Below are 72,089 nucleotides of genomic sequence, written 5' to 3' on the forward strand. Positions count from 1 at the left end.
TGACTATGTAAATCTGATCACTGACAAAGTGTTGAGCTGATGCATCATTAGGGCATGTGCCTCTTACTCAGAAGAAGCCTTGGAGAATTGGAAGAATCAACTGCATGAAGTCAACACCACAAGGATGGTGCAATGTATAGGAACGGACATGCATTAGCAGGAACATAAATTTTCATGAAAAAGCTTTGGCTGGGAACGTTTAACAGTTAGCCTGCTTTTCGTCAGTGTTGTATTGATAAACAACTTGTAAATCTGGGAGTTGTTGGCCCACTAAACTAGATGATCTTTTATTTTTCAAAACCTGTATGGCGAGTGCTTTAGCAGCTGGCCAGTTAATTTGTGCGCTCCTTCCATTGCACTGAATCTATATTTTTAGGCTCCTGCCATTGTACAATTGTGACTCTTCATCTTACTGTCTATATTTATAAAATCCATGTCTGGCTTGCATGTATAAAATTCATGTTTGGTCCAACCCATAGAATGATTGAAAAATTACATGATATAGGCCTCAAACCAACTCATCCTAACCTCACGGGTCAAATCCAGGAGAGGAGGAGTAGTTAAAACAAAAACTAAACTGATAGCTACAGTGTAGGGTGGTCAAACTGACTCATCCCTAACTTAAGAACGTTGATTCATTACAAGCCATGGAGGCCATTTACCTAATGTATTTACCCTAGGTTACAGTAAAAACATAATAATGACATAAACCACATCGATTACATCAGTAAAACAATGATTTCCCATACGTAAAAACCAATTTTGGAGAGAAATGGTGAAAAACTCGGCTAACTGTCAAACGCATAGTGCCATCTTCAAGCTGACTTTTACCTGCCTTCATGTTGTCCAAATTTAGCACAAGATAACTCATTGGAAAGCTTATCCTGTCTAGTTTCCAAAAATTCCCTTGTTTTTCAAAATAAGCTTGAATTTCCCCCTCAAAATTCCATTTTATCAAGACTACTCAAACCCAGAGCGCCTGGTCCAGAAAAGAGGTAGAAACATGATTTTTAGGTGGTTTTTTCCCTTTTTCACCTACCAGTTTTGCTTTCTAGGTTTGGAAATATGGTTTTCATGGATGTATTGGTCACTCTAAATTGACTAGTGGTTTCCATCCCTCAAAAACATTCCTTAAAAAGTGCACAACGCCTAGGGCATTATGCATTTGACCAAACTGCTGATATGAAATTGCCTGAAAAAAGATAGGAAAGACAAATTTACAAAAAATGAGCCAAAAGTCTTCAAAATTGGGCAAGAAGCTGATGTTTGATGTTTCTAGGCATGGAGTGAAGCCTATGCAAGTATATCAAGCTTCTTCTTCTCTCCTTGTTGAATTAGGGCTTCAATTCTTACATTGGTAGCCTTGAGCTTTGCCCTTGCTATTTGATTTCTTCGGAAATAATACTTTGTCGTCTTTCTCTGAATGTTATTGTCCCTTTTGGCCTTTTCTAGGAGGTTTTAAAGATGGGTTTTCACCCTCTCAAGCCAATGGTCCCGGTTCTCATTGACCATTTTGGCAAATTGTTCACTTAGGGTGAGCTCATTAGCTAGTTCAGCCTCTCTCTATTTTTCTAGCTCCAATGCTCTTTTTAGGCCTCTTGTCCTTGGCCTTCTTCTTGGTACCTGTTCCTCCAGCTGATCACAATATTCTCCATATGCTTCATCAAGTAAAGCCTTAGCTTTTTCAGCCCCCTCTTTTCCTTGATGAGCTGAATCTCCATGAGCTCATGTTTGGTCTCGAACTGCTTGTTTTCCTGCTCATAGTATGAAATGATCTATTTTTCCATCTGCAAGTTATCCTGGAGTTCCCTTATGAGTGCATCATTTTATTTGATGATAATTCTTGTGTTTTCACTGTCGTCATGCTCACTTAGGTCAACTAAGTGAAAATCCAGCTCTGCCTCGTGGAGGTCCTCCTCCTGCTGCTGAATCTCTATCTCTATCATATTTTCCTTGCCCTTATGTACCTGATTTGTTGATGAAGAAGGCAAGGTTCCTCCCACAATCTGTGGGGAAAACACTTGCCTATTCCCCCTCTAATAAGTATGTGTCAAAGTTCCCAAATCAACCCCTTTAAGCTTGATGACCTCACCCTGTTCAATATGCTCTTGCTCTTTGATTTCATCTCTGTTAGGTGAATGAATATGCTCATGGAATGGAAAAGATGGAGGTGATGGTGAGGCTGACTCATCAGATGAGGATGGATGATCTATGGGATGAGATGGAGGAGTGGAGGTGGAAGGATGAGATGATGAAGGGATTCTTTCAACATTTTGAGTAGATCAATGAGTGAATATGGGATTAGCTATGAAGGTACTCCAAGCAATGTTGAGTTCCTTGAGATGATAAAGGACTATAGTTTTAATGAGGGAATGATGAAAGAGGCTCTTCGTTTGATCTTTATACTCCCTCTTTTGGGCAATGTGGACCATCTTCTCAACACTCTGAAAAATATAGTAGGGTACATTAAGCATTTTTACCCTAGTGAAATGCATTAAAAGCCAAACGTGATAAGAATAGAGCTTAGAAAATCTACCTTCACATGAAAAATATTTCATAATAATCTTCATCATTGGGGCATATCTATCAAGGAGGTGTGAAAAAGGAAAATAGCTCCTTCTTTCATTTTGTTACCTTGGTTTCATGTAAGGCTCATAATAATGCCTTTCCAAATCACCTTGTTTAAGCCATTTCTCCCCAACATCTGGGATTCTTGTGGGAGCTGATATAATGGCAGTAGATAAAGTAAAGGTGATACTTGCTAGAGTGACTTGGTTGTCTTGAAGTTTAGGTATGAAGAGCCTAGTCAACTTTGGATTGTGTTGGATTGCCTGAACTTGCTCACAGAAATCATAACAACCTATCCATTTGAAGGAGGCCACAGTCATAGGGGATGCCAAGAGTTCTGTTGGGTCCCTATAATACTAGTGATTACCCCATTAATATTGTATTTGTATCCCTTATTAATATTGTTGTGTCCCTATTGTCCCCATATTGTTATTACTGTGCCCCATAGAATCCCTCTTTTGTTATTTTTGTGGCTTTATATTATTATTGTTAAGTCGGTTGGGTTATATTGTGACTCCTTAGACTCGTATATATAGAAAGGAGTTTTTATCATTTGAATCATTAAAGAATTGTTCATTTATGTAATCTAAAGGAGGTTACCCCCTCGAAGAGGCTGAATTCTAAGGCATTGATCTATATTTTCTATCTTTTTCTTGAGATGGTTTCATAACGTTTGGCATCAGAGCTTTGGATTCTAGGGTTTCACTGCTCCAACTAGGTCATTGTGGCATTTTCACTATAACTTTTTTTCTGCGATGTTTCAGAAGCTAAACAAAAAACCCATTTGAGAAGAGATCGTTCTAAACCTCGGGTCTAAATTTCAGAGCTTTGCGTGCTATATTTGCGGAGATATGATCTGAGGAAGTTGGTATTTTTGCAGACTCCTGAATTACATTCCAAACAGGTGACCTGGGGAAAATCATCATAAATTTCTCTCTGAGCATTAGATTGAAATTTCGTAAGAAGGTACAAAAAGAGGACAGACTATAGTTTCTTGTATATATTTTTTAGAGCCAAAGGTCTAAACAGTGACTCATGGCACGTTGTATAAGTTCGCTCTATTGAACTTGTCTATAATCAGGTCACTGTGGGAGATTTCGCATAACTCTTCCTTAGAGAATCCGATTTGGATCAAACTGGTGGCATTGGAAAGAGAACGTAGAGGGCTAATACAGGTTGCAATTTTAGAACTGGATGATCAGAGACAATATCGAGCACCTACAAAGTGAAAAAGGGTGTATAGATTTTTCTAAATTTTTGCTTAAGCTTGGTTTGAAAATTTATTTTGAAGGAATTCAAAGGGAATAATAGAATATTATTATCGGTAACTGATGCCCCAAAAAAAGAAAATGCAAACACCTAGTAAGCAACCTAAAATCTCTAACATGACTCACGAAGAAGAGGAAGAAATGCTACATGATATATCAAAATTACAAGCCCTAACTATTTGGCTCTTCCTAATCCATCAAAACCCTTCAAAATCAAATCAAACCTTGTGCTACTATACCTAGCCTAATATCAATTTCTAGATCCAGTCAATTTGGCTGAGATCCTTACGGAGAGAGCCCTCTCTTGGCCTAGTAGGGCTAGCTACATGGCTAAGCGTTGTTTGTGGTTACCCTGGCATTGCCTTACTTCAGCCTGAGGTTCAATCCAACTGATAATAGATATCATCATTACATAAAGTATTAATCAACCAATAATCAATCTTAAATAATGATTCTTTAACATCTACTCATGTGCATACATGAAATGTAAATATAATATCACAACATGCTTCTTCTAACAACACTGCTCATGCATTAATTATAAGAAAATAATTATCAAAGCATGTCAAAATAAATACCACATTACTATGATCCTTCTCACAGAAGCACATTTTATTTTCGAAAGGAAAATGCTGTAACTGTCCATTTTCATTTAAAGGATGCTAACATTGTCGCTTTCATTTCTGTGCATTTAATTAGATAAAACTTATTCAAAGAAAGTTGACCCCTCAACTTTTTCTTTGTGCATGTAACTAAAAAATATTTCTCAATGCAATATATTATTATTATTATTATTATTATACATGCAAATGCATGCCCCTCTAAGGGAAAACTACCATAATAGACACCATTATCGTGAATGAAAATGCATGTCCCTTTTTCAAAAAGCATCTTTTCCAATTTAGAGCTATTTACAATGTCTATTGTACTTGCAATTATGTGCTCTGTTCTTAAAAGAAAAATAATGTCTTAGTTATTATTTCTTGTTTACGGATATATGTATTTTCCAAAGGAAAGCTAATGCATATATTACATGCAATAACTTGTTTTTTTTCCAAGGCCTAACATAATAATTATTCTTTTTATGTACACAAATCCATGTTTCTCTTTAAAGGGTCTAACACAAAAATAATTTCATTCTATACATATTTCTTCTCAAGGATCCTACATCCTAAGTGTACTTTTCATGGATGCAAATATCATATTTCCTTTTAAGAGATCAAACACAATATTTCTATTTTTTATGCAAGGAAATAACATATTTCTTTTCAAGAAATATAATTCATTAACTATTGTTTTTTATGCATGCAAATACATGTCTATGTTCTCAAAAGGAGAGTTTAAACATAATAGACATTAAACACAAGTTTCAATTTCAAGAATTCTAACACACAACCAATATTTTCTCTACATGCAAATACATATATTTACAACACATTGGTTGTTCTTTGTGCATTCACTAAATAATATTTTTTCAAAGGCCTAATGCATATCACCATTCTTTCATGCATAATCACACATTCGTCCTTTCCAAGAATTTAATACAATAATGCATGCACAATCTTTTCTCTGATCCAAGAGTCTAATACGATAACGTATGCAAGGCATTTCACTTTGAAATATAATACAATGATGCATGCAATTAATATTTCATTTTCACGAATTAGCATATAAATTCACTTTAAAAATTTAAATGTAATGGATATTATTATTGTGCACATATTTCTTTAAGTGTCTATAGGAATCATGCTAATATCTCCAAGGAAATTAAATCTAATTTTCTCTCATTATTTCCTGGAAATGTTTTTTTTAATGAAATAACTTATTTTCTTTCTCTTTTCATAAGAAAAGTTTACATAAATTATTTTCAAGAACAATATCATGATTTCTTTAATATTTTTTTGAATCGGTTTAACGTGTGCTTTCTTTAGAAAACAACATCCCTAAATAAACTAAGCAAAAAATTTCAGGAACTTAGCAAGATATACACATACATGCATGCAATATTTTAATACGCACGAACTTTACATGATTTTCCAGAGACTAACAAAAGTACCAAACAACTTACTCTTTTCAAATAGTACCACAAAAATTAACTACTCTTTTAACCAAAAAAATATAGTTACTTATCTCTTTGGTGTGGTCTCGCCTCGCCTTGAATGGTGCTATGGTCATTCCTTAACTCCCAACAACCTTTGCATCCTTTGCACTCCACCATTAGGCTGTCAAGATTGTAGGGAATCTCACATTTACAGTACATTGCCACTTTGTCTAAGGTGAACACACCGGTAGTAGATTTTCACTAAAATTGGTAGAAGTAATCATCGACACCAACACTCTCGAGCTTGGTGTAGTTCTTGAAGCTGTGAACAATACTTTTCCCTCAATTGTGTCAGCATTCTACACATCAAAGTGGTCAGAGAGGAAGAGATCCTTGGCACCACAGAACTTCCTCCGCCAACTGATCGATTTTTGGGCCCTGTAATACCAAAAAACCTTCAATTTGATTAGTTAATATCATTTATTCTAATTTTCATTTTGATTAGTTAATATCATTTATTCTAATTTTCATTTTGATTAGTTAATATCATTTATTCTAATTTTCTTATAATTTATAGTTCAAAGAATAAATTTTCTTATAATTTATAGTTCAAAAGTTGATAATCATGGAAAATTAAACTTAAGATTTTAAAGTTTAAATGTGTTTCATTTGCTATTTCTATAATTAAATAGTATTTTTACAAAATGTCTAATTAAAAGTAATAGACTTCGCGACCACATAATACAACAATATTTTGAAAATGACTTCTAAAATTTACATCTTTATGACTAAATGTTATGCATGTCCAATAACTAATTATACAAAACAATATTGAGATATAACCATGTTTTGAAAGTTGCATTTTTTAGTTACCCATTATTCCTATAGAATAATATTGTCCACGTCTAACAAAAAAACAATAAGCAATAGTTTAACACACCAATTTTTTTGTAATTATTAATTTCTCATTTTAATTCCATAATGCATATCATTTGTATTTAGTTTTTAATATTCCATAATTTATCTATGGCAATCACATAAAAGAAATACCTAAATTAAAGTTATTTATTAATAAAATATTTATTTTTTTAAATGTTGGTAGAATGGTACTTTCTCACTTGATATAAATATTATTTTTTATTATTAAGTGATGCAGGAGCATCCAATTAGGCGACAGCTGGACATGCTGTTTTAAGAATTCTTTTAAAATTTACTTTTATTGATATTTCTTTTCAAGAACGCTCTCACAACTAATGTCGTTAATTTTTATTTTTGAAAGTAAATAGATTAGGGAATAGTCTTAAATAGATTAATACTTGAATAATAACAAAAAGGAATGTAACTGCAAGTAATTCTTCAATTGAATGAGGCTACCAGCAGCTTAAATACACAATCGAAAGATGAACCAAGGGTTGCTGCCAAAAAGGAGAATAGACACAAGAAATGTAAAATCTGAAAAAATATTTTAAAATTGTAAAGAGAAGCATTTCAGGTATCCAAAAATTGTTATTATGAATCACTGGTACTGTGTATGAAATTAATTACATGATTGAGGGACTGTTAACAAGACTGTGCATCACATCAAGCAACTAAACACTGCAAGCGAATTCGTTCATGTTTAAATCATAAGGCATAGTGCCTTCCAAAAAATATACAATTGCCAAAAAGTCCTCAGATATTTCATTGCAGACCAAGAAGGGTTTTTGTGACCCAAGACCAACTAAAAAAACAGAGATGAGATCACGCTCAACAACCAAAGCCGAACTGCACGAAATCGCGTTCAAGTTCTCAACCAAAATCTTAGCAGAGCCACAGACACCAACGACCAACTAACGACCCAGAATTTTCGACGGACAGACAGAACTGAGGACCAACAAAAAAACGAGACTTCATCTCTATAAAAACCAACCTACAGGAACTGTATAAGATAAACAGGAAGGACCCTACCTGGTTCAAGTGGAGACTAGAACGGAAGAGTGAAGGAACAGAAACCATCGAGGACCAAACCCTTGCCGCCACCATAGAGGAGTGAATCACCTGCATAGTCAAGAAACAACGATTAGAGAGGCAACATAATCAGTTATATGGAGAATAAACCGAGAAAAGGGTAAAGATGAGTACCCTGAAGGTTACCTGAAGTGGAGATTCGGTTCCATAGCCGAACCCAAGACCAACAATGTTCGAGCCACGGCCACAGAGCCATGAAACCCCAACTGCTCACAAGGAGCGGAATTGTTAGCAGAAGAAAAGCAAAGAGGGAGCCTGAAATCGAAACAGAGAGGTTACCTTGTGCTGGAGCCAAACAGTCGCTAGGGAAGTTGGGCTGAGGACCTGATAAGAATGCGCACCGTAGTTTCAGTCAAATGCAACAGAAACAAACCAGAAGTGTAGCAAATCGATTAAAACTATAGAGAAATCACCACATACCCAGGACAACATTGTTTCGTGAAACCACGCAAGAAGCAACCACAAAACTCGTCGGTACAACATCTTTACATTACCCAATAACATAGAACTAGAGCCGAGACAGGAACCAGCAAACAGTGGGAGACAGAGAGTCATTACCATCGGGTGGAAGGAACCAGGTAAGGGCATAGAGGAGTAGAGCGAAACCGGTAGCAACAATAACCCAAGCTATAGCCAAAACCCGTGCCACAGAACCATAACACAAAGACCAAGAGAACCTCGAGAAGGTGGCGGAGTTAGTGATCTATTAAAACCTCACCAAAAACCCCAGGTGCATACGAGCGTGGGAAGGGATTACGTGGGCTAGTTGCCACAAAGGCATCCACCTCAGCTTTTGGGGTGAGCCATCATTAAATACATGTTAATGTTTCTCTTTTATAATATCTTCGGTGAAATCAAAATTTAGAAAAACGACAATATGATTCTAAAGAATTATAGAAATGCATATCTAAGATATTTCAAAATACTAAAATATCTTATAAAATGAAAAAAAAATTAAGTTTTAAAATATTATATTATATATATATTTTTAAATAAATTATTAAAATATATTAATATTTCATTTAAAATATATTAAATAAAATATATATATATATATATATATATATATATATATATATATATATATATAATATAATATAATATATATATATATATATATATATATATATATATATTTAAATTATAGAAAATATATATATAAAATAATATATATTATAAAATATATATTGTTAGACAACCCAAGAACAAACCCCAAACCTGACAATACATCTAATGGTCTGAAATTAAGAAATATATATTCTATAATATAAAAATCATATTAAGGAATTTAGACTTCTGTGATCCATAACATTGTTTAGATAATCTTCGGCAAAATCACATAATCAATCTTTTGTCGACGCGTTTCAAACCAACCAGTGTAGTTCATCATTTTGACGATGAACCACACTGGTTGGTTCGAAACGCGTCGACAAAAGATTGATTATGTGATTTTGCCGAAGATTATTTAAACAAAAATCATATTATTATATATATATGATTTTTATATTATAATCATATATATAATAATATGATTATAATATATATATGATTAAATAATATATATATATATATATATATATATATATATATATATTATTATATTATATTATATTATAATATAATATATTTTTTTTTGTAAATACTAATTCTATTAAAAAAGGTGAAGAAATATGTACAATGAGGTTAAGACCTCAGAGGAGGCCGAAGCCATTCCTCAACCAAAACTCAGGGATATTACAGTTTAAACTGTCAACCAGATTTACAATACAGACCTCAGAGATTTGATTTTGGTCCCTGACATACTGACAAAATTTACCATGACTACAATTATCATAACCTTCAGTGACCTCAAAAATACTGTAGCGACTAGCATAACTATTTTTAAAACAAAAATTGAAACCTGTGTTGGCTGTAGTTACTGCCTGAAGCATGAGAATGAAACAGACAAGAACATTTAAGTGCAAAATCAAAGACACAGGACCAAAATTGCATAGCATGTGAACCAGAAGGCGACCCGTCAGAAAGGAGCAGAGATTAATCCGCATGACTTGGAGAAGTTGGCATATCCTCCTTTGCCTGGCTTGGTGAAGCTACCCAGGTCACGAGCCCGTCTTCGTCCAGAATCGGCGCTCCATCAGAATCAGTAACCAGATGTAAAAAGCCAGTTTCTCTTTGAGACGGCTCGCATACAATAACATCTTCCTGAGCTGGGTCAGGCTGCTGAGGTGCTTCCGGAACAGGGGCGTCCTCGTGCATGCGGTCCACATGAAACACCAACCCAGTCATATCCCCAAGTAGAATACTGTCATCCTGAGAATGTGAGGAAGCGGGTGGAGTCGAACTGAGCTGGTTGCTCTCCTCCTCTGAGACAAATACGGTAAAATTCACCGTCACCACAGGCCTGTTGAGCTGACTTTGGAATATAAACCTGGAGGTCTGGTAAGAGTTATTTGGGATAAGCCTATCTTGGTCCAAAGGCGGAGATGAGGGAGGAACTAAGGCAATGGGGGCAACATGCTGAGGAGCAGGTTGAGAAGGGCGTCCCCTATTCCCTGACCGACCTCCACGATGTGGGATACCTCGGTTGCGAGGCATTGTATCAGAAGCAAAAGACCTGAGAGAACGATTGAGACAGAGTAAACCCGAAATGGTGGGAGTGCTGATAAAATCCTGACGATTCCAGAGCCAAGCGATTAAGCCGACACGAAAGACCAGACAGGGGAGCTGAAACGGCTTAGCTTCATAAAGAACAGAGTCATTAACTGCAACAGAGGTGTTGAGCCGATCCATGTTATTGAGCCGAATTGTGTGCAGAGTAGCCATGCTTGCATTGATATCAAACTCACTTCGAGACTGTTCAGGATTTAATTCACTTGCCATGAACCTGAAGCGACCTCCTACGACGCGTACCTTGTAGACCTTCCGCCTGCCATCCGTCAGGCCAGGTGTCTGCTTGGCATAATCAATCATTGATTGCAGCTGTGATCACCCACAACCAGGTAATATTATAATATAATATTATATTATATTATAATATTATATTATATTATAATATTATATTATATATAATATAATATAATATTATATAATATTATATAATATAATATAATATTATATTATATATAATATAATATAATATAATATAATATATTGAAATGTTAGTTTAATATTTAAATGTTACAATTTATTAAAACAAATTTACATGATTTACATGTTATAACTGATAGTTAATTTGTGCATTACTCTATAATGTTAATTATAGAACTTAGGTCTTAAAATTAAGAGATTTTGATATTTTCATCAATCATATTAATTATAGTCCTTCCATATTAAACTTAACAAATTTTAAATTTTTTAATAATATAATTAAATAAGCAATGCAAATTTTGATGTAAACCCAAAAAGAAAATATTACTCTATTATGCAGTGTCACTTTCAGACCGCATAGGCTTAAGCCACCGCATTGAAAGGCGAGCTGAAGTGAGTGACAGTGTCACTTTCAGACAACATAGGGTAAGTTCTAGATTTTGTATTTTCAGCTATTTTTAAACCATCCAAAAAGAAAATATTACTCTATTATGCAATGTCACTTTCAGACCGCATAGACTTAAGCCAACGCATTGGAAGGCGAGCAGAAGTGAGTGACAGTGTCACTTTCAGACAACATAGGGTAAATTCTAGATTTTGTAAAAAATATATATATAAAATAATATATATTATAAACAAGTCTATAAAACAAATAAGATAATTAAAATAATATATATTATAAAATATATATTATTAGACAACCCAAGAACAAATCCCAAACCTGACAATACATCTAATGGTCTAAAATTAAGAAATAAATATTCTATAATATAAAAATCATATTATTATATATATATGATTTTTATATTATAATAATATGATTATAATATATATATGATTAAAGAGTATATATATATATATATATAATATCATATATTATATATAATATAATATAATATAATATTGTATTATACCAGTTATATATAATATAACTGGTATATTATATTATATTATATTATATTATACCAGTTATATAATATATAATATAACTCGTATAATATAATATAATATCATATTATAATATTATAATATAATATAATATAATATTATATTATACCAGGTATATTATATATTATATAACTCGTATAATATAATATATTATATATATTATATTATAATATAATATGATATAATATAATATATTAAAATGTTAGTTTAATATTTAAATGTTAAAATTTATTAAAACAAATTTACATGATTTACATGTTATAACTGATAGTTAATTTGTGCATTACTCTATAATGTTAATTATAGAACTTAGGTCTTAAAATTAAGAGATTTTGATATTTTCATCAATCATATTAATTATAGTACTTCCATATTAAACTTAACAAATTTTAAATTTTTTAATAATATAATTAAATAAGCAATTCAAATTTTGATGTAAACCCAAAAAGAAAATATTACTCTATTATGCAGTGTCACTTTCAGACCTCATAGGGTTAAGCCACCGAGCTGAAGTGAGTGACAGTGTCACTTTCAGACAACATAGGGTAAGTTCTAGATTTTGTATTTTCGGCTATTTTTAAACCATCCAAAAAGAAAATATTACTCTATTATGCAGTGTCACTTTCAGACCGCATAGGCTTAAGCCACCGCATTGGAAGGCGAGCAGAAGTGAGTGACAGTGTCACTTTCAGACAACATAGGGTAAGTTCTAGATTTTGTATTTTCAGCTATTTTTAAACCATTCACCACCAGATTGGGCATTGTATCTAGAGTTGCGTTAACTCTATGAGATTATGCTTAAAAACACTATTTTTAGACCAGATAATAGATTATATATTCTTCAACATAATGTAAATTGTCGCTACAATTGCTTATTAGTTTTGTTAGTTCGCTGCTTGATTTAACAAGCTGTGAGGTTTTCTATGGAATCCATGGACATGGCTATGCTTTCGCTAAAGAGAAGGTTAAAAAGGAAGGTTATCACAGATACTTATACAGGTGAGTCTAGAGGTAAAGTTTGGAAAATCATTCAGGTGGCCAGGAACTTCTGTCAGCCAACCCTGGAATTTATCAACTTCTTTTATCCACGGAAATATCTGATTCATTGGAGAATCTCATTATCAAAGACATACATCGCACTTTGCCATCACAAGAATTATTTCAAACAATAGAAGGGCCTCGACAAAGATCTCTGCATAATCTGTTGAAGGCCTATGCTGTGTATGACACAGATTTGGGGTATACACAGGGGATGAATTTCATAGCTGGCATCATTCTGCTTCACATGAAGGAGGAAGAAGGCTTTTGGGTTATGGTGGCACTGCTCAAAGGAACTGTGAATATGCCAATCTGGGGTTTGTATTTGGAAGGTTTGCCTTTGCTACAGGATTACCTGAATGAGTTTGCAATGCTGGTGAATGAGCAGCTGCCTGAACTGGGTCGGCATTTTGAGGAGCAGATGATCACACCTTACATGTATGCTAGCGGATGGTTTATGACTCTGTTTTCTGCATATTTGCCTTTTCCCTTCACTCTTAGGATCTGGGATGCATTGTTTTCTGAGGGCCTGCAAAAGACTCTTTTCAGAGTGGGCTTGGCACTGCTAAATCACTTTGAAGATGATTTGTTGAATTTTCCTTTTGAAGAATTGTTACAGTTCCTACTGCACTTGCCTGAGGAGATCAATTTGGATCTGGATTTGCTGTTGCTGCCAATTGCTAAAGTACCCACATCGGAGAAGCACAATTATTGGGAGGAGCAAAAACTTGCATGGAGAAGTCTGCTGTGAAATCTGAACGTTGGGAAGCAATGTTGGTGAAAAACATACCATTGTTATTAGCAGGAACATAAATTTGCATGAAAAAGCTTTGAGCCTGCTTTTCGTTTGTGTTGTATTGATAAGCAACTTAGATGATCTTAGTTTGTCTTGGATCTGGATTTGCTATTGCTGCCAATTGCTAAAGTAGCCACATCGGAGAAGCACAATTATTGGGAGGAGCAAAAACTTGCATGGAGAAGTCTGCTATGAAATCTGAACGTTGTGAAGCAATGTTGGTGGAAAACATCCCACTGTTATTAGCAGGAACATAAATTTGCATGAAAAAGCTTTGAGCCTGCTTTTCGTTTGTGTTGTATTGATAAGCAACTTGTAAACTAGATGATCTTTTATTTTTCAAAACCTGTCGGGCGAGTGCTTTAGCAGCCCGCCGGTTAATTTGTGCGCTCCTGCCATTGCACTGAATCTATCTTACTGTTTATATTTACCTTTAAACAAAATTCATGTCTGGTTTGCATGTATCGTGTAATATCATCATTGTATTTTTCAATTATTAAAACAAAATTAAAATGAGTTCTCGTATTTATTCTGCCTTTTTTGGTTGGCAATTTTATGATTAAGTATATCATTATTTGTTTCCTGGAGTTTACATTGTAATTGTATGGAATAGCAAAAGAATGGAATGTCTTTTTTATTTTATATATATCTATATATATATATATATATATATATATATATATATATATATATATATATATATATAGTTTATAATGTATTGCAAAACATAAATAACATTAAAGATATTGTTACTTCTAAGTTCAAAGAAAAAATGTGGTGTGAGAAAGATTTAATGGCTAAAATAAAATTAAGTTATTATAAGAAGATTATCAACCCCATCCTAGAAGATCAAAAGTATCTCTTTATTTTAACTAGCTCAAAGAAGAAAATTAGTATAGAAAAGATTAGAACGAATTCTCATGAGCTCCATAGTCTTGGGCAGTTCCTAAAACGCCATGAATGGAAAGGATCTGCCATATATGTGAGAATAGGAACATTGAATATGAAAACCATTTCCTCTTAGAGTGCCCCGCGCGTACAACCACATTAGATCTCAGTTTCACAATCTTTGTTACAATACTTCCTAGCCTTTTACAATGTCAAAATCATAGTGAGGTCGCTTCTCTCCAAGCTTTTTGAGAATAGGAATAAAATCTTAAATCAAAATAAATAATTTGTTTCTTTAGGTCCGATAGACCAATGTTTGGCCTTAACGAACGTTAACCATCATCATCATCATCATTAATTAAAATAAATTTATAATTTTATTAAATAATTATTGTAAATATAGCATTTTTTTAATTTATTATATTGGTGTTTTTATAAAAAAAAAAAATTAATTTTAAAATATAAATAAATCATTTTAATTTTAATAAATTGAAAAATATTTAGTTATTTTTATAATTGTAAATAAAATTGCTATTTAAATTTAATGTATGATTCATATATATTTACATATATTAAAGGGGTAAAAATGTTTTTAATTTTTTCATTATTAAATGAACTTACAGGAAATTAAATTTTTGTAGTAAATGATGTGGAATTACTATTGCTTTTTGTAGCAAGTTTGAATTTTAAAATTGTCTAATATTCATGTGTTTCACTTTTCAATTTGTTGCTTGTACCAGGCCGAAGAGGGCTCTCTCTAAAGGATCACAACCAAAAGGGTTGGATAGATTAGGGTTCTAGGCTAGATATAAAGTGCAGAGGGTTGTTTGATTTGATTTTGATTGGGGTAGTCACTAGATGAGTGAATTAGGTCAGAGAGTGAACTAGGTCAGGGCAAAAGAGAATCAGAATTGCAGACATCTGATGGGGCAAGGTAGGCAAGTTACTTTAATATGTTGTAGTATAGTGATGAAATGGTTTAGACAGGTGAGGTACTAAAAAGAGCATGAAAATCATGACTTCTTTTTAAACTAAAGAAATAAAACAAATTAGGATGATTTTCCCAAAAGAGAGCATATAAGAGGAATTTTGTTTATCACATATTGAAAATCAAACATATTTAAAGTGAAATGGATCATGAAAGGTACAAAACATTCACACATATGTAACTGAAGAGGAAACAATATCAAAATACCATGCCACAGGAATCTCACTAAAATAGCTGCAACTCATCTAATATATTTCATGCCAAAGTTTGAAACACTAATACAACATCCAATAGAGTCCAACCCATAGAAAGACTGAAAAATTACATGATATAGGCCTCAAAACAACTCATCCTAGCCTCAGGGGTCGAATCCATGAGAGGAGGAGTGGTTAAAACAAAAACTAAACTGATAATTAGAGTGTAGGGTGGTCAAAGTGACTCATCCCTAACTTAAGAAAACTAATTCATTACAAGCCATGGAGGTCATTTACCTAATTTATTTACCCTAGGTAATAGTAAAAACATAATAATGACATAAACCACATCAATAATATTAGTAAAACAATGATTTCCCATAGGTAGAAACCGATTTTGGAGAGAAATAGTGAAAAAATCGGCTAACTATCAAACACATAGTGCCATCTTCAAGTTGACTTTTACTTGCCTTCATGATGTCTAAATTTAACCTAGGATAACTCATTGGAAAGCTTATCCTGTCTAGTTTCAAAAATTACCTTGTTTCTCAATATGTGCTTGATTTTCCCCATCAAAATTCCATTTTACCAAGACTACTCAAACGCACAGTGCTTGGTCTAGAGAAGAGGCAGAAACATGATTTTTGGGTGGTTTTTTTACCTTTTTCACCTACTATTTTTTCTTTCCAGGGCTGGAAACCTGGTTTTCATGGATGAATTGGTCACTCTGAATCCACTGGTGGTTTCCATTCCTCCAAAAAATTCCTCAAAAAAGTGCATAGTGCCTACGGCATTGTGCGTTTAACCAAACTGTTGAAATGAAATTGCCTGAAAAAATATAGGAAAGACAAATTTACAAAAAATGAGCCAAAAGTCTTTAGAATTAGGCAAGAAGATGATGTTTGATGTTGCTAGGCATGAATTGAAACCTTTGCAAGTATATCAAGCTTCTTCTTCTCTCCTTGTTGAATTAGGGCTTCAATTCTTACATTGGCAGCCTTGAGCTTTGCCCTTGCTATTTGGTTTCTTCGGAAATAATACTTTGTCGTCTTTCTCTGAATGTTATTGTCCATTTTGGCCTTGTCTAGGAGGTTTTAAAGATGTTTGTTCACCCTTTCAAGCCAATGCTCCCAGTTCTCATTGACCATTTTGGAAAATTGTTCACTTAGGGTGAGCTCATTAGCTAGTTCAGCCTCTCTCTATTTTTCTAGCTCCAATGCTCTTTTTAGGCCTCTAGTCCTTGGCATTCTTCTTGGTACCTATTCCTCCAGTTGATCACTATATTCTTCATATGCTTCATCAGTAAAGCCTTAGCTTTTTCAGCCTCCCTCTTTTCCTTGATGAGCTGAATCTCCATGAGCTCATGTTTGGTCTCAATCTGCTTGTTTCTTGCTCATAGTATGAAATGAGGTATTTTTCCATTTTCAAGTTGACCTGGAGTTCCCTTATGAGTGCATCCTTTTCTTTGACAACAATGCTTGTGTTTTCACTGTCATCATGCTCACTTAGGTCAAATAAGTGAAAATCCTACTCTGTCTCATGGAGGTCCTCCTACTGCTACTGAACCTTTGTCTCTATCATATTTTCCTTGCCCTTATGTACCTACTTTGCTGATGAAGAAGGCAAGGCCCCTCCCACAATCTATGGGACAAACACTTTCCTATGCCCCCTCTGATAAGTATGTGTCAAAGTTCCCAAATTAGCCCCTTTAGGCTTGATGATCTCACCCTGTTCAATATGCTCTTGCTCTCTGATTTCATCTCTGTTAGGTGAATGAATATTCTCATGGAATGGTGATGGTGAGGCTAACTTATCAGATGAGTATGAATGATCTATGGGCTGAGATGGAGGAGTGGAGGTGGAAGGATGAGATGATGAAGGGATTCTTTGAACATTTTGAGAAGATCAATGAGTGAATATGGGATTAGCTATGAAGGTACTCTAAGCAATGTTGAGTTCCTTGAGATGACAAAGGACTATAATTTTAATGAGGGAATGATGAAAGAGACTCTTCATTTGATCTTTATACTCCCTCTTTTGGGCAATGTGGGCCATCTTCTCAACACTCTGAAAAATACAGTAGGGTATATTGAGCATTTTTAACCTAGTGAAATGCATTAAAAGTTGGATGTAATAAGAATAGAGCCTAGAAAAGCTAACTTCACATGAAAAATATTTCATAATAATCTTCATCATTGGGGCATATCTGTCAAGGAGGTGTGAAAAAGGAAAATAACCCCTTCTTTCTGTTATGAAACCAGCTCAAGAAAAGATAGAAAAGATAGATCAACGCCTTAGAATTCAGCGTCTTCGAGGGGCAACCTCCTTTACATTACATAAATGAAAAATTCTTGGATGATAAAAATGAAAAGACCTTCTTTCTATATATATGAGTCTAAGGTGTCATAACATAATCAGAGCCGAAATAACAATAATAATGTAAGTGCACAATAATAACAATATTGGGCTTCTATGGGGCACAATAGTAACAATATGGGAATTACATGGGTACATCAATATAATAAGTGGGTTATACTAATAAAAATAAGGGATTACACTAGTAGTATAGGGGCCTAACATGCCCCTCTCCTTCAAAAAGCGTTGTCCTCAATGCTTGAGTAGTTCTTGTTGCTTCTATATAAAATTCTTGTCCTCCCATGTGGAATATTCAGCGGGTAAGTTCTTCCACTTGATGAGATACTCTGAAATTGATCGATTTCGTAGCCGTCGGGTTCTTGTTTCTGTGACTGCTCCAGGTTCCAATATGATTTTTCCTTCCTCTTCAATTTCTGGCAAAAATGTTTGAATTGGGATATTTTGCAACTTTTGAATAAGTGGCCATACTTCTTCGTCCTTCTTCCATTCATCCCTTGCTTCGTTTATCCAATCTGGTTGGATAATATAAATAGCACAAAACAATGCTTCCACATCCTCATCCTTGAAGAGTCTTCCCATTCGGTAAGGTCACCATTTCTTAAGTGCATGTAGTATTGCCAACATTTCCTTATCATAAATAGCTTGCTTAAGATGTAGCAATAAAAATACCCAATCACCTACATAAAACATTTTTCACTATGATGTTGATCTACCTGTTGTTTCGTTTGATTTTGCACCGAAGTGGCGTTATCCTTTAAAAGTTGGATAACTTGTTGTTGATGCTCGATGTGATCTTTCACTGCTTGAACCTTTTTCTCTTGATATGTCCTTCTATCTCTAGAGTTTGAGGAGTGGTAATTTCTTCCAATCCTTTACAAGATATGGTCAGATTCATTTCTTGATGCTCGATGTGATCTTTCACTTCTTGAACATTTTTCTTCTTGATACGTCCTTCTATCTTAATAGTTTGAGGAGTGGTAATTTTGAACAATGAATTACAAGATATGGTTGGATTCATTTCTTCTTTCTCAATGTGATATTTCACTTCTTGCATCTTTTTCTTTTTGATATGTCCTTCTATCTTGAGAGATTGAGGAGTGGTAATTCTTGCCAATGCTTTACAAAATATGGTCTGGTTCATTTCTTCTTTCTCTGGGGTGGATTCTTGGCGTATATCTTCTTCTTTTTATGTTTCTTGATCCTTTTCTTCCTCCTCTTCATATTCTATGTAAAATAATTTCTTCTTAGCACACTTATGACCTTTAGTGCATTTGCTATCACAATTGTAAGAAAGCCCTTTTTCTCTTTTTTCTTCCAATTGTTGTGGTGTAACCCATGTAGGTTGTGGAAGGTTAGGAGAAACAACACTTCCATATTTATAGTTGTGAGGGGTACGCTTCCTGGTTTCCAAGAAAGTTTGTGTATAAAAGAGAGTACCATATCCATTTGAAGGGAGAGGGCTCTTAGAGCATTTGTCCAACTTATGATGGAACAATATTAGGTTTCTTTTCTCATATTGCATTCTCTAGTTTAGATGTAGAGTGCTTTAGTTTAGTGTTGCATCAAAAGCATCATAGTTTCTTGTTTTCCTAGATTAATTTAATTTTTATTCCATGCAAGTGTATTTTACTTCTGTAGAATTTGTGTGATAAAGAATGGCCTGATTTCAGTATAACCAGTAAAACAAAGTTGAGCTTCCAAAGTAGGAAACTTGAATGTGTGTTTTGCCACTTAGTTGTGCTTTAGGTTGATATACTAGGATCATCTTCCACCCAAACTCTATACTATGCTAGGATTTCCTTTTTGCAACATAGGTCATTTAGGAATTTTGTGAAGATCCTCTTTCTTGTGTATACTGCATATAATGCCTCGCAAGGTTACTGACCCTAGTTTGACAAAATAAAATTCACAGTGTGTCTCAAATTCCAATTAAAACAGACAACATATAAATACACCATCACAAATCTCTCAAAAGTTTAGTTGTTCTCACATAGGAGAAAAATCAACAAACAAGAACCAGTTCACATAGGTCATAATCCAAAGCACAAGCACTATCATTTAGAAAGGATGTGACAAAAACAATTCTACCAAGAAGCCATCAATCAACTCCCTAATGTCAAGAGTACCCACCAAAAGATGTACCAATTCTTTGGATCAAAAGTATGCTTTCTCATTAAGTTCTCTATGCAGACGAGAAACAAACACTTCCCCAAAAAATTCTTGAAGTTATCAAATATTCACTTTCCATGCAAACAATAATGCTCTATTTAGTAGAACCTCCCTATTGAACCATTTCACTGCCATTTTTGAATCTCCAAACAAATGAATCCAATTTCTCCCTTTTTCCTTTGAAAAAAACAAAAAACACCACAGACTTAAGAGTACTGCAAAATTATTTGAGCCTCTACAACATCCCAAACAAAGCTTAAACAAATGAACTTCATTCTCATAATATAAGGGCCCTGCTCCATAATGATTATTAGAGCCAGAGATTGCCCCATCAAAAAGACACCACCCACCAATTTGCATAATAACTTGTCTTCTAAACCTATGAACCACTCTATTAAATTCCTTTCCATGAAAATTAGGCTTTATTTTGAAATAAAAAGAATTTGTGATGGGCACTTAGTCATAAAAACTAATTTTTTTTTCAATGGTGCCTCACACTTCAAATCACCTAACTTGGCAATTCATGAACAAGTGACTTACCCATTTTTGAAAAGAAAATATGCAAGCATCCTGCCAAAGAGTTAATGCTACAAAAATGAGGAACATTTAATTCCTTTTAAATTTGAGTCAAAATATATTCACCTAAAACTAACACTGTAGATGATCCACTAATTCCCAACAACCTATACACAACACACACCAATTTGTACCTATCCAACCATGCTCCTAAAGAATATCAAGAGTTAAAATTATATTAAATGGAGAAATCCATAAGAAAATTATGATCTCGAGTGGACTCCTCGAATTTCAAATAACCATAAAGCAATGAAAATTCCCCAACCCATCTTCAAATTCATCCAAATACAAATAGGCCAACTTTGTTGAAACAAGCCCATCCCCAATATTATTTCGCCAGAAAAGAGTATTTGGTCCATCTGATAACTTGACCCCATTTTTCCTAAACATATAAAGAAAATAGTTCCATTCAACTGCCAACTCCCCTTTTAATCTTAACTGACTTGTAGACTTCTAGTAATTTTCCAAATTACCATCCCCTTGTACTACTAAATATGAGAAGTGCTCAATACCTCTCATATTCAAAGTAAAAATTAAATTATAAGACATTCTACATCCCACATCCTCACCCAACCAACATTCCAAACCCACCTTATCCTTTTTTCCATCCACCAATTTCCAAGAGAGAAATTATTTTATCACTGGAATTGCCTTTGTGAACACCTTCCACACATTGGAACCTTTTGATAGTCTAGGAGGATCATCTAACCATTCAAAAATTTTTGTCGAGATATAATTAATTCTAAAAATGTCCCCCCACAAGCCTCTGACAAACAAACTCCAGATTGTTTTCATTACCAAGGATAAGGAAAAAGAGAAAATATTCTTTATTCCCCATCCCCCTTACCTCTTGGGGCAAGCTAACATATTCCATCCCACAAGAGAAAAAACATATTTCCTACTACCTCTCCAAAGGAAGGAGAAACATAATATTCTAATTTTATCCAAGATATTTTTAGGAGCATGAGCTAATGACAACCCATAAACTAGAATGCTTTCCAAAATAGACATTACTAGAACTAGTCTACTCCCTAGTGAAAAATTTGTGTTACACTAGTGTTCATTCATGATCTTTACTTTGTCAATGAGCCACTAATACTCCATGCATTTGTACCTGTTTTCTTTTAGGTGAAAATCCAAGTATTTTAGTCCAATATCTAAATGTATAAACTCTAGAGGTAACAAGGTCTCCAATGTTTTTAAGCCATGATCCGAAATACTATTTTAGAGAATGAAATACTTCAACATATTAATTTCCATTCCAGACACTTTATAATTTTTTTTTGTAAAACTTCCCAAATCCTTCACCAAACATCTAGATGACCATGACCAAATATAAAAACATTGTCCACAAACAATGGATGTAGAATATATATCAATTGTGAAATATTAATGCCTTTTATATTCCCAAATATTACCGCTACGGTTTTAAGAGGCAACTCAAATCTTCCATAACTAGAAGAAAAAAAATGGAGACAAAGGGAGTTCTTTCCAATCCACGAGATGCCTTAGAAAAATCCAATGTGATGCCATTCACCATCACTGCAAAATTAGCATAAGTCACATAGGGAATAATCCAATTGACTAATTCCAAATACAACTCAACTTAAAACATAATGAGCTTGAGGAACAACCAATTAACCCTATCATAAGCTTTTACAAGATTTAGTTAAGCACCAACCTTGGTAGCTTCTTCATATGGAGAGTATGAAGACCTTCCTTAGCCAAACCCACAACATCAATATTTTGTCTTTCCTTGAAAAAACCAAATTGTTTAAAAGACAACCCTCTAGAAAGATGCGCTTTTAACCTATCCACTAAAATCTTAGAATTGATCTTGTATAAGAAATTACACAAATAAGTCGGTTTGAAATCATCAAAGGAGTTGGGATGCGAGATTTTAGGAATCAGGGTGATGAATGTAGAATTCAGAGCACCAAAGGCATTTCTTCTTTTATGAATGTCATTCATAACTCTTAAAATATCCTCCTCTAGTAAGTGAAAAAACTCAAGAAGAATTCTATTGTCCAAGCATCAAGACTCCAAATTTTTTCTTTCTTAGTTTTTTTGAGAACCCCCTGTTGAAAAGTGTGCAACAAGAAATGCTTGTTGAGAATGCAACAAGATGATGGAGCTTAGTGGAAAGGAGTCACCTTCACTAAGTGGTCCCGCAGGAAAATTTTGGCGCAAAGTCTATTTTTAGACATATGGATCATGGTCTATGAGTTGCAGTTCGCTGTTTATAGATGATTGGTCATGTTGGGAAAAATAGATGGACTTCTATTTTTGGATCAGACCAGGAGTGATCAGAGTCTATTTTTAGACTGCTAGTCAAAAATAGAAAAGTCAAATATTATTGTCTCATAATAATATTTAGACTATAAACTTTATCTTATCCTCTTGGAGAACTTCAGTTTGAGCTACAAATGTGGCACATGTAGCTGTCATAAGGAAATATGCTTTCTTTGTGGGTCAGTTGAGCTATTGCATGCAGGACATTAGTTAGAACTCATGTGGTTGAGTTCTATGGAGTTGGATGAGCAATTAATGGAGTTGTGTTCAGTTTGACTTAGTTGAACTAGTTGTATTTAGTCTAACTGGCCAATAGACTAAGTGATGAGTTGTGTGAATTAGTTAATAATTAATTCACTAATTATTAACTCATAATGCAATTGAAGAATACATCAGTTAACTCAGTGCATGTACAGTTCAGTGGAGACAGGTGTTAGAGGTTGAGATTTCTATTAGTTGTGACTATAGTTGTGCATGAGATCTTGCACAATCAAAGGATTGAGTATGCCCATGAGAATTGCATATGCCCAGTGATATAGCATTTGCTCACGTGATTTCCAGTGTGAGTGATTCTCCAAGGTAAATAGAACTTGGAACGAGTTTGGATGCATTCATTCTCTTTCAGGATTGTGCAGTGGAGGCAGGCAAAGTAGCGGGGGAGATTTGGAGATCAGATCTGAGCTGTATTGTGTGTAACAGGTGGAGATAGTATTGAGTACTTGTGAGGAGTATTGTACTATTTAATGTTACATGTTCTCAATCATTAATATACAGATAGTGTGGGGTTTTTAGCTGTAAGCTTTCCCCGGGTTACATACTATGTTAATGTGTGCATGCAATTGATGTTTCATTATTTTTAATGCTGCTAAATTGATGATCAACGTAGAGGAGATTATGTATTGTGCATGTATTCCGCAATAGTGTATAATCAGGATAATCTCTGTGAATAAGTGTCATATTATTCAAAATTTCTACACCCCCAAAATATGAGACCTCCTTATCAGAGAAAACAAACTATGGATGTCATCAAATTGAAAAAGTCAAGTGTAAACCTAAATGAATTGCATTTTCTCCACAATTTTATTCACCTCGGGTTCTTTAAAAATTTGTTGAAAATGTAACATACCTTCCTTGTGAAAATCCTTATGTGTTGCTATAACCCTTCCATCAAGAGAGTTTAAATTCCAAATAATATTTATAACTTTCCTATTCTCATAGAAATTGTGAAAAAATTTAGTATTATTGTCCCCCTCCTCTAGCCAAATCACCCTACCCCCGATTCACTGATTAGCTTTTGTTTTTTTCAAATAAATTTCCCTCTTATCCTCTAAAACTTGCAAAATTTTCTGGTCTTTCTCATTAAGAATCCTTGAAGGATGTTTCCTTAGAAGCATTGATATTTATTTATTTACACTCTGAATCTCCTTTCCTTAATAAATCTTCCTTTGATTGTCCTAATTGATGACTTTCATCTTAATGTGTTTTAGTGACATGCCCATATTCTCGGTTGAAAATAATGTGGAATACATAGAAAAACAATGCCACTCTTCCTTGATCACCTACTTAAAAGATGATTCTTTTATCCATAATGGATTCAATTTAAAAGACATTTTCTTACCCCTCTTTACCTTAAATCTTTTGAGAAACACCACAAAATGGTAAAAAATCCCCATAGACATACTTGCCTTCACAATCTGACTACGATAGGTTCCACATTTAAGAAGAAGATTCTCAACAACCAAAAACTATCTAGTCTTTTGGAAACACCATCTTGGCCACTTCTTCTATTAGTCAAATTAGCCTCAATAGGCTTAGGTTTAACTTCAACTAGTCCAACATCCTCAAAGAGAGATAAAAAATAACCCACTAGAGGATCAAGATGGGATCTTAGATCCCACTTCTCTTGATTTGATAAAATAAAATTCAGATCACGTGCTAGAATATAACAGAGGTCATTAACTAGCCCTGAACCCTAACAAAGTCCGAGAAAACCCTCATATCCTCTTAAATACCATAACAATTTAACAACTGAAATTTAAGTTTTTGTCTAACAAAGAACCATTCCAAGTGAATACCCAATTGAGACGAAAAGGTGTTAACTTACCCAACACCATCACCCCAAGTTGTAACCAGAACCCCTGAAATACCTTTTGAATCCACTCCTCTATAACTCCAATTTACAAAAACTTCGTGTGAAAATTTATAACCTTTCCAACTTCATATATCATATTATATAAAAGAAGAATGTCCAGTTTGATATCAGAACACAATTGTTTGAGGGCTCATCTTTTGGAAATCCCTTCGATCACCCTCAAATTCCAATAAATTACTATCATTATACAACTCCTCTTCTAGGATTTTGTTATTTATGCTCCTGATCGAAAATATAAGAAGAAGTTGAACCAACATAAGATATTGTAAAACAATGAACAAACCTAAAAGAGAAGCCTCCAATCCCAACGCTATTTTCCACATTTCTCACTCTTCCCTGTATTATATCTAATTTATCATAACCCACTTAAGGACTCAAATAATTTAAGTCTTTAATATCCTCAAGAAGGAAAAGAGTCAAAGGATACGTGAGACAAGAATTGTACAATAGTTTTAGCCTGAAACAATCTAAAGGATGGGAAAATTTTCTCCCATATTAGTGGCTTTAATATCAAATCAAGAATAAGTGAGGAAAAAGCTTGATCCGTAGCCACTCTAAACATGAGATTCTAGAACGTTTCCCTAGAACCTCTGTGATGCAACCTAATAAAAGGTTCTTCTCGGTGTCTCCCCTGAATCTTTTTCCCTGAGTTATGGAAGAACTCCATCACATCACTTTTATACTGCAAAAAACCAATATCCAACTTAGGGTTTATGAGCCCCCCTTCTCTTAAGAAGAGAAACCAATGGAAAATTCGAAGTAAGATCTATGTTTATAAACTCAAAACAATATGAACCACTGACTCCATCACAGTTAGATAACTTCAAGGGTTTACTGCAAAGACCTTTGTCTTCAAGAGACAACAAACAAGAATGCCAATAATCCTCCTTATTTTGAAAAAAAGTTGGGAGCTTGTTACAATTCCTTCCGCCTAGGTAGAAAGAGTACACACCCCATGACTACAATAGGACAAAAAGGAAACTCTACCTCCCATAGTACCACCTTTAAAAGAAAAGGACCCTGATGAATCCACAAAAAAATGACCCAAAACCACCTAACATCTCTAACGGTGGCTTAACCAAATCAAGCAAACCACCATACCCCACTTCCAAAAATGGAGAATAGGAAAGAAAATCTCGACTCATACCTTTTGACTCAACTCCCATCTCGCTAGCCATAACAAAAGAGGAAACCAAATGAGTCACTAGAGCATCCCTGCTAGCTTCAATGGAGGGAGTTCGTAATTACTTAATCTAAGGGTCTAGATCACCTTTGTCCTCAACTATTTTATGGGCACCTTTTTACTTTTGTTGGAACATCGCCCCCGAGGAAATACCCTTACCTTTATGCACAAAAGGGTTAAAAAAAATAGGACATTCATTTTTTAAAGATACCATTTTCTAACACCAAGAAAAACAAAATGATACTTGCCAATAATCCACCAAAATCTTAGATGTTTGTCCTGACCAACAAATTTCTAGGTCAACCACTAATCCTTTACTTAAGTTAGCCTTAATCAATAATTTTGCCACTCTTTTTCCCACTTCCAAAAAATAACAATCATCAATGTAAAAAGATATACCTAACTCGTTCTCCGCCTGTAGTGAGTCCCTCATCTAGAATTGAATAGTTAGCTCAACATTAAAACCTAGAAATGTTGTATAAGGAACAACTCAGTTTGTGCATTGAACATATGATGCCAACTTTTTAACACCAATCTAGAAGATCCCCATAACCACACTTTGGATCTAATCACCCTTGCATCCCTCTTCGAATTTAGAAGAATATAGATCCAATTCTTCGAGAATAGATTAACCTTAGTCATATCCCCAAAAAGTGAAATCCAAGTCTACTCAACCCACTCTAGAATACCTTTTTTTTGTAACCATTTTGTTCATGAATATTCTAATCAACCCCCACTCTAAAAGCATAATTACCTTGTCCATTGTAATATCATTTGATAAGAATAAATGCGGTATTTTATTTAGGATTTTGATGCACTTGTCAACTCTCTCCCTGCGAAATACACTAGACCTACCCTTCAATGTGTTAGAGATAGAAGAAGCCTCAAAAGAAGACAAGTTGGGCCTAGCTCCCTTCCCATTAGCTTCCGTAGGACCTATGGTCACCTTCATCTCATGTCCCTTGCAAGCTTCCACCACATTCATAGTGCAAGTTGCCCCATCGAAACACGTGTCAAAAGTAAATTGTCTTGAAGCCCCAACCCCATGACCCATGTCTTGAGAAAATGACGACGACAAAAACATCACCTCTTTCATGAGATTTGACTTTTCCAAACCACGGATGTACACTTGCATACAACCCAAAATCTCCTTAAAGTCATCATTTGTTTTAAACATCTCTAGAGATGTCTATCGACTACCCTCAAATCCACTTGTTCCTTCAACTCAACCATCTTTAGTTTGACTAAATAGAAAAAAGATGACCCCACAAAACCCTTGTCATATTATCCCTAATTAGGGGTAGTCTTGACAACTCTTACCCTCAACCCTTGCATACCTTTAATTTGTCTTGATTCTCCTATGATTTGTAGTTAAGATGGAAAATCATGACAAATTAATTTTAATTTTAAAAATTTAAACATTTCTCATTTTCCTCTTTATAATGGATTAGTATTTGAAGAAGTGACTAATTAAGAATCGAAATAACTTAGTGATCACATAATACGACTATGTTTTGAAAATAAACTTTTAAGATCTACATTTCTATAAATAAATATTTATATTTAACTAACATCTATACAAAACAATATGTGTTTCACAAATTGAAATATTTGGAAAAAATATTTTCTTAATTCTCCATAATCTTTATATATGAATGTTATAAATATCTAATAAATAATCAAATACAAAACCATCAATATTCTAATACACTGAATTTTTTTTGGAGTTATGAACTTCCTCATTTTCATTTCCATAATTCAATACCACTTATGTTTGATCCTGATTTTCAATGGTTTATATATGGTAACTACATAGCACAAGTACTTAAACTAAAATCATTTGTAAAAAAAAGGTTTATTATTTTCCCTCTTTGCTTAAATACTCTTTACATTTAAAATAAATACTCTTTTATATTGTTGAGTTGGTATATAATAATGACATGAAAATTTGAAAAAATAAAACTAAATTAATTAAGAAGAATTATTAGAGATACAGACGATATTAAAATATCTTGTAAAATGTATTAAATTAAATTAATTTTTATTAGGAAAGAATTATATAATTAAAAAAAACACGTTCTTTTAATGATAAAATGTTTTTTTACCTTGTTAGTGCATAAATTTCTATTTTAACTTTTGAATAGCTAAATTAATTAAAGCAAATTTCAGCAATTGTATATAATGGTTAGTGATTATGCCCTATTGTTGATTATATTGTTTACTGTTAATTGTATATTTCTATAGTAGTAAAGCCATAAGATTAAGGCCTAGACCATTTAACATTTTTTTTTGTGTAGATGTCATTTTAAAAATTTCAATTTGTTTACTATATGGAGAAAGCCATAATGTTTTATGGTAAAAACAAAAGGTCTCTACATTTTAAAATTAAAATTAAAATTATATATATATATATATATATATATAATTAATCAACATAATTTTTATATATTTATCAATATATATTTTAAATTAATATATCTATATATAATTTATTTATTTATTATTTTTTTAATTTTAAATATTAATTTAAAAATATAAAACATTTTCCCAAAGTAGAACATTTCTTCTTTCACCCACTTATATATAAAACCCCCAACCCATCTATGGTTTAACATATAAAAACCCCAACACATCTATGGTTTAACTTAATGTTAAGTTAGTATGGTTTAATTTAATGTTAAGTTAGTGAATCAAATGACTTTCGAGTGATATTTGAATTTATGAGTTATTTTTTAATCAAATTAGTGAATTCCATGAGATCGTTGCACATTTAGAATAATTTATTTCAAAAAAATATTATTGAGATCGTTGCCCTACTGTTGATCCCATTGTGTTGATGAAATCCACCCTTTCTTCTTGAGAAACAACCTAATTTCTTGCTAGCCAAATTTTCTTACATATTTAGGTAGTACTTCCCAGATACCTTCTGTTAGCCTCCTGTTGCAACAGGTATTCATATTTCATGATTGACATTTTTACATGCCAAATATGTCATATTTCATGCTGCAAGGTTCCATATTTCCAAAAGAGGCCAAAGAAAATGCCATGAAAGTGTGCCAGTCCAAGTGCCACTGCTGTATTCCAATTTTGATGACTTAACCATTTTTGAAGAATGTTCTATAAAAGGGAGGGCCAAACAGTTTTATCTTGGCCCCCTAAGGTTTCAATTTCTTGTTTTAGAATATAGAGAATTGATATCTGACCAAACAGCTTAATCTTGGCAGATTTGTAGATAGGTAGAGAATCAAAGGAGCCCAACTGCTTAATCTGGGCCCTTGGCAGAAATAAGGGTAGACTTAGATAGGAGGGCAATCAAAAGAAAAATTGTAAAGCAGGGCCTGTAAGTCTAAGTGCAACCACCCAAAAAGAAGAAAAAATGTTAGGAAGGTAGGCTGGGTAGGTAGCTGTGTGGTTGCAGAATCATGGCTTGTGATCCATTTCATGTTGTCAAATGTCATATTTATTCAGATCACAAGTTGAAGGTAGTTTTCATCTGGAGGAGCTCAAGATGGATATCTCTAACTTCCCCATTCTCCCTTATCCCCAAATCACTCACTAAATTCCCTGAAGAGGTCAAGATCTGCTTGATTCCTCTTAGTTTCATCATTTTCCATTATATTTGCTTGAGTAAAGGTCCTCTTTGCTTAGGAGTCCTGTTGTTTCACGCTATGAGTTACTTTTCCCCAAAATAGCCTAAGGTCACATACTTAGCGCTTTCTGGTCACCTCCATATTAACTACTAATTCTATTATATAGCTCCCTATCTATCCCCCCTTCCCCTACTAATACTATGTATAAAACTCCCCTATGTACATATTACCCATCCCCGGCACTATAGCCCTATTGTATAAGTTCTGGGAAATAACAGTCCATCTGGGGCTGTTAATTAGCCCATCCGTGTCCTGGAGTTACTCTGACATCTGGTCAGAATAACAACCAGTTCCCCTAAATCCTAACCCTGAAAAACCTATTTTTCCGCCTTTATTCTAAAGTTTTGCCTCTAAATATCTACCCCGGCACGCAAAACCCATAAAAACCCACTTTCTTAAGGTTTTAAACCCCCCCCCCCCCCCGCCATACAAAAAATTAAATATAGCGGGCGGGTCCCCACCCTAACCTTCCGTCACCTTACCTGTCCCGTTGACCATTAGATCTGGCCCGCCCAAGATCTACGGTGGGCAGGTGTTTTCTCGTGCCAACAGCCTGAGGGTTAGCGTTCGGGAGTTCGGCGGTTTTACCTTCGTACTCCCACCACGCGTCGCCCTCCCAGGTGTGGCGGAGCCCCCTCCTCCCAAACTGCTTCAGTGCAAAGGCGGTGCACCCGAAACTGCCAAACCGCCCTCCCCTGGGTGACGTCAGTGCCATGTCCTCCGCCCAGTGACGTCATCCTACCGCGTCATCTGCATGTGTCGGCCTCCTGCCACCATACTGCCAACTCACCATTGCCATGTCACTGCCACCGTGTACCGCCACGTCACCGCCATACATGCTGACGTCACCTTGCCACGTCACCACCATACTGGGTCCCACCCGCTGACGTCATGCTGACGTCATCAGCAAAAAAGGCGCAAAGGCAAAAATCGTGCTTAGGAAGCCCGGATTCAAATTCTGAGGCAGTTTTTCATGCGCGATTAGTGCCTAGCGCTAATCGCGCATGGCTACGGGAAATGGGCCAAAGTGGAAAGACCCTCATCGCGCAGCCCCCAGCAAGCCCGAAAGGCGCAGAATGACCCGTTTTTCTTCGCGAAGCATTTAGAAAGGGGAAAACGCAGTTTTTAAAGAAACAGAGGGCCGAACAACGACCATTAACTATTGATTTGACAATTTCATACACAACGAAAGAGAGAAACGACCCGATTCAACTGCGAAAGAGTATCAGAGGAAAGATGGAGCGACAAAGAGTATCAGTTGGATGTTTTAATAAAAATCTTCATTTCCCAACGCAACTTAGCATTGAATGACCTCCAACAAAGTCAAATAAAGCGGTGTAAGCCCATTAAAGCTCTCAAATCACAGTTAAATCATTTAAAGCCACCGAGCAGCAATGGATCAAAGCCCAAAGCACAATTATTGCAGACCAAGCCACCAAGGACAACACATTAACTCAGTTTTGATACGGCTGCCCTCAGCACAGCTCAAAGATATTTTCTTGCATTTATTTTTGGATAGGATTAGGTTAAAGTAATCATTTTCTTTCAGACCTGTTTAGGTCAAGTTGTAATAGACAATTTTGGATATTGTTTCCATATTTATACCACCCTCTAGATTGTTTTAAGGGTTGGTTGGTTGATAATCTAGAGGAGAGACTCACACGGGATATCTGAGATGTTTTACTTAATCAAAGATTGCTGAAAAGCTTTGGAGAAATGACTGTCTGCTCTGTGTCTAATGGTCTGAAGAATTGAATGTGGAATTCTTGTGCTGCAGTATGAATCAATAAGTGCTTCTTACCTCTGTTATTTCAATTTCATATAAGCTCGAGTTTCAAAATGAAGGATTGGTTTAGAACTTGCTTAGCTGCACTCTATGCTCAGTTTCTGTGGCTTTTTGATGTTTTCTTCTCGATTTAGGCATAAACATGAATTCCTTTGTAGCTCATGTTTGATCTTTTTCACATATGAATGACTGTTATCTAGGAATTCTTACCTGCTCCTAGATAGGGCTCATTTGTTTTCTTTCTGCTAATATGAATGAGAGATTCTTAATTGCCCCTCATTCCTTAGCCTTTAATCCATCTCTTTTACCTTAAATAATTGTTTCATATACAACTAGCTTGCTCCATTTTCCTTCTGGCGACCAAGAAAATGCACCAGTAGTCCTACTCCTTGACTCCACGCCCAATGGTTCTAAAACCTTCATGCTATCCCTGCCTCTTTACCTGAAAGTATCATCCTTCCCACCAAAACTTAAAAAAAACCCCCTTGAACTCAATAGCTAGCCTAAAATCATCTTCAACAAAGCTAAATTAGAAAGAGAGAGCCCTCTCTGATTGCAGGTGGGCTAGAACCTGCAGTCCAAAGACTGGTCTGTGGTTACCTCGGTCGTATCCTTTTGCACTGATCAAAAGGACAACCTGAGTGATAACATAATGGCGACTCCACTGGGGAACATCCTCAGTTAATTTCATAAAACAGGTTGGAAAAATCCACTGGGGATAAATCGATTTTCTAATTGCTGTATATTCCTTAAAACTACAGATGAAGCCTGAATATCAGCCAGGAAGCCTTTGAAACTGTTTTTGCTTTGCATTAACAGAAGTAAATAAAAGCTACTTCAGTCAATCTTCATGCTAGTTTTAAACTATACACAACTATTCCAAAATCGGATCAGTTCCTTGTTAATTCTAAAAACATTCACACAAAATACCAAAACAAATTCAGAATCTAGCTCCTGAAAGGAATTATCGTTATACTAGGTCAAATCCAGACCCAAATCCCCTAGATGCTTTTGAAAATCCGAACTTAATCCCAAAGATCCTTAGGAAGCAAGAAAGACAAGAAGATTTTGCTGATAATAGCCTTGAAGCAATTCACCCTAGCTGTGTTCCAACTCCTGTCAAGGTTTTATTTCATTCAACCCCTATTTCCCCTTGTTCATCATCCACATCTCAAAGCACTCCTTCCACACCTTCATTCACTGCACATACTCCTATTACCACTAATGTTGTCACAACTATTCCAGTTGTCCTTGTTGTTCCTATTGTTCCACTTATCCCTGTGAATATGGCCAATAGATATGCACCCCTGCAACTACCTGCTAATCCTAGGGCTTCTCCACAATATTACCAAACTAAAATCACATATTTTGATAGTACCGGTCCTTGCGCAACCCTACAGCATACCAAGAAGATGCAAGACTATTTTGAGAACTACGAGATAGATGATGACAACGTAAGAATGAAAATTTTTGTTCAAAGTTTAACAGGTGATGTAAGAACCTGGTTCAGATCACTTGCTGCAAATTCTATAACCACTCTAGATGAGATTTACCAATCCTTTACCAACAGATGGGAGAAAAAGAAAGACCCCTTGCACATACTAGCTGAATATGATACAATTAAAAGAGGTCCTCAAGAGACTATTTTGGAGTACTGTGCAAGGTTCAATAATGTCTATAATGCAATACCACAGAACTTAAGACCACCACCTGACCTTGCCTTGTATAAATTCCCTGATGGATTTGACCCAGATATGGTAGACCAGTTAAAGGAAAGAGCCCCTCAAACCCTTGCAGACATGCAAAATGTTGCTGTTAGCGTAGAGGCCAACATAATTTCCAAAAGAAACAGAGCTAGAATGGAAAGAAGAACCACCTTCAAGGAAGAAACATTAGCCTTAGAGAAAAATCTTGATACTATTATCAGTGGCATGCAAAGGCTGGGAGACTAGAGTAGAGAGTGTTGAGAGGAAATCATCATGGGCAGGAAAAAAGTCCAATACCATAAGGAACCCAAACTTTAGGAAAACGCAGAACAAAAATGCTGGTAGGTCAAGCCTAGACCATGACATAAGACTCCCTTTCCAAGAAAACTATGCTGAGGCATCCACTTCTAGTGAACCCATAGAAGACACTCACATGAATCTGATGGATCTAAAGGGTGAGCATCAAACTTTCTTGAGCCAAGAAGACCAAGATGAGCATGACTATAGTCAATTTCAGACTAAGTCTGGTGAGTCTTTTGATTTTAAACAAGGTTATGATACTGCTGTGTATGAAGTACACAAACAATATAAGCTGAGAACTAGGACCATTGATATTTCTGAACCTAGCAAAACAAAGGATGGCAAACAGCCCAACAAGATTAAAGGCAAGGCTGTTATAACAGAACCAGCTGATATACCTGTCCCAAACCCGCATCAAGTGACTGTAGAAGACATAACAGAAATGCAGCCTTCTATTGATCAACCTCTGCCACCTTCTTCCTCTGAGAAAAATTCGACCAGTGTTCCAAAAAGCTCTCCTAAAACAGAAAAACCGCAAGCAATCAATTCCCATAACGCTGATAAACAAGAGAAAATCGCTGATAATTCAAATGAAGAAGAAAAAACTCCCATTATCAACACCAAGACTCCATTGGAAAAGCCATTTAATTTAGAGGCGGAGATTGGAAAACTTAAGATATCCATCCCCCTCTCAGAACTTTCCAAACATGATGTGTATAGGCAACAAATTCAAAGATCACTTCAAATCCCAGAGAACAAGGATGATGTAAATGTTTTAGATGATGCCCCTGAACTGCTGTTTGGTCCAGAAGTTAATGGAAAGTCAACATATGGACCTATTTCACCCTTTTATGTCAGTTTGCATATACATGACAAAGTTTTGCACAACACTATGTTTGACTCAGGAGCATCGCACAATCTTATGCCCAAAGCAGTTATGGAAAAGCTGAACCTTGATATCACAAGGCCCTACAAAGATTTATTCTCATTTGACTCAAGTCAAGTCAAATGTTTAGGCCTCATCAAATACTTGTGTGTCTCCTTAGTCCAATATCCCAACAAGACCATCCTCATGGATGTGGTGGTGGCTGACATCCCACCAAAGTACGGTATGCTCCTATCAAGATCATGGGGAGCAAAGCTCCAAGGATCCCTTCAATTAGACCTCTCCTATGCCACTATTTCAGTCTTTGGGCAACCAAAGAGACTATACAGAGAAACGCTCATGAAATATGTGGTAAGTAGTGAGAGCAAGCCTGAAAATTTTCCCATTTACTCAATCCATTCCGATATGGATTCTTTTATTTTGTTTAATGATGAAATAGGTCCTCCCACTGATGATGAGCCACTGGCTCTAGAACAAGACATACACATCAATGAAGAATCGATGGCCCATACTGATAAAATTGTCAAAACAATCAAGGAAACCAACTTACAAGAAGAACCTCCCCAAACAGAAATTTCAAATATACCCAATCCTGAAATGGCTGAAACTCTTAGTACTAACCACAAGCAAGAAATCACATGGTATTTAGAGTTTGACAGCTCTGTCAACAAATTAGGAGCAGGGGAAGGTGTATGGATTCACAACACACATAACAGTCATGCAGAAGGCCATGCCTACAGACTAAATTTCAAATGCATAAACAACATGGCAGAGTATGAGGCTCTGCTTCTAGGCCTTAAACTGCTCAAAGCTCTAGGAGCTGCAAGAGTGTCTATTCTAGGTGACTCTGATTTAATCATACAACAGATGAAAGGTAACTTTGTTACTAATGACAATAGAATGAGGGCCTATAGGACTGCTGCCACTAATATACTCAATGCATTCACTGAATCCAAGCTTGCCAAAATCTCAAGAGATCATAACATTCATGCACACATCCTAGCCACTTTTGCTAGTACATGTAAGCTTCCATTTGAGTCAAACCACTACTTTACTGCTGAGATAAAACATAGGACTGCTATCCCAAATAATGTTAAAGATTGGCAAGTATTCGAGAATGATGCCCAGATTAACAATTTCCTTACTCTTGAGCATGAGTTTTCAAATATTAACATTGACATGGATGCTATGACGGATGAACAACAACAAACAAATGAAAATCAGCAGGCTGTAACAGCCAAACAAATCCTAAACCCAACTGTTTTTGACAATGCAAACATAGAAGAGCTGAAACAGATGCATTTGGAGGAAATTTCCAAAACAGAGGCAGAGATCATTGACTTAAAGGATAAGTTTTTGCCTGCTGGCCTAACTCCGTTAGAAGACATGTTTGATGCAAATGATGTTCCTAAAAAACCAAAAATGCAACCATTGAATTCTGATATAGAGGAACACAACATTGGGACAACAGAGAAGCCAAAAATGATCAAACTGTCCAAAACTTTGCCACCTGATCAAAAGACCAAGTATATTGATTTATTTAAAGAATTCCAAGATGTATTTGCTTGGAGTTATGAGGACTTGAAGTCCTATGACACCTCAGTAATCCAACACACCATTCCCTTAAAACCAAACCAGAAACTCTTCAAACAGAAACTGAGGAGAATCAACCCTATGCTTCTTCCCCTGATTGAGAAGGAAGTAAAGAGAATGTTTGAAGTAGGTATAATAACACCCATCAGATTTTCTGAATGGGTGTCCAATCTTGTTCCCACAAGAAAAATGACAGGTGACATTAGACTTTGTGTAGATTTGAGAAATTTAAACCAAGTCTCCCTAAAAGACCACTATCCCTTGCCCAAGATGGACCACATCCTACAAAGAGTAGTGGGGTCATCTAGAATCTCTTTGCTAGATGGATTTTCAGGTTTCAATCAAATACTTGTTCACCCAGATGACCAAGACAAGACAATCTTTACCACATCGTGCGAAACATTTAAGTATGTAAAGATGCCATTCGGACTTAAAAACGTTGGTGCTACCTTTCAAAGAGCAATGGATATTGCATTTTCCAAGGAAATACATGATTTCCTAGTGGTCTACCTTGACGACTTGACTCCATTTTCTAAATCTGATTAGGAGCACCTAAAACATTTGAGGAAAATATTCATGACATGTAGGAAATATGGCATTTCCTTGAATCCCAAGAAGTCTCTTTTTGGCCTTGAAGAAGGCAAATTACTTGGCCACATCATATCAAAGGATGGGATTAGAATTGATCCTGAAAGAATTCAAGCCATCCTCCAAATCCCATATCCAAGAAACATCAAGGAGCTGCAAGCTTTCCTTGGAAAGATCAATTTCCTAAGGAGATTTATCCCAAATCTAGCCGAGCTGATAAGACTGTTAAGCAACATGTTAAAAAAGGAAGCCAAGGTAAAATGGTCTCTCGAGACCAAGCAAGCCTTTGAGAGAATCAAATCTGCCTTAACCCAAACCCCTGTCCTCACCAGCCCGCAGTTTGACAAAGATTTTATCATATTTTCTTTTGCACCCGATCATACTATAGCTATTGTGCTTTTGCAAAAGGATGAACAGGGAGCTGAAAAGCCAATTGCATTTTTTAGCCGAGCCTTAAGAGATGCCCCTTTGAAATACCCAATCATGGAAAAGCAGGCCTACGCCCTTGTCAAGGCCATCAAGGATTTCAGAGTGTACATTTTATATTCACATGTGATTGCCTATGTCCGAAGTGCTGTTGTAAAAGACATACTAACCCAAGAGGGATTAGAAGGCAAAAGAGGCAAGTGGATTCCAAACATCCTTGAGTATGACATAGAAATAAAACTAACCAAACTGATAAAGGGACAAGGTTTAGCCAAACTGATGTCTGAAACAAACTTTCAAGCCTTGGACATTAACCAACTGGACAATGAACAGGAGCTGGCGACTCCACATATCAATGAAACCTTTTTGCAATCCCCATGGTATGCTGATATATGTTTTGTACTGTTAAACCTGTTTGCTCCCCCAGGATTATCCAGAACCAAGAAAATATTTTTGAAAATGAAGGCTTTAAAGTTTTTTGTCATAGATGGTGCATTATTTTGGAGAAATCATGAAGGTATATTGATTAATTGTTTAAACATGAGTGAAACTGACAAAGTCATGAAAGAATTCCATGCAGGTGATTGTGGAGGACATCTATAATGGAAGTCCACTGCTGATAAAAGTTTAAGGGTTGGTTTGTATTGGCCCTCTCTTTTTGCAGATGTAAAGAAGTTTGCCATGTCATGTCACAAATGCCAAATCTTTGAGGGCAAAAGAAAGTTGTTGCCCTTGCCCCTTAAACCCATCTCAACCAAAAAGCCTGTTCAACAATGGGGTCTTGATTTCATTGGAGAAATCCATCCCTCTTCCTCAGGCTAGCACAAGTGGATTTTAACAGCCACCGACTATTTCACTAAGTTGGTTGAAGCCATCCCGTGTAGGCAGGCCAATGACACCATCATTATCCAATTCCTTGAGTGCAACATCCTTTCTATATTTGGCTGCCCTGAAAAGATCATTACTGATAACGCCGCTGCTTTTAAATCCAAGAAGATGATCAATTTTTTCCACCAATTTCATATTACCTTAGGCCACTCTACAACTTATTACCCTCAAGGTAATGGCTTGGCCGAATCATCCAACAAAACCCTCATCAACATCATAAAGAAAGTGCTAGAAGAAAACAAGAAGAATTGGAACAAAAAGCTGGTGAATGCCCTATGGGCAGACAAACTTTCAACAAAGAGATCTATTGGGATGAGCCCTTATGAGCTAGTATATGGCATGGAGGCCAGATTTCCTTCATCCTTGGGCATCCCTACTATCAGATTGTTACAGGAGATTTAGGCTGAACCAAATGACATCCAACGAAGAATCAATCAGACCATTCATCTTCAGCAAACTAGAGAACAGGTCTATGAGAGAGCTCAAACTTTGCAAGAGAAGCTCAAAAAGATGTTTGATAAAAGAGTTAAGGCTGAGGATTTCTACATTGGTGACAAAGTTCTAAGGTGGGATTCATGAAGAGAAGGCAAGGGCAAACATGCCAAGTTTGATTTTTTATGGAAAGGGCCATTCGTTATTTCTGTTTTTCAGGGAAATAACACATATTTTCTCAAATCTATAGAGGGCAGCACTGCTGAAGAAGGCCCTGTTAATGGCCGTATGCTGAAACATTACCATGATCCCTTTTAAGGGATACAATGCAGCTTTGTATATATCTTTTGTACAGTAATATTTGTATATATCAACACTTTGTTTTATTTTTCCGAATGTTAGAGGAGCAGCAGTAAATCTTGTGAAGACACAACCAATGCAAGTATTCCAATTTTAAAAAGCTCTATCTCTGCACTAATCTCAACAAAATAGAAAGAGTAGCACTGTCACATCACAACAATTCATGGCAAAAAGAAGCTATTTGTAGTCTTGAAGTCTTAAGTTTCACATCAGCAACTGTTTCTAGACCAAGCCTAAAGGAAATGCATCAGTTTTGGTCTATGTTTTTCAAAGGCAATGCTCAGGCAACATTCTATATAATATCAAGCATGTAGAAGAAAGTAGGCGATGCTATACAGTTCATAAAAATTCAGTAGAGGGAAAGTGTTGTTCTTAGTCCAAAGTCTCAAGTATCTGACAGTCAGCACAAAGAAGTGTTTCCGGTCTACAGCAACAATAGAAGATCAAGGCAGTCTGACCTGCTGTTCTTGGCTTTTCACAAGGAAAAGCCATCCCCAAGTGGAGCCAATATTAGCCTCCTATTGCAACAGGTATTCATATTTCATGTTTGACATTTTTACATGCCAAATATGTCATCTTTCATGCTGCAAGGTTCCATATTTCCAAAAGAGGCCAAAGAAAAGGCCATGAAAGTGTGCCAGTCCAAGTGCCACTGTTGTATTCCAATTTTGATGACTTAACCATTTTTGAAGAATGTTCTATAAAAGGGAGGGCCAAACAGTTTAATCTTGGCCCCCCTAGGTTTCAATTTCTTGTTTTAGAATATAGAGAATTGATATCTGACCAAACAACTTAATCTTGGCAGATTTGTAGATAGGTAGAGAATCAAAGGAGCCCAACTGCTTAATCTGGGCCCTTGGCAGAAATAAGGGTAGACTTAGATAGGAGGGCAGTCAAAAGAAAAATTGTAAAGCAGGGTCTGCAAGTCTAAGTACACCCACCCAAAAAGAAGAAAATGTTAGGAAGGTAGGCTGGGTAGGTAGCTGTGTGGTTGCAGAATCATGGCTTGTGATCCATTTCATGTTGTCAAATGTCATATTTATTCAGACCACAAGTTGAAGGCAGTTTTCATCTAGAGGAGCTCAAGATGAATATCTCTAACTTCCCCATTCTCCCTTATCCCCAAATCACTCACTAACTTCCCTGAAGAGGTCAAAATCTGCTTAATTCCTCTTAGTTTCATCATTTTCCATTATATTTGCCTGAGTAAAGGTCCTCTTTGCTTAGGAGTCCCGTTGTTTCACTCTATGAGTCACTTTTCCCCCAAAATAGCCTAAGGTCACATACTTAGAGCTTTCTGGTCACCTCCATATTAACTACTAATTCTATTATATAGCTCCCTATCTATCCCCCCTTCCCCTACTAATACTATGTATAAAACTCCCCTATGTACATATTCCCCATCCCCGGCACTATAGCCCTATTGTATAAGTTCTGGGAAATAACAGTCCATCTGGGGCTGTTAATTAGTCCATGAGTGTCCTGGAGTTACTTCAACATCTGGTCAGAATAACAACCAGTTCCCCTAAATCCTAACCCTGAAAAATCTATTTTTCCGCCTTTATTCTAAAGTTTTTCCTCTAAATATCTACCCCAGCATGAAAAACTCGCAAAAACCCACTTTCCTAAGGTTTTAAACCCCCCTCACCATACAAAAAATTAAATATAACGAGCGGGTCCCCGCCCTAACCTTCCGTCACCTTACCTGTCCCGTCGACCGTTAGATCTGGCCCCCCCAAGATCTACGGTGGGCGGGTGTTTTCTCGCGCCAACAGCCCGAGGGTTAGTGTCTGGGAGTTCGACGGTTTTACTGTCGTACTCCCGCCACGCGTCGCCCTCCCAGGTGTGGCAGAGCCCCCTCCTCCCAAACCGCTTCAGTGCAAAGGTGGTGCGCCTGAAACCGCCAAACCGCCCTCCCCTGGGTGACGTCAGTGCCACGTCCTGCACCTAATGATGTCATCCTACCACGTCATCTGCCTGCGTCGGCCTCCTGCCACCATACTGCCAACTCACCATTGCCACGTCACTACCACCATGTACCGCCACATCACCTGCCGTATATGCTGACGTCACCCTTCCACGTCACCGCCGTACTGGGCCCCACCCACTGACGTCATGCTGACGTCTTCAGCAAAAAAGGCGCGAAGGAAAAAATCATGTTTAGGAAGCCCGGATTCAAATTCTGAGGCAGTGTTTCATGCGCGGTGGCTACGGGAAATGGGCCAAATTGGAAAGACCCTCATCGCGCAGCCCCCAGCAAGCTCGAAAGGCACAAAATGACCCGTTTTTCTTCGCAAAGCATTTAGAAAGGGGCAAATGTAGTTTTTAAAGCAACAGAGGGCCGAACATCGGCCATTAACTATTGATTTGATAATTTCATACACAACGAAAGAGAGAAACGACCCGATTCAACTACGAAAGAGTATCATAGGAAAGATGGAGCGGAAAAGAGTATCAGTTGGATGTTTTAATCAAAATATTCATTTCCCAAGGCAGCTTAGCATTAAATGGCCTCCAACAAAGTCAAATAAAGCGGTGTAAGCCCATTAAAGCTCTCAAATCACAGTTAAAGCATTTAAAGCCGCCGAACAACAATGGATCAAAGCCCAAAGCACAGTTATTGCAGAAACACTGCACCAAGCCACCAAGGACAACACATTAACTCAGTTTTGATACGACTGCCCTCAGTGCAGCTCAAAGATATTTTCTTGCATTTATTTCTGGATAGGATTAGGCTAAAGTATTCATTTTCTTTTAGACCTGTTTAGGTCAAGTTGTAATAGACAATTTTGGATATTTTTTCCCTATTTATACCACCCTCTAGATTGTTTTAAGGGTTGGTTGGTTGATAATCTAGAGGAGAGACTCGCATGGGATACCTGAGATGTTTTACTTAATCAAACAATGCTGAAAAGCTTTGGAGAAATGACTGTCTGCTCTGTGTCTAATGGTCTGAAGAATTGAATGTGGAATTCTTGTGCTGCAGTATGAATCAATAAGTGCTTCTTACCTCTGTTATTTCAATTTCATATAAGCTCGAGTTGCAGAAGGAAGGATTGGTTTAGAACTTGCTTAGCTGCACTCTATGCTCAGTTTCTGTGGCTTTTTGACGTTTTCTTCTCGATTTAGGCATAAACATGAACTCCTTTGTGGCTCATGTTTGATCTTTTTCACATATGAATGACTATTATCTAGGAATTCTTAACTACTCCTAGATAGGGCTCATCTGTTTTCTTTCTGCTAATCTGAATGAGAGGTTCTTAATTGCCCCTCATTCCTTAGCCTTTAATCCATCTCTTTTACCTTAAATAATTGTTTCATATACAACTAGCTTGCTCCATTTTCCTTCTGGCGACCAAGAAAACGCACCAGCAGTCCTACTCCTTGACTCCATGCCCAATGGTTCTAAAACCTTCATGCTATCCCTGCCTCTTTACCTGAAAGTATCATCCTTCCCACCAAAACTTAAACAAAACCCCCTTGAACTCAATAGCTAGCCTAAAATCATCTTCAACAAAGCTAAATCAGAAACAGAGAGCCCTCTTTGATTGCAGGTGGGCTCGAACCTGCAATCCAAAGACTGGTCTGTGGTTACCTCGGCCGTATCCTTTTGCGCTGATCAAAAGGACAACCTGAGTGAAAACACCTTCATTAAATTTTTCCCTACAAAAGAGCCGTTATAACATTTTCCCCATTTTCCCAACAAATTTCGTAGTGAAGAAGGCTATATTACCCTTGATTTTCATTGAGATAATATCACTCACCAAAATTCAAGCGAGAAAGGGCATTCCAAGAAGATAAAATCAAAGAAGCCATTGAAATAGGAAAAAGAAAGAACATCTCGAACCATGATGATGGATTAAAACTAAGCAACACCTGGAAACCTTTATTTGAAATATTAAAGAAACATGATTAACGCATATCCCTTATAATAATTTAATCCCTCCTCTCTCATTCATAATAAAAAATTATCTAACATCCTCTTAAAAAAATAATAGAAATATATAAACAAATAAATAAATGATCATCTTATTGAATATAAAATTTTCTCATAATAAAACATTTCTCAAATCTAATTTATTTCATTACTAATCATTTAAAAATAAAATTTTGATCATAATTTATTAATTATAATAGTATAAGTAATATATGAATTTAAATTAAACAAATGGTTGTAATAACTCAAATTAAAATAATTTAGAACTTATTAACACTAGAATTTAGATATTCTAATAAAATTATAGTGAATTAACTAACTAAACCCTTAATGGTTTAAAATTCAATACAAGACATTTCATTTATTAATCTAAAATAAAAAAATTCTTAATAATAATTAAACAAACATATATATACATATATATGAAAATAATTCTCAATTAATCAAATTTTACTACTATTCATTTATTAAAAATAAAATCAAAATTCTCATAATTTATTATAATCTAGAAATTCACATTGAAAAGGTTGTAATAATTCAAATTAAAAATAAATCAAAACTTATTAAATTCTAGAGTTTATATATTCAATTAGATTATACTGAATTAATTAAGTAAATCCTTAATCAATTTAAGACATCAACATAAATTTCATAATTATTCATTTATTATCCTAAAATCAAGAATTCTTAAAAAAAAAAATTCTAAATATTAACAAACTAATCAAATATTGGCTGACTAAATTTCTTATATTATTCTTTTCATAACCCATATATATACTCTGAAATATAGCTCCTGGATACATCATTAATATCTTCTTAAAACCTATTGACACATCCCCAGATGATGGACTCACTTGGTAGTCCGAAACGTTGGGTTCATAAAACTCTATAACAGGTCATTCCTCCTCTATAAAAAATAATCTAGATTTTCAATAATATGCTTGCACAAGACTGAGAAGGAAGGTCCAACAATCCCATTTTCCAATAAATTCTTAGCTCCTAGGATCTTCCTATGAGCTAATGTCCAACAAAAAAATATTAATGTTTGGGAGGTAGTTCGAGCCCCAAATAAAGGCTCAAAATTGAGAATAGGGAGGTATAATATCAATAAAGATCAAAGATTGATAACCCTTTTAAACATAATATAAGTCACTTTCCCAACCTTGATATTCTTGATCCGACAAGGAGGAAAGAACACATCTAACAAGAATATAATCAATAGATTTGCAAATATTAACTAGGTGACCTGAAAGTTTACCCTAGGCCCATATCAACTAATGTTTTATAGATGTATAAGATGATATATCCCACAAAGAGATTTTCTATTTGGAAATCAACCAATTAAGAAAGGGATCAAATAAGGAATTTGAGCATAGAGGAGGATTTCCCATAATTCCCTTAATCCAAAAATGTATTGATATCCCATTTCCTAAAATCCAAGTTAGTTAGGTATAATTAAAGGAATAGAAGCCAACATCTGAACACCATATCTCAGAGTTACCTTTATTATGAGGGACATGATGAATACAATATTCTCTCGACCAATTAAGATATTTTTTATGAAGTACCTGTTTCCACAAATAATTATCACTTATGATTAGCCACCAAACCAGGTTTTCCCCAAGGGATATATTCATTAGAAGGGGGCTCTTATTCCTAACGCCCTCGCCTTGCCCATTTATTTTGGAAGCCTAAACACCTTCCAATTCATTAGATGAAACTTGTTAGAGTTCATCTTACCTCCTTTATAGAGGAAACATCTGATTTATTAAGTTATTTTCTACCTAATTGAGATGGGGGCCAACATAGTTGACGATTGGAATATAGGAAAGGTTGAAAGGACATATTCAAGAATTAATCTTCTAGACATGTTTAGCCAATTAGCCCCCATTACTCAAATTTGGATTTAAACATGTCAATATCATGACTCCAAGAAGGATAAGGAAATGTTTTGAGACATATGGGCAAGCCAAAATATCTAAATTTGGTCCACTCATCCCTTCTTATGATCCCAAAAATTTTTAAGATCCTTCCATGCATTAGTTTTCTGACATTCCAATAATGCAAATGAATTTTACCTTTATTTATCAATCCTCCAGAGACTTGAAAAAAATCATCCAATTCAAATTTGAAGCGCCTTGCTATAATATAAGAGGCACTGCCAAGAAGGATCAGGTCATCAACAAACTACACACGATTTATGCTATTTATACCTTATGAGAATCAAATTTTAGGTTAGGAATGACATCTTCATTCAAATTCCAACTTCCTACTCAAGAATTTAACCATGATAGTATAAATAATGGGGGAGAGGGGGAATCCTACCCCAAGGCCCTTGGAAGTTTTAAAGAAACCATTTGCAGATCCATTAAAAAGGGAGGAAATCCAAGACCTAGAAATACAAGCATTGATCCAAGATATAAAAATAGAGGAGAACCTAATTTTTTTATAAATAGAAAAAAGAAGAGAGTGAAACACACGATCAAATGCATTGGCCATATCTAACTTTATGACCATCACATTGTATCCTCTAGACTTGTTGGACTGTGTGAATTCTTGTACTAAAACAATGTTTTCCATTAATGCCTCTTACTAATGAACCCTCCTTGATTTTCATAAATCATATTAGGAAGAAGAGGCATGAAAATTTGAGCAATGGTCTTTGTAATAATATTATATGAGAAATTACAAAGAGAAATAGGTCTAAAATGAGAGAAAGAAGAGGGACTTACATATTTAGGAACCAAAGCAAAGAATGACAAGTTGAGAGTGCCCACTATTCACTTGGATTTTTTAGATGAAGTTCACCATTTTGAACACATCATATTTAATTGTGTTCCAAATTTTGTGATAAAAGTGTCTTATGAATCCATCATGACCAAGATATTTATTTGGATTGAAGAAACAAAAAACCTTTAAAATTTCTTCTTCCATGATAGGGAGAAAAATCTTGGTGTTGTCCGATTCTGAAACTAGTTACAAAATATGACCTAATATTTTTCCACTAAATCTACAAGAGCATCTCCATTTTCTTTATATAAGGACTCAAAATAATTAAAAATGACATTCTTTATTCTATCCAGATATGAAATAGTCTTTGTATTAATATCTTTGTTTGTGGAAGAAATTATTTTTTACTTTTTAATTTTTATTTTTGCATCCTAGAGGAACCCAACATCCTGCCTGACATGTAACTACTAGTAAATCTCTAGGGTTCTATGATCATTCCTCTTCTCTGTAACCAGGTCACAATTGGGGGATTTGAACCTTGGATCTCTTAGTTTTCATAGATTTCACATTACTTCGATCACTAATTGAGTTGTCACCTTGGGACGAAGAAATTTTTTTTTATTGTTTGTGGAATAAACTAGTAATTTTATCTCTCGATTTTAACCATAAACTTCTTGATTTCAGTCTATCTCCTCTTCTTCCTTTAATTTCCTATGAAATTCTTCAAAATCTTTTCACTATTTGGCAAAAAAATCCGCAAAATTTATTATTAAAGTTAATATTTTAGTTTTTATGTGTTTTGAGAATGGGTTTACATGTATCATATCATATGACTATGTAACATCAATGTTGTAACATCCCATGGAAACCACGCATGAAAATGCATGGAGTTAGAAAATTTTACAGAATTTACCCACGGGTAACTATTCAACATCATGGGAAACTATCCAAATTACTATTCCATATTCCTCATTAACCATCAGATAGAATCCTCATCATTACATAGAGTAACTTGAGTAAATGAATAGTAAGTTACATAACCATTAACAACCACTATTGTGGCATATTAACATAAACTTTATGATGTAACCTTGCATCAATTCCATGATTCTTTTAACTTAGTTAGTTAATCACATTCTTGATAATATAACCATTACATCATGAAAGGAATCAACATCATAACAATATCACAACAAACAACCACATCATTAGACACCAATGTACCATAGAAACCCCATAGGGTGAAAACAAAAAATTGTTTAATTTTATTACTAAACGCCCGTGAGGGTGTTCGCCCCTCACTCAATGGCTTATAAGGGAGTCCATCCCTTAACCATTGTCATAAAATCTTACAAGGAAATGTCATTTAATACAAAATATCTAGCTCAAAGCTATTATAATCATCATGATATCATTTACTCACAAATATTCAATCTTTATATCTTTGTGGCTTGGTTGTTTCATCAATGGACCATCTTGCGGCTCACACTCATCTACATGGACCACTAATTCTTTACCTGCCACCATGTTAAACATAATCTATCCTTTTCACAAGTCACCATTCTTTCCTGTCGTTGTTGTCATTAGAATACGTTGATATCATGATTACATAAAGTATTAAGCAACCAATAATCAATCTTTAATAGTGATTCTTCAACATCTACCCATGTGTATACATGAAATGTAAATATAATATCGCAACATGCTTCTTCTAACAACACTTTTAATGCATTAATTATAAGCAAATAATTATCAAAGCATGTCGAAATAAGTACTACATGACTATGATCCTTCTCACATAAGCACATGTTCTTTTCCAAAGGAAAACCACTGTAAACATCCATTTTCATTTAAAGGATACTAACGTATTTGCTTTGATTTCCGTGCATGTAATTAGATAAAACTTATTCAAATAAAGTTAGTGCCTCAAATTTTTATTTGTTCATGTAACTAAGCAATCTTTCCGAGTACAATTATTATTATTATACGTGCAAATGCATGCTCCCTTCTAAGGGGAAGCTATCATAATAAAAACCATTATCGAGCATGCAAATGCAGGTCCCTTTTTCAAAAAGCATATTTTCCAAGTCAGGGCTATTTACAGTGTCTACTGTACTTGGAATTGCATGCTTTGTTTTTAAAAGAATACTTATGTGGGCGAATGCATGAATATGGGCTACACTTTTGGGCCAAATGTGGCAATAAAATTTCAAAATTTTACTCTTTCATCGAATTGAAGCCCTCAAAATTCATATAAGATATGTGAATTTTGATTTGGATTAAAAATAGAATTTGTGGAGAATTATCTTATTGTCCTAATGATATTTTTTTCAAAAAATATTGGTGTCATATAATCTTTAAATTTTCCGTTAAATTAAATGTTTGTCCTTGAAATTTTCCGCACATCTTAAAATGTGTGCATGTGTTCACATACAATAACTTATTCTAAGATATATATATATATATATATATATATATATATATATATATATATATATATATATATATATATATATATAGATATAGATATGAGCATGATATACAAAAAGAGAACTATAAATATATAGATGAGCATGATATACACAAAGAGAACTAAGTTATGTATATTGAAACTTTAATTTTTTGTGCAAAATTATATTTTTTTTTTTATTATTTTTCAAAGTTTGTGAATTAATATTTGAATTGAATTTTTCAGACACATGCGTTCACGTATATTTTTTATACTATTTAGTTAAAATAAATAACCAAAAGTAAAATTTTGAAGAGGACTCATTAGTGAATATGGTGGTATATTTGAAAAAAAAATATTTTATATATTTTGTGTTATTGGTTTTTTATTATCCCCATTGAAACTGTCCAAATTTTTTCAAGCATAACATTTAAAAGATCAAACTTGTGTGATTGTGAAAATTTCAAACTCATGTGCCATTGGATAGAGGATTCCTTCATGAATTCAAAGTGATCAACTCTACCACCTATGGACAAATATTGCCTTAAGTTCACCATGCTACAAAATGATGTTGTAGAGAAATCTTCAGGAGGGGAACTAAAACTATATATGTTTAGGCCCTCAATAGCTTGATTGAGCACTTGAGATCAAATTTAAAATAGCTTGATCTATGGTTTAACAAACCCTCAATCAAACTTTTAACATAGTTAAATAAGGGCTTGATTGATCCCTTCTAACCATAAACTCCTAGTTGTGTTTTGGGTGGGAATTTAAAACAAAAATAGTTTGATCGAGCTCCTATGTAATTGGGTTCTATATAGGAGATAAAAAAAGCAATATTTAATCCCTCAAATAGCTCGATCGAGTTGCTTTTCCCCCTCCCAACCTATGTGCTTTCCAAAAAGTGTAACCCATCTTCATGCATTCACCCATGTGTTAGTTATTATTTCTTGCGTGTGGATATATGTATTTTCTAAAGGAAAGATAATTCATTTATTACATGAAATAACTTATTTTCTTTTCCAAGGTCTAAGATTACAATTATTCTTTTTTCACGCAAATCCATGTTTCTCTTTAAAGGTTATAACACAATAATTATTTTCTTTCCATGCATATTTCTTCTTAAGAATCCTACATCCTAAGTGTACTTTTCAATAATGCAAAGATCATATTTCCTTTCAAGAGATCATTTTTTCTTCTTCTATTTTTCTTGTAAGAAAATAAAATATTTATTTTCAAGAAATCTAATTCATTAACCATTGTTTTTCATGCATGCAAATGCACATCCATGTTCTCAAAATGAGAGTTTAAACATAATAGCTATTAAACACGTGTTTCAATTTCAAGAATTCTAATGCAATTAATCTTTTCCCAATATGAAATATATATTACTATAACACATTGGTTGTTCTTTGTGCATTCGCTAAATAATATTTTTTCAAAAGTATAATGCATAGCACCATTCTTTCATGCATAACATCACATTCTTCTTTTCCAAGAATTTAATACAATAATGCATGCAAAATATTTTCTCTTTTCCAAGAATTTAATACGATAATGTATGCAAGGACATTTCACTTCGAAATATAATACAATGATGCATGCAATTAATATTTCATTTTCACAAATTAACATAGAATTTTATTTCAAGAATTCAAATATAATGGATATTATTACTGTGCACATAATCCTATTAAGAGTCTATAGGAATCATGCTAATATCTCCAAGGAAATTAATAATCTATTTTTCTCTCATAATTTCCTGACAATATTTTTTTTTAATGAAATAAATTATTTTCTTTCTCTTTTCATAAGAAAAGTTTACATGCATTGTTTTCCTGAAAAATATCATGATTTCTTTAATATTTTGTGTGCAGGTTTCACGTGTGTTTTCTTTCCAAGAAAAATAACATCCCTAACTTATCTTTTTATTGTGCATACACTAAGCAAACATTTTCAAGAACTTAGCAAGACATACATATATATGTGTGCAATCTTTTAATGCACAAGAACTTTGTAAGACTTTCCAAAGAGATTAACAAAGGGATCAAACATTTTTTTTAAATAATACCACAAAAATTAACTACTTTTTTAACGAAAAAGATATAGTTACTTATCTCTTTGGTGTGGTCTAGCCTCACCTTTCATGGTGCTATGGTCAATCCTTAACTTCTAACAATGTTTGCATCCTTCGCACTCCACCATTAGGTCATCAAGATTGTAAGGCATCCCACATTTATAGTACATTTTCACTATGTCTAAGGTGAAACCATCGATAGCATGTTTGTACTCAAATAAGAAGAGTAATCATTGGCATCAACACTTTCGAGCTTGGTGTAGTTCTTGAAGCCGTGAACAATGCATTTCCCTCAATTGTGTCAACATTCTACGCATCGAAGTGGTCAGAGAGGAAGAGCTCCTTGGCACCATAGTGCTGCCTCTGCCAACCAATTTATTTCTTATGCTTTTAATACCAACAAACATTCACTTCCATATTATTCCAAATATCACTCTTGGTTTTCTCTATTCTAGCTACATATGGAGGCTTATTAGAATGCGACAGGTGCTTCAACAAGCAATCTCCTGCTCTAATGAATTTTTAGTTCCCTTTGATGGAATATGCATTCAAGGATTTCTTAGCAGGCTATGTCTTATCCATATTACTCTCACTTCTATCCATAATCCTCTGTAAAACCCCCATTCCTTTTTGTAAAACCATACCCAAACATCTTAACTTAGAACAAATCATTGGTAGTTCCAAACCGTTATCAAGAACCCCAACCAATTCTTGATGAGACAGTTAGTCAAAAATTGAATTAAATTTATACATATTTTTTTCTTGAAACACTAAAGGGATTATACATAATCCTCCCCAAATAGAACATTATCCCTAGTGTCATTTTCTCGCTATAATTTTAAATTTTACTCATGATATAACAATCTAAATAATTCCAAAGGGAATCCATCCTCTTCAAAATGAGTTCTATGCATTCTTTTGAATATATTTATGTTAATTGAATGAACGAGAATAGTCACTTGACCACAAAGTCTAATACGTGCTTATTGCAGATTTTTGAACATCTTTTGGACCAAGGTCAACCATTTATGAGCAAATTGACAGCCAAATAAGAAGGAACAAGGCTGAGGAATTGTAGGAAGGGTGTCTCCTACACTAAATTACCCATTCCTTGAGTTCTCCACCATCAGCTCGAAGTTCAACAACCCACCAAAGATGATTTCAAGGGGCAGCCGAGTAGATTTTGGGAAGTGGCTGATTAACTGCAGTTTGAGCAGCCAAGCTCCTAAAGTTAAGGAGGGTTGTTGGGAGTCCTCATGGTGCATAAGTAGGAAGGCTTCAAGCCTTGGTAGTTTATCTATTGAACAGTTGTTTTTCGCACTTTAGTGTAGCTCTGCATTTCAACTCATTTTTTAGCTCTTGCTGTAAACAATTTTATGACATGATTATTTTTTGAGTAATGGAGATAAATTTCACTTTGCACCAGCTCTGAGATTTCTTAGGAGGTTGTAGCTCTTGGGGTTGGACCCAACCCAAGTATCAATACCTCCTTCGTGTACTTTTATGTGTTTTTCTTACATTCATAGAATAATTTCTATTATCTAGGTTAAGATCTTGCTTTGTTACTTAGGTTTCTTTTGACGATTAAAATATCTTTTCATGCTTTAGGTTGATTTGACAGTTTGGAGACAGAAAAGATCTAAAAAAAGGCCATCAAGCAATCCTTGATCTCACCTCTCCCTCCTTGGGACCATGAGCTGAGACCAAGGCATACTCGCTGCCACAAAAACACTGTTTTTACCTTTCCATGCAATTGCTAGTGTTAGATTTTTAGTTGGGAAAAGTTGCTACCAGTTGTACTTGCATGTTTAGATCTGTTCTTGCTTAGCTTCCATAGTTATCTTGCATGATTCCTTTTCTATAAATTTCTGTTCATCATGTTTCTGGTTTTTAGGTCAGATTAGGTCAAAATAGATAGATCTCTAGTTTCTTCAGTCTTTGTTCGATCAGTTTTGGAAAATAGTGTGAAGAGCACCTGTAACACATCCCTACCTATCCTTCCTCCATCATAAAACTTGCTCCAACCCCTAATCCAAGATCCCTTCCCTTCATTTGCCACACTTTTCCAATTTTCCCTAATTTCTACATTCTTGTGCAGCATTGCTCCCTCCATCTTTGAACAAGTCCAACCACCTTCATCACTCCTTAGCTTCATTTACCAGGTCCTAGACCCCTTCACATCCTCATCCATCCTCCATTTTCACTTTTCCACCATCAACCCTCCAAAATCCTCTTTTGGCTCTTCATGTAGAACTTCTTGTAGAACATCCTGTAGAACCCGTGTAGACTTCTTGTAGAAGTTCACATGAGTAGTTTTTTGAAATATGATCGCTGTGAAACTCCTTGGAAGGGTGCTAGGGACCCCTTAGGCCCTCTTCTCACCTTCCCAACCTCCTGCAAGTGCCTACTCTATTTCCTTTCGCCAATCAACCTCTACACAGTTAAAAATTGTTAAAGTAGCACATGCATAATAATTCTGCAAAATTACTCAAAAATACAAAAAGATGTTTTTTTCCAAATTTTACTTCAGAAGTAGCTTAGTCACATGAATTTTACCTTTCCAAGATCCAATGGCATAAATTTCCACAACTTTCATCTCTTTTCTTGCACTAGTAGGGTTAGCCGGTAAAACTAGGGTTTGTTAGGGTTTGCATTTCCTCTCAGCTTTCAGCTTCTTTCTGCAAGTAGACTAGCCTCTTTTGAGTTAGCTTTCATCCATCAAAGTGAAAATCTTCTTCTAAGAGCTCATAGAAGTTGGCTTAAGCTCCTAGCGGACTTGTGCCAGCTGATCAAGTGACAACCTGGGACAAGAGCTAGTACTTGTGCATATACACCGTCGCTCCTAAGTTTTTTACGAACAACCGGGTTGATAAAAGTAAAGAAGGGAGTCCCAAGAGTTGAAACATCATTGCTGCAATACTGGATCTCACCATCTTTTTGGCGTCGTTGCCGGGGAAGCGTCAGAGTATTTGTGATTGCTTCTTTTCTTCTATTTTCTACTGCAACCTTCTGCTAAGTAGTTTATTTTAGCAAGAGTAGTGTAGTTGTTTCATTTCCATTCCGCAATTTCATTTCCGCAAAAGTAAACTAGACATTTCCTTTTTTCCTAGACTATCATTTCAATTCTGCAAGCGTAGATTAGCATTTCAATTCTGCAAGCGTAGCTTAGCATTTCATTTCTGCAATTTCATTTCAGCAGCATAGATTAGTCATTTCCTGCTTTCATTTCAATTCTACAATTTTCATTCCAACAAAACTTTACTTTAGTTAGTTGCAATTTTTTGTTCAATCAATTTTAGTTTTGTAGGTACAAGTAGAGAAAAACACAAAAATCAACCAAAAATATTTCAATTCATGCCTCGTAGGAATAGAGACAATTCAGGAAAATTCTTACCCAACACCCCCACCACATCACTGAGTCACCATTCTCTCTTCTTTGGTGGCAGTGAACCTCCAGAGATATATGAAGATCCTCTAATAGAAGAAGAGCAAGAAAACATTCCTCCTGAGACCATGGCTGAACACAGAAACGGTGTAGGAGATGAGGAGAGAATAGAAGGTGCCTTTCCCATCCGAGAGACCAATGGGGACACAAAAATGAAAAACATAAGCCCCTTAGCATTACCTCACTTCCATGGATTGACCACTGAAGACCCTGATACCTTCTTGTTTGAGTTTGTTGTCCTTTATCGAACCTATGACTATGCAGAAGACGAGCAAAAGTTGAAACTCTTTCCCTCTACCCTCAAGGATGCAGCACTACGCTGGTTCATGGGGTTACCTGGAAACAATATCACGACTTGGGCCTAGATGTAACAAGCCTTTAACAAAAAATACCAGGATTACTGTAGGTCAAAGGAAACAAAGGGAGAAATCTTTCGGATGACCATGGGAGGCAATGAATCTTTAGAAGACTACGAGGAAAGGTTCCAACTCAGTTATAAAAGGGCTAGGTGCAGACTTGACTCCGAATCTCTAAAGTTGGTTCTACTCTGAGGAATCCCTGAAGACCTTCTAGATACCCTCCATTTACTGGCTGGAGGAGACATCTACCAACTACCTTATGATGACATAAAGACTGTGTTTAGAAACCATTCCAGGGTAGCCCGAAAAAGAGGTAGGGGGAATAAACTTTCAGCCAACACCACCTTCTCCAAACATGAGTTTGCAAATCATATGGAAGACCTTAAAAGTGAGATGAGACAGGCCATTGCCATTCAATTGGATACCTTCCGAATACAAAGGAAGAAATAGGAAGCTGAGAGGGCTTTGGCCATGTTTTGTCCCAGATGTACAAGGAAACATCCTCGGAACGAGTGTCCATTGCACTCAGTAGAGGTATGTTTCATTTGTGAGGAAGACCACCCTACAAACCAGTGCCCAACCTTACCCAGACTTAAAGCTATGTACCAACGGGCTGAAGGAGCCACTGAACCACTCTACTTCTTAAACCAAAGGAGGCCACATGGATCCAGACCTTACCAACAGGGGATGCAAGGGACATCCCAAACTTATTACAACCCCAACCAATCCACTCACATACCTTCTTGGGGTCCCCCTGCTCATCCTTCTTGGTCTACACCCCCTCCTTGGTCATATGCATCTCAATACCATACTCAACCTGTTGCTCATTCGTTTCATTCTCATGTTCAGTCACAACCTCAATGGAATGAACCTAAATAGGGGTGGAGGCCCCAATACAACTCTCCTTCCACTATTTTGCCTCCACCACCTGCTCAACCATAACCATTATCTCCTGCTCCTCTGAGACAATCCCAGATGCTTGCTCAACCGAACTCGAACCCTAATAATAGACAAGCCCAACATGTATATACTAGAGAGACAACATGCCCTACCTATGCTATGGAGATTCAAGAGATCAACCTATGATCTGGGAAGGTCCTCCCAGATAGCCCACCTCCTCCCAAGGAGGATGAGGAAGAGAAACAGGAAAGTGAACCCAAAGCCATTCCACCCTTTCCTGGGAGACTAACTAGAACCACGCAACCAAAACCAGAAGAGACTAAACTTTTGAGTGAGCTTAAACAATTATGTGTGAAAATACCACTTCTCCAGGCCATAAAAGATGTACTAATCTACAACAAATTGATCAAAGGGAAGTGTTTCAGGCACCCAGGCAGGCGCAAGAGAGATGCCCCAACTATCAATGTCATAGGAAAACTGTCCGACCTAATGTTGGGACAAGTAATCTGTCCAAAATATCTGGACCCTGGGAGTCATGTGGTTGATGTCCACATCAATGGCACCATAATCCCCCACACCCTAATTGATCTAGGTGCTGCCATTAATGTGATGACCAGGGACACTATGCTCAAACTCAACCTTCAGAGCTCCCTAAGAAAGACCTCGACAGTACTACAGTTAGCAGACCACTCCACCGTGACCCTCGAAGGGATTGTGGAAGATGCCATGGTCTCCGTTGATTCTTGGGAGTACCCTGTGGACTCCTTGGTCCTTCAGCCAAAGGCAAAACTCACAGGATACCCCCTCATTTTGGGAAGGCCTTGGTTAGCTACTGCAGATGCTTACATCAGTTGTCGAGCTGGGAGCATAACCATCAAGAATGGGCTTATGTCCAAATAGCTAGTCCTATATCCTCCTGCCCAACCTCTTCTAGAACATGACTTACCTCTCTGGTTGGAGGAGGAAGATGAGGATGAAGTCTATTCTACACCATTGTGCACAGTGGAAGCCACCGAGGGAGGTCCTCAAACTGAGGATGACCTTATTGAGAATTTGATTCAGAATCCACCTCCTAGTGCGCTGCCATTAGAAGAGTCGGTAGAAGACACCCAAGTCAATGATTTAGTGGATATCTGTGTGGCTGATCCAACCTCTCCCCGAGTTAAGAATGTGGAATTTGGCCCTAAAAGAACCTTGAAGATCAACTCATCCCTATCCCCCTCTTAGGAGGAGCTGTGTAGCTTATTGAACCGCCATTTGGATGCTTTTGCTTGGAGCTATAAGGAGATGAAAAGAGTCCACCTTTCAGTTTGTACCCATCACATTTACATTAAAGAAGATTGTAAACCAGTCAGACAACCTCAAAGGAGGATGAATCCAACCGTTAAGGACATTTTCAAACAAGAACTGCAAAAGTTGCTGGATGCGGGATTCATCTACCCCATCTCTGACAGTGAATGGGTTTCTCCTTTGGTGCTTGTGCCCAAGAAAAACAGGAAGTGGAGAATCTATGTCGATTATCGAGAACTTAACAAAGCCACCAAGAAGGACCATTTCCCTTTGCCTTTCATAGATCAAGTGTTAGATGGACTGGCAGGGAAGAAGTTCTTTTCCTTCCTAGATGGGTTTAGCGGGTATAATCAGATCCAAATCAGCCCGGAAGACCAAGATAAGACCACTTTCACTTGTTCATGGGGTGCCTTTGCCTATAGGGTCCTTCCCTTTGGGTTATGTAACGATCCTGCCACTTTCCAGAGAGCAGTACAGAGCATATTTGCTGAGCTGGTTCATGATTTGGTGGACACCTATATGGATGCCTTTACTCCTTATGGGTCCAACTTCTAAGAAGCATTGCCTAACCTGGGAAAAGTTTTAACCAAGTGTATTGAAATGAACCTATCCCTCAGTCCAGAAAAATGTGAATTCCTGATGACTGAAGGGATTGTGCTAGGTCATACAATTTCTCAGCAAGGATTACATGTGGATCCCAACAAGATTGCTATCATTCAAAGGGTTCCACCTCCTCAAAAGGTAAGAGATGTTCTAAGTTTTCTAGGCTTAGCAGGATATTATAGAAGATTCATTAAAGATTTTAGTAAGTTGGCCTCTCCATTTTTTGGTCTTTTGGGGAAAGATGTTGAGTTTATATGTACTGACAACTGTCAAGAGGCTTTAGATTCATTGAAAGGTAGGCTGGTAACTGCCCCAATCTTGAGAGGTCCAAACTGGGCCCTACCTTTCCACATTCACACAGATGCCTCGAACAAAGCCATAGGAGCAGCCTTAGGACAAGTTGAAGAGAAGCTACCGTATGCCATATATTTTGTCAGTAAAAACCTATCCAAGGCAGAGTTAAACTATACCGTAATCGAGAAAGAGCTCCTAGCTGTAGTCCATTCCCTAAACAAGTTCAGACACTACATCACTGGTTATCAAACATTCGTACACACTGATCATGCTGCAATTAGGTATTTGATGAATAAACCTGATGTAAATGCTCGTATCATTAGATGGTTACTTTTATTGTAGCAATTTGATTTGACCATTGTTGATAAGCCAGGTAAGGAAAATGTTGTTGCTAATTTTCTGTCTAGACTAGATTTGTTTGCAGGTGAAGAAGGGATGGTGGATGATCAAATGCCAGATGAACACCTGTTTGCTATTTTAGTACTCTCTCCATGGTTTGTTGATATATAAAATTACTTGGTTTCAGCACAGTTCCTGCCACACCTATCCTCAAAAGAGAAAAGCAAGATAGTGAGAAAAAGTGCCCCATTCGCATGGATTGGGGGCAACCTGTTCAAACTTCCCACAGATTAGATATTGAGGCGTTGTGTCAGGGAGGAGGAAGTTTTTGACATCCTCCAAACCTGTCATGATGGGCCCTATGGAGGCCACTTTGTAGCGAAAAGAACCACTTTCAAAATTCCACAGGCAGGCTACTATTGGCCCACTCTTCATCAAGATGTCAGGAGATACATCAACCATTGTGACTGATGTCAAAGGATGGGGAAACCAACTCCAAGGGATGAAATGCCCCTCCAACCTCAAGTGAATTTCGAGCCATTTGAGAAGTGGGGCATGGATTTTGTGGGTCCCATCAACCCTCCTTCAAACCAAAAATCTTACATCATTGTGTGCATGGACTACTTGACAAAGTGGGCAGAAACAAAGGCAATCAAGGCAACAAAAGAAGAAAAAGTGGCCGAGTTTTTGAGGGAAAATATCTTCTATAAGTTTGACTACCCAAGAGAGTTAGTCATAGATCAAGGAAGTCAGTTTACCTCTAACCTAATTGAAGGCATGCTCTCTCATCATAGGATTAAGCACAGAATTTCCACCCCTTATCATCCGCAAGCAAATGGACAGGTGGAAGTCACTAACAGAGGTTTGGAAGAAATTTTGACTAAAGTGGTGAGCAGTAGCAGAAGAGATTGGGCAGATCGCTTGGTTGAGGCCACCCGGGCCTACAAAACTACTTGGAAAACTACAACAGGTTTCACACCTTATGAGCTAGTCTACGGGAAGAAGGCTTTGCTGTCCATAGAATTTGAATATAACACATTGAGGTTGGCAGCTTAGCTGGACCTTGATCTCAACCATGCACAACAGGAAAGATTACTTTAGCTGAATGGACTAGATGAATAGAGAATGCAGGCCCTTCTCCACTCAGACGTGGTCCAACTTTAAAGGAAGATATGGCATGATCGACACCTTAAAGAAAAGCAATTTCAGCCAGGAGATTGGGCTCTGTTATATGATTCAAGACACAAGGATTTCAAAGGAAAGCTGAGGACAAGATGGTTGGGGCCATATATAGTGGAGAAATGCAATGACAATGGTTCAGTCCTTATCAGGACCATTGATGAAAAAGCCATCTCCATGCTTGTCAATGGGAATCGATTGAAAATCTATAAGAAGCCCCTTTCTAAGCAGGAGTTCATTGAAACTCTGGATAAATCAATGTTGGTAGTGGACCAGGCCCCTATCTCCACTCCACCCACACCTTAAACACAAAAAAAATAAAAATAAAAGATCCTTGGGTGAAAACCTATTGGAGGCACCCAGGGAAGATAGTGAGGGTGAAAACCTCTTGGAGGCACCCCAGCTGTCTCAAAAGAAGAAGAAGAAGAAGAAGAAGAAGAAAGAAAAAAAGAGAAAAAGAAAAATAAACCTAATTTCTGTTGAATAATTGCAGGTTGTAGGAAAGACATTGCAGGTTAGGAGGATCGCACAAGACAAAGACAGAGGTCAGCACCAGGCTACAAGCATCCCTCACAATCCATTCCTCCATGACCACTACCCTTTCCTAATATTTCGTCTCATTCGGGCTAATATTTCACCTTCTACAGGAAGTTCTATCTCTTCTACAGGAAGATCCTGTAGAACCTAAAAACAAGCCAAAATCGATCTCAGAAGAGGACTCAAAGGTTGGGAATCTGTCTATGAGACCTGTAAACATCCCTGCTTCCATCCATTTCCATATGTCACCCATTTTCCATCGATGTACACCTCATTGCACTCATTTTTTATGTTCCTGCATAGTCACACATAGAAATCCTGTTTTCTTCATACTGCCAGCAAAAACTTTTTAATGACAAATCAAGCAGTTGTTTTTCACTCACCATAACTGTTACCTTCCATCTAGACTCCTCATCAGTCAAGACCCTCGTCAACAATATAGCCTTGCTCATTCTATCTTGCATTCCAGGAGGAGAAGCAGCTACAGGACATCCTATAGGAATCCTGTAGCAGCTGATCCCTCTGAAAGAAATACTCCAAAGATAGGGATAGAAAAGCATGGCTGAAGAGACATGCATGGATCTCTTCTTGAACGTAAGAACATTAGTAGCAACCGAGGCCAAGCATGCAGTGTGCATGCAGCAACAACAAACGAAGGAATGGGTTCCAAAACCTAGAATCTGCATAACACGGCTGTGACCACGCAGGTAAGTGCCTAAACTCATTCTTCAATTGCATAAATCATATTTTAAAAGCTACATGACTATGGGGATGGTTCAAAATGAGTGGAATCAGTGGCCAGTCAACTGGCCACCCTCGGCCAGTTACATATCCTCGTGGAATCCAAACGAGCCCCGTTACATTCAAAATTGCCGATTAGATGTGCAGCCAGCACGTGTGGAGTGTCCATTCAGGGAGAAATCGTCGGGACTGGTAGTGGTGGCGGTGGATAATGGGAGAGAGGAGGTGATGGCAGTCAGAAACACATAGAAACATTATGGTTGTGACGTCGGATCAACGGTCCAGTTCGGCCACCTCATCCCCTCACCACGAATCATGCCACAGTTAAAAGACGCTCAGTCGAAACATGCACCACCCTCTGTTCATTCTGCACTCACGATGTTCTTGACTGGAGTACATATCCACCGCTTCAAGAAAAGTCAACCAATCATCCTCCACTAGTTTTTTCTGCCTGATTTCGAAAATCTCTCACCTATCGGGCTCTATCAGAAGCACATATTCATTCTATAGAAATCGAGAGCCTTCTACAGGAAGGGCTCTACAGGAAAGGCAGAGGATAGCTCTACGAAAGGAATACCCATAATTTTCGTTGAATTTGAAGCTCCAAAAGAGGTAGGCTTGAAAAAACCTTCTTTGTGCATGATTTGTTTGTACAAGGTGGTGAATTTAATGACATCAGTTTGAAAAACGAGAGTACAAGTCTGCCTATGCATTGAGAAAAAACGTGAAAGTTTGCCTGCATATTTCACTGAGTTTATCCAGTTCTTCCTTTGCATTCCAAAATCTCCTCATCATTTTTAAATTCTCCTGTAAGGAAGATACCTGCAACAGTAGAGGCCACCCTGTGTGTGTGAAAAAAATGAATTTACGTATCTATCTATGTGCTAAGAAGAGAACCTGTGTCCCTATGCTCTGTTCTGTAAAAACATTTTTTTTTTCTTTTCATAAACAGACAGTCGAATTCTGGGTGACAGTAGTCTTAAAACAAGGGAATTATTGCTATTTGATATTGTAAGGGCCACATGAGAAATTCCTTCTAGGGTTTATAAGAAACTGAATTTAGCTATCCTCTGTTCTAGTGATTGACTGTTTGTTTTCCTAATCATTTTCTCTTCTGGTTAAAACATAAAAAGAGCACTCAACACCATGCCAGGAGTATTCATAAGGAAAGAACCCTCGGACTCTAGCAAGTTGCACGAGCACCCTGAGGTGGTGGACCTTTTCACCCAAGCAAATTGGATATCCTTCTTTGAAAAAATTTAGGTTCATGATGAGGAGATAACTGAAGAGTTTTTAATGTCCCTGAGACCGCATTCAAAGGAACATGCCACAGTTAGTTTTAGGGATTTGACCCTAGAACTCACCCCTGAGCTCATCAATAGAATTACTGGTCTACCATTACGGCTCCCTTGGAGCAAAGAAGAGAGATCCTTGGGCCAAGTTGCTAAGAAAACATTTTTTATGCCCGAGGAGCATCCTGTAGAAGACAAAAACAGAGTTAGAAGGACAAGCTTGCCTCCTCTCTGGAGTGAATTTATTTATCAAATTATGAAGCACATCACATGTGAAGGTTGGTTTAGCATCATCTACGAATATCATTTCAGGTTGTTATGTGAATTAAGGCATGGGATTGACTTGCCTCCAGCCAAGAAATTGAGCATCCAATATTTGCTTCTTCAGTCCTTAATTGAATGTGGTACAAAGCTAAATGAAGGGATCCCAAATTAGTTGGCCCACCATGGGCTCATCAGACTGTTGGTGGAAGATGCTTTACACACCTATACTGTCCCCATATCTTGGGAAATCTTCAGAAACATGTCCATGGATGACAACATTAGATATTTGGCTATAAAAATCACCCCATCCAGTAGTGAGGAGGGGGAGCACACTAAAGAAATTGAGAAAAACAGTGATGAGGGAACACAGGACATTTAAGCAGAGGGAAAAACAGAAGAAGCATAGGAATAATAGAAAGAAATTGGCAAGACTGTTGAGCCTAAAACAGAGGAAGAAACAACAGAAAAAACAGCAAGGGAAAAGAGGATACAAAGTAGAAAGGAAAAGGCTGAGAAAGCTCAAATGAAGGTTGCCACAACCAAAGAAATCACCGAGAAGGAAAAGGGAAAGGCACACCCTGAGATATCAGTTATACAGATAGAAACAGTGGACACAGAGATTTCTACAAGAAGTGAAGAAAAAGACTAGCAGGAAGAGAAATCCCCAGAGACATTGGCAAGGGAGGTAGCAACTATGTTTGTTGCATTAAGCACACTTGCAAAACAAAAAGGAAAGAGAAAGAGGCAAACCTCCATGTACTTTAAAGCCAGGAGAAGCACAAGGATCAAAGTGGGCAAACCCCAGCCACCATCAAAGGAACCAATTGTCATTGAGGACACAACCACTAAATTGAAAGAAGAGTCTCCTTCAAAGATATCTATCACCTATGAAAGAGGAAGCCAAAAAACCTCAACCTGGAGAGAAAGAATTAGGATGATGGACTCAAAAATAGCTCTACAGGAAGCTGAAACATCTCTATAGGAAACTCTAGTGATGTTAAAAGAGACTGAGAAATTGGAGGAGAAGGTAGCTAAACAATCACAGGGAGAAGAAAAGACCGAGGAGATACTAGAGCCAAGCCCTCAGCCTAGCTTGGGCTCATATTACAACCTGTTAGAAGGTGGGAAGATCATCCCACAGAAGTTTTTTGTACCACTTTTCTTTGCATTGGAACAAGAGCGGGTTAGGACTCACACTTGGATGAGGATTGCAAAATCAAAGGGCGTTGCAGACATAGGCCACCTGGAGGAACAACTAAAAGAATCAAGAAAAGAGTTGGCCATGGTGAGGCACATGGAAAGCAGTCAGAGAGCCAAATTACAGGAAGAGAATGAGTTGCTGAGAAAGCAGTTGCAGCTACAGGAATGTCATAAGGAAGATAGGTCGTTCATTGTGGGAGAGCAGCAACAGCAAGAAGGACCTCTAGTAGATAGGGAAACAACCGAGGAATAACAGAGAGAGGAAAAGCTACCAAATGATGTTGAGATGCTGACAAAACTGCTACAGGAAAAGGAGTCATAGGCAGCAGAAGAAATACAGGCTTTAAAACAACAGGTGCAAGAGAAAGAAGCCCAAATGGCCTGCATGGCTAGCTGGGCAGTAGAAGCCTTACAATGTAGGCAGCCTGCTAAGTCATATGCATTATATCTTAAGATCAATGGTTGCAATTTCAAATTAACACAATGGCACAAAGGGGCACCATTCCATTCCAGAATTACAATCAATTCATGTATTTGTGTGACAATAGCTCAGCTGAAGATAAGGCCAAGTTAGCAGAATTCTATTTACACAACTTGGCACTTCCAACCAAAGTACACAACATTGAAGGCATGCTCGCTCATCATAGGATTAAGCACAGAAATTCCACCCTTATCATCCGCAAGCAAATGGACAGGTGGAAGTCACTAACAGAGCTTTGGAAGAAATTTTGACTAAAGTGGTGAGCAGTAGCAGAAGAGATTGGGCAGATCGCTTGGTTGAGGCCACCTGGGCCTACAAAACTACTTGGAAAACTACAACAGGTTTCACACCTTATGAGCTGGTCTATGGGAAGAAGGCTTTGTTGTCCATAGAATTTGAATATAACACATTGAGGTTGGCAACTTAGCTGGACCTAGATCTCAACCATGCACAATAGGAAAGATTACTTTAGCTGAATGGACTAGATGAATAGAGAATGCAGGCCCTTCTCCACTCAGAGGTGGTCCAACTTCAAAGGAAGATATGGCATGATTGACACCTTAAAGAAAAGCAATTTCAGCCAGGAGATTGGGTGTTGTTATATGATTCAAGACACAAGGATTTCAAAGGAAAGCTAAGGACAAGATGGCTGGGGCCATATATAGTAGAGAAATGCAATGACAATGGTTCAGTCCCTATCAGGACCATTGATGAAAAAGCCATCCCCATGCTTGTCAATGGGCATCGATTGAAAATCTACAGGAAGCCCCTTTCTAAGCAGGAGTTCATTGAAACTCTGGATAAATCAATATTGGTAGTGGAGCAGGCCCCTATCTCCACTCCACCCACACCTTAAACACAAAAAAAATAAAAATAAAAGATCCTTGGGTGAAAACCTATTGGAGGCGCCTAGGGAAGACAGTGAGGATGAAAACCTCTTGGAGGCACCCCAGCTGTCTCAAAAAAAGAAGAAGAAGAAAGAAAAAAAGAGAAAAAGAAAAATAAACCTAATTTCTGTTGAATAATTGCAGGTTGTAGGAAAGACATTGCAGGTTAGGAGGATCGCACAAGACAAAGACAGAAGTCAGCACCAGGCTGCAAGCATCCCTCACAATCCATTCCTCCATGACCGCTACCCTTTCCTAAGATTTGGTATCATTCGGGCTAATATTTCACCTTCTACAGGAAGTTCTATCTCTTCTACAGGAAGATCCTGTAGAACCTAAAAACAAGCCAAAATCGATCTCAGAAGAGGAATCGAAGGTTGGGAATCTGTCTATGAGACCTGTAAACATCCCTGCTTCCATCCGTTGCCATATGTCACCCTTTTTCCATCGATGTACACCTCATTGCACTCATTTTTTATGTTCCTGCATAGTCACACATAGAAATCCTGTTTTCTTCATACTGCCAGCAAAAACTTTTTAATGACAAATCAAGCAGCTGTTTTTCACTCACCATAACTGTTACCCTCCATCTAGACTCCTCATCAGTCAAGACCCTCGTCAACAATATAGCCTTGCTCATTCTAGCTTGCATTCCAGGAGGAGAAGCAGCTACAGGACATCCTATAGGAATCCTGTAGCAGCTGATCCCTCTGAAAGAAATACTCTAAAGACAGGGATAGCAAAGCATGGCTAAAGAGACATGCATGGAGCTCTTCTTGAACGTAAGAACATTAGTAGCAACCGAGGCCAAGCATGCAGTGTGCATGCAGCAACAAAAAACGAAGGAATGGGTTCCAAAACCTAGAATCTGCATAACACGGCTGCGACCACGCAGGTAAGTGCCTAAACTCATTCTTCAATTGCATAAATCATATTTTAAAAGCTACATGACTATGGGAATGGTTCAAATTGAGTGGAATCGGTGGCCAGTCAACTGACCACCCTCGGCCAGTTACATATCCTTGTGAAATCTAAACGAGCCCAGTTACATTCAAAATTCCCGATTAGATGTGCAGCCAGCACGTGTGGAGTGTCCATTCAGGGAGAAATCGTCGGGACTGGTAGTGGTGGCGGTGGATAATGGGAGAGAGGAGGTGATGGCAGTCAGAAACACATAGAAACATTATGGTTGTGACGTCGGATCAACGGTCCAATTCGGCCACCTCATCCCCTCACCACGAATCATGCCACAGTTAAAAGACGCTCAGTCGAAACATGCACCACCCTCTGTTCATTCTGCACTCACGATGTTCTCGACTGGAGTGCATATCCACCACTTCAAGAAAAGTCAACCAATCATCCTCCACTAGTTTTTTCTGCCTGATTTCGAAAATCTCTCGCCTATCGGGCTCTATCGGAAGCACATATTCATTCTATAGGAATCGAGAGCCTTCTACAGGAAGGGCTCTACAGGAAAGGCAGAGGATAGCTCTACGAAAGGAAATACCATAATTTTCGTTGAATTTGAAGCTCCAAAAGAGGTAGGCTTGAAAAAAACTTCTCTGTGCATGATTTGTTTGTACAAGGTGGTGAATTGAACGACATCAGTTTGACAAACAAGAGTACAAGTATGCCTATGCATTGAGAAAAAACGTGAAAGTTTGCTTACATATTTCACTGAGTTTACCCAGTTCTTCCTTTGCATTCCAAAATCTCCTCATCATTTTTAAATTCTCCTGTAAGGAAGATACCTGCAGCAGTAGAGGCCACCCTGTGTGTGTGAAAAAAATGAATTTACATATCTATCTATGTGCTAAGAAGAGAACCTGTGTCCCTATGCTCTGTTCTGTAAAAACAATTTTTTTTTTCTTTTCATAAACAGACAGTTGAATTCTGGGTGAAAGCAGTCTTAAAACAAGGGAATTATTGCTATTTGATATTGTAAGGGCCACACGAGAAATTCCTTCTGGGGTTTAGAAGAAACTGAATTCAGCTATCCTCTATTCTAGTGATTGACTGTTTGTTTTCCTAATCATTTTCTCTTCTGGTTAAAACATAAAAAGAGCACTCAACACCATGCCAGGAGTATTCATAAGGAAAGAACCCTCAGACTCTAGCAAGTTGCACGAGCACCCTGAGGTGGTGGACCTTTTCACTCAAGCAAATTAGATATCCTTCTTTGAAAAAATTTAGGTTCATGATGAGGAGATAACTGAAGAGTTTTTAATGTCCCTGAGATTGCATTCAAAGACACATGCCACAGTTAGTTTTAGGGGTTTGACCCTAGAACTCACCCCTGAGATCATCAGTAGAAATACTAGTCTAATATTGCGGCTCCCTTGGAGCAAAGAAGAGAGATCCTTGGGCCAAGTTGCTAGGAAAACATTTTTGCTGCCCGAGGAGCATCCTGTAGAAGACAAAAACAGAGTTAGAAGGACAAGATTGCCTCCTCTCTGGAGGGAAGTTATTTATCAAATTATGAAGTACATCACATGTGAAGGTTGGTTTAGCATCATATACGAATATCATTTCAGGTTTTTATGTGAATTAAGGCATGGGATTGACTTGCCTCCAGCCAAGAAATTGAGCATCGCATATTTCCTTCTTCAGTCCTTAATTGAATGTGGTACAAAGCTAAATGAAGGGATCCCAAATTAGTTGGCCCACCATAGGCTCATCAGACTGTTGGTGGAAGATGCTTTACACACCTATACTGTCCCCATATCTTGGGAAATCTTCAGAAACATGTCCAGGGATGACAACATTAGATCTTTGGCTAAAAAAATCACCCCATCCAACAGCGAGGAGGGGGAGCACACTGAAGAAATTGAGAAAAACAATGATGAGGGAACACATGACATTTAAGTAGAGGGAAAAACAGAAGAAGCATAGGAATAATAGAAAGAAATTGGCAAGACTGTTGAGCCTAAAACAGAGGAAGAAACAACAACAAAAACAACAAGGGAAAAGAGGATACAAAGTAGAAAGGAAAAGGCTGAGAAAGCTCAAATGAAGGTTGCCACAACCAAAGAAATCACCGAGAAGGAAAAGGGAAAGGCACACCCTGAGATATCAGTTATACAGATAGAAACAATGGACACAGAGATTTCTACAAGAAGCGAAGAAAAAGACCAGCAAGAAGAGAAATCCCCAAAGACATTAGCAAGGGAGGTAGCAACTGTGCTTGTTGCATTAAGCACAATTGAAAAAAAACAAGGAAAGAGAAAGAGGAAAACCTCCATGTACTTTAAAGCCAGGAGAAGCACAAGGATCAAAGTGGGCAAACCCCAACCGCAATCAAAGGAACCAATTTTCATTGAGGACACAACCACTAAATTGAAAGAAGAGTCTTCTTCAAAGATATCTATCACCTATGAAAGAGGAAGCCAAAAAACCTCCACCTGGAGAGAAAGAATTAGGATGATGGACTCAAAAACAGCTCTACAGGAAGCTGAAACATCTCTATAGGAAACTCTAGCGATGTTAAAAGAGACTGAGAAATTGGAGGATAAGGCAGCTAAACAATCACAGGGAGAAGAAAAGACCAAGGAGATACTAGAGCCAAGCCCTCAACCTAGCTTGGGCTCATATTACAACCTGTTATAAGGTGGGAAGATCATCCCACAGAAGTTTGTTGTACCACTTTTCTTTGCATTGGAATAAGAGCGGGTTAGGACTCACACTTGGATGAGGATTGCAAAATCAAAGGGCGTTGCAGACATAGGCCACCTGGAGGAACAACTAAAAGAATCAAGAAAAGAGTTGGCCATGGTGAGGCACATTGAAAACAATTAGAGAGCCAAATTACAGGAAGAGAATGAGTTGCTGAGAAAGCAGTTGCAGCTACAGGAAGGTCATAAGGAAGATAGGATGTTCATTGTGGGAAAGCAGCAACAGCAAGAAGGACCTCTAGCAGATAGGGAAACAACCTAGGAATAACAGAGAGAGGGAAAGCTGCCAACTGATGTTGAGATGCTGACAAAACTGCTACAAGAAAAGGAGTCACAGGCAGCAGAAGAAATACAGGCTTTAAAACAACAGGTGCAAGAGAAAGAAGCTCAAATGGCCTGCATGGCCAGCTGGGCAGTAGAAGCCTTACAATGTAGGAAACCTGCTAAGTCGTATGCATTATATCTTAAATATCAATGGTTGCAATTTCAAATTAACACAATGGAACAAAGGGGCACCATTCCATTCCAGAATTACAATCAGTTCATGTATTTGTGTGACAATAGCTCAGCTGAAGATAAGGCCAAGTTAGCAGAATTCTATTTACACAACTTGGCACGTCCAAACATGAATTTATGGGACCCCAATGTAGCATTGGGAGATGTGCAACTAATGGCCATGGCCTCTTGGTTAAACCATGAAGAAAAGAGGGCAGCAGAAATTCGGAAAGTTATGGACAGGGAGCTAAGTGAGCCACTCATGATCAGAGCAGAACCAGAAGATCCCTCAGCTTTAGCGTATTCCCATCAGCACCTAGCCAACAACTCTCAGGTTCTCCTAGACTACATTGAAAGACAAGCTCAGGCCATTGCTCACTTTGAGGACATGGAAAGATTGTTGGGTGATAACTGAATTCATGCTTGCACAAGGAGATGGAACACATTGTCCCACAGTCTGAAAATAAGAGAGTACCACTTCCCAACAAGGATGCGGGAGGATTTGGCTAGAGTACCACTTTACAAACAGTCAATGCAAAATATGAAGGCCAACTGGATTGGCCTAAAGTTTGTCCTCCATTGCTTTTGGGACTGTTGGAAGGGGTCAAAGAAGAAGAAGAACACAGGCAATGGGAGGAGGTAGAGAGAAAAGCAGGGTTTCATGACTGAGAAGAGGACATCACCTCAGAATCCTGGGATGTCAGAGAGGCAATCAAAGCAATCAAAGATGATGAGATGGTTAGTTGCTCAAAGGATGAGCAACACATTCAGTAGGGGGGTGATGATGAGCCCCAAAAATGGGTAACTTATTGGGCTCATTTTGCCTATTATTCTCGATTAATCCACCACTTTTCATAGTTCTATGCATGCTTTTGAATATATTTATGTTAATTGAATGAATGAGAATAGTCACTTGACCACAAAGTCTAATACGCGCTTATTGCATATTTTTGGACATCTTTTGGACCAAGGTCAAGCATTTATGAGCAAGTTAACAGCCAAATATGAAGGAATAAGGCTGAGGAATTGTAGGAAGGGTGTCGCTTGCACTAAATGACCCCTTCCTCGAGTTCTCCACCATCAACTCGGAGTTCAACAACCCACCAAAGATGATTTCAAGGGGCAGTCGAGCAGATTTTGTGAAGTGGTTGATTAACTGCAGTTTGAGTAGCCAAGCTCCTAAACTTGAGGAGGGTTGTTGGGAGTCCTTGTGGTGCATAAGTAGGAAGGATTTAAGCCTTGGTATTTTAGCTATTGAACAATTGTTTTTTGTACTTTAGTGTAGCTCTGCATTTCAGTTCATTTTCGAGCTCTTGGTGTAAACAATTTTGTGACATGATTATTTTTTGAGTAATGGAGATAAATTTCACTTTGCACCAGCTCTGAGCTTTCTTAGGAGGCTATATCTCTTGGGGTTGGGCCCAACCCAAGTGCTAGTGCCTCCTTTGTGTACTTTTATGTGCTTTTCTTGCATTCATAGAATAATTTTTGTTATCTAGGTTAAGATCTTGCTTTGTTACTTAGGTTGCTTTTGATGATTAAAATAGCTTTTCACGCTTTAGGTTGATTTGACAGTTTGAAGACAGAAAAGATCTGCAAAAAGGCCATTAAGCAATCCTTGATCTCACCTCTCCCTCCTTGGGACCATGAGCTGATACCAAGACATACTTGCTGCCACAAAAACATTGTTTTTGCCTTTCCATGCAATTGCTAGTGTTAGATTTTTAGTTGGGAAAAGTTGCTACCAGTTGTACTTGCATGTTTAGATCTGTTCTTGCTTAGTTTCCATAGTTATCTTGCATGATTCCTTGTCTATAAACTTCTGTTCATCATGTTTCTGGTTTTTAGGTCAGATTAGGTCAAAATAGATAGATCTCTGGTTTCTTCAGTCTTTGTTCAATCAGTTTTGGAAAATAGTGTGCAGAGCACCTGTAACACATCCCTACCTATCCTTCCTCCATCATACAACCTGCTCCAACCTGTAATCAAAGATCCCTTCCCTTCATTTTCCACACTTTTCCAATTTGCCCAAATTTCTACATTCTTGTGCAACATTGTTCCCTCCATCCTTGAACAAACCCAACCACCTTCATCACTCCCTAGCTTCATTTACTAGGTCCTAGACCCCTTCACATCCTCATCCATCCTCCATTTCCACTTTCCCATTGTTTTTTCCACCATCAATCCTCCAAAATCCTCTTTCGGCTCTTCCTGTAGAACTTCCTGTAGAACTTCCTGTAGAACATCCTGTAGAACCTCTGTAGACTTCCTGTAGAAGTTCACGTGAGCAGTTTTTTGAGATCTGATCACTGTGAAACTCTTTGGAAGGGTGCTAGGGACCCCTTAGGCCCTCTTATCACCTTCCCAACCTCCTGCAAGCACCTACTCTATTTCCTTTCACCAATCAACCTCTGCACAGTAAAAAAATTGTTAAAGCACATGCATAATAATTCTGCAAAATTACTCAAAAATACAAAAAGATATTTTTTCCAGATTTTACTTCAGAAGTAGCTTAGTCACATGCATTTTACCTTTCCAATATCCAATGGCATCCATTTCTTCAGCTTTCATCTCTTTTCTTGCACTAGTAGGGTTAGCCGGTAAAACTAGGGTTTGCATTTCCTTTCAGCTTTCAGCTTATTTCTGCAAGTATAATAGCCTCTTTTGAGTTAGCTTTCATCCATCAGAGTTAAAAGCTTCTTCTAAGAGCTCATAGAAGTTTGCTTAAGCTCCTAGTGTACTTGTGCCAGCTGATCAAGTGACAGCCTGTGGCAAGAGCTAGTACTTGTGCATATAGCACCGTTGCTTCCAAGTTTGTTATGAACAACCGGGTTGATAAAAGTAAAGAAGGGAGTCCCAGGAGTTGCAACATCATTGCTGCAATACTGGAGCTCACCAGCTGCTGCACTGCTTCCTCAAAGGAAAAAGTTTTGGTCTCTACACACTCCCCAACCAAGGCCATGTAACCAGTGTACTGCTCGGGTTATCTCCTCTGTTCACACTGAGAAGATGGCTGTCCCACATTCTCTCTCGCATCCAGCATCAACTTGTTAGCTTCCCTTGAGCATTTCCGCCCATCTCTGGAAGACTCTGCATGAGTGGATGTCTCCACTCCCGGATCCTCTACATGCAATTGCTCCGCATCAATTTGAGGCTCCTCCTCCTTAGGAACCAAAAGTTCCTCCTCTGCATACAACTTGAGCTCCCTCTCAAGGGACACTCACATGGCTTTCTGCTCATCGAACTTCAGATGTTTGCATACCACTGTCCTCTGACTAGTAGGCAAGAACACCCAATAGTTGTGGGGTGTATCAGTGTACCCCACAAGTATCCCCAACTCAGCTGTTGGATCTAGCTTCTTTCAGGTAGCTTTGGTCACATGGGAATAAAATGATGATCCAAAGATCCTGAAGTGACTCACATCTGGTCTCTTCCCGGAAAAGGCCTCCACTGGTCTCTTCATTCCTAGTATATGATGCAGGCTTCTATTCTGCAAGTATACAGCTGTCTTGCATGCCTCATCCCACAAATGAAGTGGTAGGCTTTGGTCATGCAGCATCACTCGAGCTGCTCCCACAATTGATCTGTTCTCCCTTTCGGCCACCCCATTCTACTATGGGTTATGGGGTGCTGTCAAATCCTATTTAATTCCTTCTGGTGCACATATTTCCTTAAATTGTTGGGAGACATAATCTCCACCATTGTCACTTCGTAAGGCCCTTATTTTCTTTCC

General features: G+C 37.0%; 1 pseudogene; it reads right to left on the reverse strand.

The window, feature by feature from the left end:
• Positions 1-5,958: 5,958 nt before the first annotated feature.
• On the reverse strand, positions 5,959-50,961 carry LOC149196607 (chromatin remodeling protein EBS pseudogene; annotated as a pseudogene).
• Between the last annotated feature and the right edge of the window lie 21,128 nt (positions 50,962-72,089).

Source organism: Pinus tabuliformis, chromosome 2_2 (genome assembly GCF_031772625.1).
Source record: "Pinus tabuliformis cultivar Carrire ecotype Pingquan chromosome 2_2, CPIR1, whole genome shotgun sequence".
Lineage (NCBI taxonomy): Eukaryota > Viridiplantae > Streptophyta > Pinopsida > Pinales > Pinaceae > Pinus > Pinus tabuliformis.